The sequence below is a fragment of the Balaenoptera acutorostrata genome, chromosome 16, assembly GCF_949987535.1.
Source record: "Balaenoptera acutorostrata chromosome 16, mBalAcu1.1, whole genome shotgun sequence".
Taxonomy (NCBI): domain Eukaryota; kingdom Metazoa; phylum Chordata; class Mammalia; order Artiodactyla; family Balaenopteridae; genus Balaenoptera; species Balaenoptera acutorostrata.
This window is the reverse complement of record NC_080079.1, coordinates 19,874,056-19,944,834: the sequence shown is the minus strand read 5'-3', so window position 1 is coordinate 19,944,834 and position 70,779 is coordinate 19,874,056. Positions and strand designations below refer to the sequence as shown.

General features: G+C 49.3%; 1 protein-coding gene and 1 long non-coding RNA gene across 3 annotated transcripts; one reads left to right on the top strand and one right to left on the bottom strand.

The window, feature by feature from the left end:
- Window positions 1-26,103: 26,103 nt before the first annotated feature.
- LOC130705001 (uncharacterized) lies at window positions 26,104-54,979 on the bottom strand. 2 transcript variants are annotated; one of them, XR_009005581.1, is made up of 4 exons: window positions 54,867-54,979; window positions 48,077-48,218; window positions 26,554-26,609; window positions 26,104-26,231 (listed from the first exon to the last, which is right to left on the bottom strand). It is a non-coding gene; the product is annotated as an uncharacterized LOC130705001 (long non-coding RNA). The 2 variants fall into 2 exon arrangements; XR_009005582.1 differs by lacking the exons at window positions 26,104-26,231; window positions 26,554-26,609 and adding an exon at window positions 41,753-47,141.
- Window positions 54,980-55,203: 224 nt separating this feature from the next.
- On the top strand, window positions 55,204-68,361 carry DUSP5 (dual specificity phosphatase 5). The gene is made up of 4 exons (XM_007173342.2): window positions 55,204-55,719; window positions 60,684-60,832; window positions 63,856-64,075; window positions 66,859-68,361. Exons 1-4 carry the CDS (start codon window positions 55,341-55,343, stop codon window positions 67,263-67,265), a joined length of 1,155 nt encoding a protein of 384 aa, XP_007173404.2. The 5' UTR covers window positions 55,204-55,340; the 3' UTR covers window positions 67,266-68,361.
- Window positions 68,362-70,779: the final 2,418 nt, after the last annotated feature.

The following is a 70,779-nucleotide window of genomic DNA, read 5'->3' as shown; positions in this document are numbered from 1 at the left end:
GTTACACAAAAATGTGTAATTGCAGCTGTGATGGGAGCGAGCAGGGCTTTTCCACAGGCGGGGAGTCAGGGAGAACAGAAAAGTCCTCTCTGAAGAAGAAACTTGGGACCTGAAAGAACAAATATTCACTAGGTGCATTAGCATTCCAGGTAGGGACACAGGTGGGACCAGGCCTATGAGAAGGCAGGTGACGGAGGGAAGGACTGAGGGAGGACAAGGGCCTGAAAGAGAGGCAGTGTGGCTGGGAGGGGGGAGGTGCTGGACCAGACAGCAGAGGCAGACAGGGCCTTGTGGCCAAGGGAAAGAGAATGTCCTTTATCTGAGAGCAGTGCAGAACCGCAGGAGTGGTTGAAACATGGGGATGACATGATGGGCTTTGGTTTCAAAAAAAACTCTCCTTGAAGAAGCAAGTTGCAGATGTGTACATGCAGTGTGAACCTATCACTATCTGTCTTTCGTGACTGGGATGGCTTTCACCCTCTACTTTAGATGTGTCTGTAATATTTTTTAATAATGAGCCAGTTCTGCTTTTGTTATCAGGAAAAAAAATACTGAAGATGATAAAACTACAGAACAGCTTGGGGAGAGACTGGAGTGGATGCCTTGGGGCTGCTGAGGAGCCCCTGCCAGCCTGGGATGGCGGGGACTGTACCCCAAACAGACACGCGGGGAGGGGCAGCTGGGCTTTGGAGCTGGTGTGAGCTGGTTTTGATGATCGCTGGACCCTCCCCGGCCCTCGGAGGGCCCTTGTGGTGTGCTTGAGCAAACTGGCTCAGAGCGGGCTCTCCATCCACCCGAGCAGGCGCCCTTCTAAGAGTGTGAGGGAAGGACGGAGGCGTGTAGGCCTGAGGAAGAGACCACATTTTCTGACATTTGTTCTAAACACCAAGGCAGCAGGAGCCGCCTCCCAGCTAGCCCCACTTCTCCCTCTGAACCAGCCTTGGGAAATGGGGCCTCTCTCTGGAAGACCATTGTTCTCAATCCCCAGCTAGGGCTGGGCCTCTTGGGAGTGTTTTGTTGACAGTACCCAGCAACCAGGGCGGCTGTTTTATCGGGAGGTTGGAGTCTCAAGGAGGCAGGCCCTGCCCAAGGAATCCCAGCTTCCACGGAGCAGAGACGAGCCTACGGAGGCCGCGGGGTGTTCCCTTGGCTCCCTGCCCTCGAGGCAGGCTCCCCGAGAGGAGACAGGCCGACCTGAGGCAGGGGAGGCGGAGGGAGGAAAGGGGGCTTTTCCCACCCCTCAAATCCTACTCGGCTACACCACCTTTGAGAAGCCACCAGGTCACCACGAAGGAGTGGGGAGGCCAGGGACCCCTGAGTTCTGATCCTGCAGAGTGGGAGTGCTGTGTGTGGAGGGGTGTGCAGGGGAGATTAAGCCTCCAGCAGCGCGGCTGGGGGACCTCAGGTTTGGGCCCACCTGGGAGTAGAATCACAGTCATCCCTAGAAACGGACTCTGCGGGGCAGGAACACCTGGATACCTCAAGTCCCCAGACCTGAGAGCTGCAGTCCAGAGCTCAGACTTGGAGGCTGCGAGAAGAGGAAGGACAGGGGAGGCTTAAGAGTGTGACAGGTCTAGTTTCACGCCCAGATCTGCCTCGCTTTCCTTGCCTGGGAAAGGGGAACCGTGCTGTTTCCACTCCCTCTCACGGCCTGGCGATGGGGGCTGAATGCTGTGACCTGGGAAAGGCCTGGTATACAGCTCCCCTCCCTCACCTCTGCAACCTATTTCCACCTCCCAGCCCTCCCCCCTCCCCCATCCCACCCCCCCCACCCCCCCACCCCCGCCTCCGCTGCGTCCAGAGGCCCAGATTCTGACCCAGCGGCCAGGGGCAGACCTAGGGTAGGCTGCTTCCTCTCTGGGGTTCAGTTTCTTTATTTTATGAAACGAGCTGCTCTGTGGATGGAAAGACCAAAGGCAGGAAAAGTAGTCATTTCTGATCTACAAGCAGTTCTGCAAGAGGTGGGGGCACAATCCAGGCTCGGGCACAGGCTGAAACAAGGCTGCGCTGCCTACATCCCAACCTGCTGAAGCCCTTCTGTTTTCCACGAGAATTGAGAGCAAAGGATGTGAGACGATTTCAGCCTCACACGTGAGACACTCCAGTTGCCTCAGCCTGGCCCAGGCGAGACCTTTCCTGGGAGGAGTAGCGGGTTGGTGGAGGGAGGTGAGGCAGGAGGTAGGGGAGCCAGAGAGGGTGGTCTTCCAAGGGGCAAAGGGACCAGAGAGATCTCCAATGGGTGCATCCTGAACTGCTTTCACCTTCGCTCTGTAGAAACCTACTTTCTAGGACTCTGCTCTACAAAACACCAGCACAAACACGGAAAGGTATGCCCAAGAGCACGTTCCTCACAAAACTGCTTGTCTGGGTAGAAATGGGAAGCAACCCCCAACCACGTACACAGCATGCTGCCGCGGGTACCTAGATCAACCTGGAAAGTGGTCCATGACACATTATTACGTGAAAAAGCAAGTAGCAGAATTGAATGTATGGTATGATCTCATTTTATTACTATATATACCTTGTAACACATAACTGAATATAGTATATGAACCAATTCTACACACACACACCCCCATTTTGAAACATAGAAAATAAAATCCTGAAGGAGCACACAGCACATTTTTAACTTTTATATACTTCTGTATTTCTTAAAATTAGCACGTGTTGGAGCTGAATTTCTTAAAATTAGCACGTGTTGGAGCTGAATTTCTTAAAATTAGCACGTGTTAGAGCTGAATTTCATAAAATTAGCACATGTTAGAGCTGATTTAACATCCCCCCCTCCACACCACCCCCAATAAACAAGAAAGGAACTGGAGGGGGTCAAACAGTCTACCTCCTCCTAGGAGCAACCAGAGGAAGTGAGACTAATGTGACACGGTCCCTGTTGCTGGCGATGCCCCAAAAACCATCCAAGAGAGTGAAGTGGGAGCTGTGAAAACAGGGGGGAGGGAGGGACCATTCCATTTTCCCCGTGACCCAGGATCCTACCAGTCTACACCTGCATCTTCTAGCACCTGGCTGGGGCCCCACATAGCACTCAGGGACCAACCATGCTCCTTAGAGAAGATGGTACAGGAAAGCTGGCTCTTCAGGGAACCGTTCACCACTCTGCAAGTGCTGGACACTTTTTTTTTTTTTTTTTGGTGGTGGGGAGAGACTCAATTTTATTTTACTTTTTAATTCAGAAAACAGAAGCATTAAATTTTATCGGAGATGTTTTCTGGGAAAAGCAGTATACATCACTGAGATCACCTTTATTCTGTAAGTATTTAAAGGTCTACAAAAATACTTTATTTAAACATGGCTGTAACAGAATCATCTTAAACAACATAATTTTTTTTAAACTGAGCATACAGATTTAGAATCAAAATAACCTTGATTAAAATGTATGTGATAAACAACAGGGACTTACTATATAGCACAGCGAACTATATTCAATATCTTGTAATAAACTATAATGGAAGATAATCAAAAAAAGAATATAGATACATACATATATATGTATAACATCTTTGAAGCATGCTGTTTCTTTATTCTGGGATTCGTACTAACAATTAACCCAGTGGTAATAATAATGCTCACCATTTGTAATGCTTTTCTTGTGATAAGTACATTACATGTATCCTCTCATTTTATCCCAGAGTCCTATGAAGCAGGTGGTTTCATCTTTTAATTTCATTTTACAAGAAAAGAAACAGAAGCTCAGAGGGAATATGTATTTTTGCCAAATGTCTCATAGCCACAGAGGGAAGATGCTGAATTCAAACCCACACACTCTGACCCTGGAATCCACCTCAGAGCCACCCTTCAGTGGTCTTTTAGTGACACATAAAGCAAGTAGACACCAGTGATTTTTTTTGGAACATATCTTGCTGGTAAAGTCACATTTAGCCTGACTGCAGATGTTTCACAAGAAGAAACTGAGGGTTTGGTTTCATGATGTCAGTGACTGGGGTCAGTTGAGCCAAACTATGACTAGGCTGTGATGCCTGTAACAGCCCATGAGCTGGTAACTACCCAGATTTCAAGGAAAGGTGGAAAAAAAGTAATCTAGTCCATCATGTAGTTCCACTGGCCATAGTGTTTACATGGTTATACAAGTTCAACAAGAAATAATCAAATAACCAAAATCATCATATATTACTGTATTGCGAAGACAGTGGCAAGGGAGAGGATGTGATGCACACAGGGGGGGAAAGAATTCCTCGTCTCCCAGGGCAGGAAATCAATAAATTATTCCTAAAGCTGTGAAAATCGAGAGGAAACTGTATGAGATGTTATTTAGAGACATGAAAGTGAATGTTCCAAAGAATCAGTTTCAAGAGTTGAAAGTGGTTACCCTTGGAGATGGATCAGGGATGCAGCTGTTCATGATGAACTCTGTAGAGATCTCTGACACTCCATATTATACTCGTGTGTGACTTTTTTTCAAAAAAAAAAAACCAAAATTAAATAAAATCCAAAGACAAGCAGCTCATGCAGCTCAATATCAAAAAAACAAACAACCCAATCCAAAAATGGGCAGAAGACCTAAATAGACATTTCTCCAAAGAAGATATACAGATTGCCAACTAACACATGAAAGGATGCTCAACATCACTAATCATTAGAGAAATGCAAATCAAAACTACAATGAGGTATCACCTCACACCGGTCAGAATGGCCATCATCAAAAAATCTACAAACAATAAATGCTGGAGAGGGTGTGGAGAAAAGGGAACCCTCTTGCACTGTTGGTGGGAATGTAAATTGGTACGGCCACTATGGAGAACAGTATGGAGGTTCCTTAAAAAACTAAAAATAGAACTACCATATAACCCAGCAACCCACTACTGGGTGTATACCCAGAGAAAACCATAATTCAAAAAGACACATGCACCCCAATGTTCATTGCAGCACTATTTACAATAGCCAGGACATGGAAGCAACCTACCATCAACAGGTGAATGGATAAAGAAGATGTGGCACATATATACAATGGAATAGTACTCAGCCATGAAAAGAAATGCAATTGAGTTATTTGTAGTGAGGTGAATGGACCTAGAGTCTGTCATACAGAGTGAAGTAAGTCAGAAAGAGAAAAACAAATACCATGTGCTAACACATATATATGGAATCTAAAAAAAAAAAAAATGGTTATGAAGAACCTAGGGGCAGGATGGGAATAAAGACACAGACCTTCTAGAGAATGGACTTGAGGACACGGGGAGGGGGAAGGGTGAGCTGGGACAAAGTGAGAGTGGCATGGGCATATAAACACTACCAAATGTAAAATAGGTAGTTAGTGGGAAGCAGCCGCATAGCACAGGGAGATCAGCTGGGTGCTTTGTGACCACCTAGAGGAGTGGGATAGGGACGGTGGGAGGGAGACGCAAGAGGGAGGAGATATGGGGATATATGTATATGTATAGCTGATTCGCTTTGTTATAAAGCAGAAACTAACACACCATTGTAAAGCAATTATACTCCAATAAAGATGTTTAAAAAATAAAATAAAATAAAATCCAAAGCAAAAGCAGGAAGGACAATTCTGGACCCAGATGGGGTGGGATGGAGATGAACGGGCTGCCGTCAAAAGAATGGGGGCCTGGGAGACGAGGATTCATTGGTCAGTCAGAGAAAAGCTGATGGGGCCTGAACTAAGACTGTGGCTTTGGAGGAGAGGTAATTAGAATGGTTGCTTCACTTGAAACTGGTGAGGTTAGGAGAAGGTAGGAGGGTTTTAAAAAAGAACTAAAGGAGAACAAGAAAAAGTGTGGTTATTCCACAGGCAAGGTCATGCTCCTTTGAGATCTTTAGCCCTTTGTTGGGGCAAATGACTTAATGGGCCCTTTGGTTACACAAATGTAAAATAAAGGTGTGGTCTCTCCACCAAATGAGGAAGTTTCCACCAAGAAGCCGGTGTGTCATTGAACAATGTGAATCGTTGGACTCAACCATCCCAGGGGGGTTAGGCCCACGCATTGGACACCTCTGATATTGTGGCCTGAGAGGCTCCAGGGAGTGAATGTGGAAACAGTCTGTTCTGTAGGTAGATATCAAAGGTCTCAGACAGTGTATGCTCTTCCAGACTCCTGAAGATCAGACACCCACAGACCCAGAAGGAATCCCAGACCTGGGTCAGGGCTGGAGAGACAGCCCCCCTGCTCCCAAGGGAACTGCGCAAGCCCAGAGTTTGGGCCCGGAGAGGCCAAGGCCTCCAGACCTGCCTGTTCCCTCCTCCAGAATCACACTGCCTCCCCGAGGTAAGCATTTTCCGATGAGCTCACCAACTCACACCTTACCCTTCCATAACTAGCTTCTTACGTTCTGACCTGCAGATATTTAGTGTATAAAGGACACCTCGGCCCCTGTCTGAGAGATGTGTGGCCCAGTGCGGAGAAGCTCAGCCCTTAGGATACCAGGCCTGGGTTTGAATCTCAGGTTTTCCACATGCTAGTTGCATGGACTCTTTGAGGCTCACTTTCCTCGTTGGGAACATTAGGATTGAAACGCTCACTTCCTAAAGCTGTGAGGCTTAAGGGTGCTAACATGGGCCAAGTGCTGTCCCCCTTGGAGCTGGGCTGGAAGAATGACTAAGACTGAGGGGCTGGAGTGGGGTCGGGGGAGATGAGTGGTGGTAGCCCTCTCAGGCGAACTGCAGGAGCTCAGGCAGCAAGTTGGGTTGCCCTCCCTCAGAGACCCCTCTGGACCAGGTCATGCTCATGTCACTCTCACAAAGGCCCTGAGCCCTTCTGGCTGCAGTTTCTCCCACAAATATCTGCACACTGGAGAAGAGGCTGGTGCTGGTCAAAACCTCCATGGGATGCTGGCTCAGGGCAGCTGCCCCTGAAGTTCTCTAGGAAACAGTAATCTGTCCTCTGCGCCTGGTTCAGATGGAAAAGCAGGTCAGTTTGCTGTTCTGCTTCAGATTAGTCTTTGATTTCTCTCTCTCTCTCTCTCTCTCTCTCTGTCCCTCCCCACTCCCAAATATGGGTTCAGATGGCACATGCTTCCCCCTACGCTTGTCCTATAACTTCTTTGGATGCCCCGTGTCTGTAACCATGCCATTGGGGTCTCCAGCCAAGGTACATCAAGCACACATGGTCCCCAACCGCGATTCTGACTCTTCCTCTGTCCCCATGGATCTCACCAACACCCTTTCCCATCCTTCATTTTCTTCCATCTTCACAACAAGCCTGGGACAGACTCTGGGAGGGACAATCCTCTCCATTTTAGAGATGAACAGACTGACCAGAGAACCAGAGTGACTCACTGTTCTCGCCTGCCTGGGTCCAATCATCTCCACCCAGCCCGCTGCCCGCTTTAGAGTTACCTACCTAAAACCAGATGGGCCTTGTAATTTCCCCCACTCAGACATTTCTCGCCATTTCCTAGGGCCCAGCAAGTGAAGAGGCCTGGGCTGACCTGCCCTGTGTCATCGCTCCCATGTCCCTCCATCCACCCTACACTGCATCGATCACCTGCCGTTTTTACTATATGTTTCCCCACCTCCGTGACTTCACTCCTGCTGTTTCCTCTGCCTGGTATTCTTGCCCCTCCTTCTCTGAATGTCAAAGCTGAATTAATCTACTAAGGTCCAGCTCAAATGCCACCACCTCCCTTGGGACCCCCTCCGCCATGCCCCAGGTGACGTTCATTGCTTCTTTCTCTGCACTTGCTGAGTGCTCTGCTCTTAGCTCCCTGGGTCTGTCCATTTCATTCTGCCTAGAGCTGCCGGTGGTTTGCACAAATTAGTCTCTCCCAGGGTCTGTGAGCAACTTGAGAGCCAGAACCCCAACACGTAGTCACTTTGCTCTAGGACCTTGGGAAGTAACTTGGTCTATAAAACAGGAATAACACCAGCTTTTCCTGGTTGGGGGGGAGGATTAAGCAAATCGCCCCACTTAGTGCCTCCAGTTCCCATTTGGAGAACGGTGGGGAATGATGACTGTGAACCAAGTCAGTTAGAGCCAGGTGTGGCCGGACCTCCCAAGCCCAGGAAACACGGTGCTGTTTGTGCACTGCCTTCCTCCCAGAATGTATAAACCTACCTGGGGAAATGAGACAGTTGTGATTCTTTTTTTTTTTTTTTAATAAATTTATTTATTTTATTTATCCACCTTTGGCTGTGTTGGGTCTTCGTTGCTGCGCATGGGCTCTCTCCAGTTGCAGCGAGCGGGGGCCACTCCTCGCTGCGGTGCGCGGGCCTCTCACTGCAGTGGCCTCTCTCGTTGCAGAGCACGGGCTCTAGGTACGTGGGCTTCAGTAGTTGCGGCACGCGGGCTCAGCAGCCGTGCGTGACTCATGGGCTCTAGAGCACAGGCTCAGTAGCTGTGGCGCATGGGCTCAGCTGCTCCGTGGCACGTGGGATCTTCCCGGACCAGGGCTCGAACCCGCGTCCCCTGCATTGGCAGGCGGATTCTCAACCACTGCGCCACCAGGGAAGCCCAACAGTTGTGATTCTTAAAGGCAGCTACATACTGGAACCACCAGTGATCTGTTGCATCCGAATCCTCTGGGGAGCTTGCTGAAAATGCAGAGTACTAGGCCTTACCCCAGACCTTCTGAATCACCCCCTGTGATTTTAACAAGCTTCCCACAGGATTCTGATGCAACAGCTCTGGTCACACTGGGTCATAGTAAACTTGGAGGCCAGCTCCGGTGGGGACATGACGTCCACACCTCCCTCTTTGCTTAGGTGACAGTAGAGGTGGATCTGGGGGCTAATGATGCCAACAGCCAGTGCCACTCCCACTCCCCAGCCAGCTTTCCTTTGAGCCCCGACCCAGAGCTGGATATGGGGCTGATCTGCAGCCAGACTTGGTTACCGGATTCACCTCTATCTCCCAGCTATCGGCAAAGTACCTGGCCCAGGCTGGGCGCTCAGCAAATATTTGTTGAGCCAACTGAACTCCCCTAGGGCCACCTCTGGCAGGAGACCGAGGACCCAGACTGCTGGGCTAGACCTCAGATCCTGTCCTTACTGAGCCTGGCTGTCTCTGCGCAGAGCCAATGGGGGTTGCCAGACTGGTGCCTTGGGGAGGGTGTGTATGGTGTGGGAGTGGGCAGAGGGGGAAGCTTTGGTCCTCAGGCCAGGGAGCCATTCCCCAAGGAAGGGAAGCTGGAGGCAAGAGTACCTGTCTATTCCCCTCCCCCCTTAGAAATAGAGGCAGATACCAGTCAGCAAGAATTTACTGAGCTGAGACCATATGCTCTGACTTAGAGCTCACCCAGGGCCTCTCAACCCAGCTGCACAGCAGAATATCTGAGGATGTTTGAAAAATATCCAGGCTCGGGCCCACCTCAGACCAAAAGAATCAGAGCCTCTGGAGTGATGCCCGATCATTGATATTTCTGTAAAGCAACCCAGGTAATTCTGTTGTGGGGCTATAATTGAAAACTTGCTGGACTGACCCCTCCTTTCCTCTCCTTTCTCCTCCTAATGCTTGCAGCCTCACATTACCCAAACATTTATAATAATGACTGCAAATCATAATTAGTGAGCCCCTTCTATGTGCCCAGCACCACACTAGTTACTGTAGGTACAGCAAGGAATAGGCTAGACTTGGCTCCTCCCCTCACAGGGCCCACAGGCTAGTAAGGAAGACAGACTAGTAATAATTCCTAATCATGATAACACAGGGTGTTCTAGGGGTGCTCCAGAACCCACCTCAGCTGCTGAGGGTTGGCAGGGATGAGGGGAGGCTTTCTGGAGGGGGTGGAGCCTTTGCGGAGGTCTGATGGACAGGTACGACAGGTTGGGGTTAGCCGGGGTGGGGAGGCAGGGGGAGACCAGTGAGGCAGGCACGTGCAAATCCCCAAAGCAAGAAAGAGCTTGGTTCGTGGAAGGAGTGAAGGAAGTTCGGCTCCACTGCACTGTGGATGGAGGGATTCCCATGGAGGGGGAAGGCGGACAGGGATAGATCACAAAGAAGTTTGTAAACCGTGTTAAGGAAGCCAATTTTGATCCTAAAAATAGTGAGACGCCAGTGATGGATTTGTAAGAGGGCAAAGTAGAGGTTGACGCGGACGGACGGGTGTTTCACCTGCTGCTGGGTACAGAATGGATTGGAGAGAGGGAGCGTGGAGGCGGGGGGACCAGTCAGGAGATGATGTAACCATCTGGGTGGGGGATGATGGATGCCTGGACTCAGGTAGTGGTAGCAGTGGAAGTAGGTGGGTGAATTCAAGAGCTACAGAGGAAGTGGCATTAACAGAGCTTAGTGATTTACAGGAAAAGGGAAGAGTGAGGGCGTCCAGGACGCCACTTGAGTTTCTAGTTTGCAAAGTCAGGTGGGTGGGGTGCCACGTGCTGAGCTGTGGTGCCAGGTAGAGGAACAGGTAGAGGAACAGGTTGGAAAGGGGGATGAGGGGTCTGGTTTGAGGCCTGTTGAGTTTGAGGATCAAAATTGCTCTGGCTATAGCTGTTCCCCTTCTGACAGGTACAGAAAAGTAGCCACGTAGTCATGGAGGAATGGGAATGAGATGTCCAGGGACCACCTTCTAGGTTTACGACTCCCCGGGTGCCATTGAACAAGCCCCTGACCGTCTCGGGGGCCCTTTGGGCCTTCCACGTCCTGTACCACTTGGGCCTTAGAGGCCTATCCCCACCAGCCGTGCTCCTGGGACTGGGCCTCAACATCTCTCAGGGGAGAAGGGCTGTTGTTCTTGGTCCTCCCATCCAGGATGTTAACCAGGAAGGGGGCCTGTGCCCCAGGGAGCCGGTGAAGTGCAAACAACTCAGAGTTGGCAGAAGTGCCCTGCTCTTCCTGCAGAGCCTCCCTCCGGGAGGTGAGCTCCAGTAGGTCCCCAGGCCACCTCGCCTCAGACCCAGGAGGCCCAGAGCAGAGCTCCCGGTGCCAGGGCTGCAGAGAGAGCCAGGCCCAACCAAATTCTGCTCCTGCTTCTTCAAACACCCGGGCCTTCTCTCCTCCTCATCTCACTCTCCTGCACGCCCCAGAGCTAGGATTGCCAGATTTAGGGGGGAAAAAAGGGATACCCATTTAATTTAAATTTCAGATAAACATGAAATACTTTTTTAATATAAACAAGCCCTAGGTAATATTTGGGACTTAGTTATACTAAGAAATAAATTTGGCACATATCTGAAATCCAAATTTAACTGGACATCCTGTATTTTATCTGGCAGTCCTACCCAAAGAAGCCCCAGGAGCCAGCCAACAATCAAATGAGAAGAAAGGGATGGTTCTCCAGCCCCTCCCCCCACCCTGCTCCACTTGCTCCAGCCGAAGGCTGCTGAGAATTTGTCATTCCCCAAATCCTTGGCAATCTGCAGCCTCCACCAGATGTTAGGGCTGGCTTTGGAGTCAGAGTATCTTTGGAAAGGTGTCGCGTCTAATTAACCTAATAAGTAGGTTGTAAGCTCAGACCAGAACAGGTGGAGGAATCACCCTGACACGTGGGAAGGAGAGGGTCACACCTGCTGCAGGCACCTGCCAAGAAGCCGCCGGTGTGTCCTGCGGAAGAACTAATATGAGGCTTTGACTCCACATCAGATATGGGGCAAGCAGAAGTTAGACCAACATCATATTAACCACCATTTATGGAGCCCTTACTATGTGCCAAGCACTGAGCAAGCATGATCTCATTTAATTCTCACAACAGTTCTAGAAGGCAAAGGCTATTATTATCCCCATTTAAGAGATGATGAAACTGAGGCCACAAGAGGCTGAGCAACTTGCCCAAGGTCACACAGCTAGAAAGGTGTAGAGATAGGGATAGAGACTCCAGCCATTTGGACTTTGGAGTCTGTGTTTTTAGCCACTGACTCCTTGGTTCCTTCCCCCACCTCTTCTCCCCACCCCCAATCATTTCCAAAACATTTGTGAATGACATAAATATAGTGAGGTGGATGGAAACTCCATTTATTCATTCCACCAACTTTTGAATCATCATCTGTGTTGAAGACATGTGGTAGTCTGGCGGGGGAGATGAGTATCAATAAATTATTGTTAAAGAAATGAAACAAGAATGTTCAATGAAATAGCATAAGTGTAATAACACAATGTTGCTGTCAAGAGAAGCAATAGAACATGGTGGTCAAAAGCCTGGGCCCTGGAGCCCAGGCTTGCGCACAAAGCCTCCCTCTACTAGACGTGTGACTCTGGGTAGGTTAATTTACTTCTCTGCACCTAAATTTCCCTGTCTGCAAAATGGGAGTAATATTACCCACCTCACCACGTTGTAAGAATTAAATGAATTAATACTTGAAAAGCACTAGGCTAGTGCCTGGCACAGAGTAAGCGCTTTATTCAATAAGTAGTTTCTGAGTGACTGCAATGTGCCAAACACTGGTTTCGGCTATTGGGACACATTAGTGAACAAAATAGATAAAAATACCTGCCTTTGTAGAGTTTGTATTGTTGCTTACCTTCCAATGATAGCTATTATTATTTTTACATGAACTATTATCACATAAATACTATCAACAGTTAGCATTTTTAAATTATTATTTTAAATGATCTGGTATTATTTAATAAATTGTGCTCTGTTGATCTTGACAGGGCACAAAGCAGAGAAATATTTAATCCTCTGAGTTGGCCCGAGGACATTTCCTGTGGTTTCAGAGGTGGGTGGGTGACTTTATTTTAAGCGCTCACTGGGTCTGGGGATGGGACTTGAGGCCGTTGATAATCTACCAGCCTCAAGGCATATCAGTTGAAAGGCTGGGGAGCTACAGGGCCTGTAGGATCAGGGCTTGGGTGAGCCCAGCTGTCAACAGCCGGGTGGGCAGAGAAAATGTGGGGATGGAGGGAGGGGGTGGTCTGCCTGCTGGGGCTGAGAGGGTGGGATCTGGTCTTTTTCTGAGAATCCTATGTACAACGCTGGTCTGAGGAAAAAGCCTGGCCAGGAGTAGGTGGCTAAAGTTCACAAAGGCTAAGGTGGTAAGTGAACTTGGCCTTGGGAGAGGGGAGGAAAATCAGCCACAGCTTTGGCAGCCCTGACTAACTGCTAAAAACAGGATTCCGGCCACAGGCTCAAGACACTCCAGGGCCCTACAGACGTCTAGGAACTCCCACTCCAACCTTGGCCTCCCCGCCCTGCCCCCAAGCCCTGGCACACACCTGTTCAGGAGAGAATGACTTTTGATTTGTCACCTGTCATGCTGCCAGCCTGCCCCAGAGGGTGGGGAGGGCCCCCGGAAGCCCTGTGGGAAAACTGAAGCTGTTGTGAAGATTAGAAGGGAGTGAGGGGGAGGCAGGTGTGCCTGGGAGAGCCCCGGGGATCAGGTGCCCTGTTCTCACGCTTTCATTATCTAGAGAGAGAAGGAGCCTCTGGCTGAGAGCAGGGATGTCACGTGTCCAGCTGGGTGACCCCCCCCTGCCCCCCAGCCTGTGTGCAAGGTGTGGGGCTTGTGGCCCTGCAGGGTGTTTAATTCATAGTCAGTGAGGGCCCTGGGAGGCCCCGGGACTGCTTTTGTTTGGAAACACACACTTTAAACTTCTGGTTAATAGAAAGTATCTTTGGCTCAGGGGGATAAGGGGGAATTCTAGCCCACTGGTAGCTGGTGCTGCACATGTATAAATACAGCAATGTGCCTGCACCCAGGAGGGCACATCTGCTGTGCAGGCCTGTGGTCATCTCTGGGTGGACCTGTGTGTACATGTCTGTGAGCCTGCGTAGATACGCGAGTATGGTTCGTATGTCGGGTCGGGGTGGGCAGGAAGGAGCTCTACAGAGTATGTCAGAAAATGTCAATTTCCCTGTGTCTCCCCCCAGCTGGGCATCTCATGGAGTGAGCCCTTGGGTTCTGTCCCTTCTGCTCTGCAGGCCTCCCCTGCCACAGAGCCCGTTAGTCCAGCTACGTTGCCTGGTGCTGGTGACCTGAGGGTGCTGGGTTCTCAGTGCAGTGTCCCAGAGCAGAGAGAGGAACTGGGGCCCAGGAAGCCTCCATGGATTGGCATAGGGTCACGGGATGCACCCCACGACTGGCTAAGTGGTCCCTTAGCTCGGAGCCCAGGCGCCATCACCCTGGCACTGCTGCCCCTGCTCCCGGCCACGCCCTCTCAACCAGGCTGCTCCGGGGATAGGAAGAGAAGCTCTGCCAGCCCACAGGCCCACCCAACCAGCAGCCGGGCCAGGAAATAAATCAGTGTTCAAGGCTCAGCCCAGTCTCCTGGTCCCAGCCTGCTCTGTCCACTTCCTGCTGGAGGCAACCTTTAGGCTTCCTGACCTCATGGTGAGAAAATGCTATTTTCGGAGAAGCTGCCCAGCATGGATGTTAGCGGGGAGGGGATTCAGGGTGGTAGCCATGCCTGAATCTGGTCAGCCAAACGGAGTCTCCAGAAACAAACAAAAAAATCCATGCCACCCACCCATTTCTGCTCAGACCACCTCTGTCTCCATCTTTCCCTCTCATTCCCGGGCTGGTTGTCCTATTGGAGAAATTCTAGTGCAAAGGCTCTCCAGTGGAACTTTCGGCAATGATGGAAATATTCTCTATCTGTGCTGTCCAATATGGTAGCCACCTGCCACATATGGCTATCGAGTACCTGAAATGTGGCTAGTGTGATTGAGGAACTGGGTTTTTCATTTCATTTCATTTCATTTCATTTCATTTCGGAAAGCACAGCTCTAGTAAACCAATTCCTACAGAAGGGACTAAAAATGGGGTCACCAGCCAAGATGCATGTTTGACGCTATACCAATGCCAAAGTTCTTCCATGTCCATCCTGATTGGCGCCTCACAGCAACTCTGCCAGGCCAGGGCAGGAACTACTAACCCCACTGCACAGAGGGCCAGACAACTTGCTCAAGTTGTCCCTAACAGCAGGCAGGGAGGTGAAGCTGGAGTCCAGGTCTTCTACTTCTAGAAGTAGGGTTCTCTCCGTCAGTAGCCTCTTCATAGGAGACCTTCAGTCAAGCACTGAGAGCCAAAAACAATGACCGATGCTAGAATTTCAGGCCCAGGTTTGACCTGTAGAGAAGAGGTTTTAAGGGTGGTATTGGAACTAAATTGCTCACTCTATTTGTAGATGAGGAGAGGGGAATATGGATATGTCTGGGGGCACTTGTATGCCAGATACTGTGGTAGGCTCTTTACAAATCTTATCTCATTTACTTTCACAACGTAAATTTTACATTTACCCCATTTTACAGATAGGGAGGCTCAGAGAGGTGACTCGAGTTGTCCAAGGCCATACAGCAAACAAGTGGTGGAGCTAGGCTTTGAACCAGGCACTTTGGCTCTGAAGGTTTCTCTTCCACTACCACCTGGCTTGGGATGAAGGCCTGATTTAGAAGAAGCTGATTGTGTGAGTCAGACGGCACTCTGCACTGGGCCCCCACTATGTGCAGATCTGTATTTGAGGCTCTCCAGGGGCAAAAAGAACAAGGTCCCCTGGGCCCCAGCCCTGGGAGCCTACTGTCTTTGCTCAGGAAACAGATACAAGTGAGCCAATTAATGGCCATGAACAAAGAAAAGGGACTGGAGTGGCCTGGGGGAGCCAGGCTGGGACTGATCCACCTGGAAAGCCTTCTCCAAGGAAGAGAAAAGCACCTTAGTGATTCACCTGCATTTGATGCTTTCATTCATTCAGCGTCTCCACGGGCAGCTTCCTGACTAATTAGTTTCAAGTATGTATTTTTTTTTAAAGTAAGTTTGTTTTTTTCTTTTTTTTTAATTAAGTAACTTATTTATTTATTTTTGGCTGTGTTGGGTCTTTGTTGCTTCATGCGGGCTCTCTCTATTTGCGGTGAGTGGGGGCTACTCTTCGTTGCGGTGCGTGGGCTTCTCATTGCAGTGGCTTCTCTCGTTTCGGAGCACAGGCTCTAGGGTGCGCGGGCTTCAGTAGTTGTGGCTCGTGGGCTCAGTAGTTGTGGCGCACAGGCTTAGTTGCTCCGCGGCATGTGGGATCTTCCCGGACCAGGGCTCGAACACCTGTCCCCTGCATTGGCAGGCGGATTCCCAACCATTGCGCCACCAGGGAAGTCCCGAGCCTTCTAGTTTTATCTTTCAAAGTTCCTCCCCATTACGCCCACTCACTGCCTAACTGAACTGCACTCCAGCAAATACACCTGTGCCTCGGTGCCACTGCACAGTCTGCTCCCTGCCCGGGATGACCTTCCTCCAATCATCCATCTGCCCAATCCTCTGCCAGCTCTCTTCCTCCCCAGGGCCCTTCCCGACCCCCTCCCCCAGAGCTGGCTTCCTCTGCTTTTCCCCCAGTCGTTGATGGGTCGCAGTGGCTCACCTGTGGAGGCAGGCAGGCTCAGGAGCTTGCAGGGCCTTTCTCAGCAGCCCTACGGGAAAGACCGCGCAGGGGCCTGGCCTTGATAATGACAGTGGGCCCCAGTGGTCAAACACAAAGACTCTGGAGCCAGGCTCAGTGGTTCAAATCCCACATGCAACCTAACTTTTCGGTACCTCCATCTTCTCACCTGTACAGTGGTGATAAAACAGTACTTAGCTCCTAAGTTTGTTGTGAGAGTTCAGTGAGAAAATGACATGGAAGGCACCTTGTCCGATATGGAGTGAACGCTCCATTGTTATTGCCCTTACTGTTATTAATACGTGCTCCTCATAGGCCTGGCTGCGGACGTCTGAGTCCCTTGGAACAAGGGAACCAAGGCTGACCCCGCTGTGACCTTCAGCCAACCCCTCCCTCCCTCCCACCCTCCCCCAGCCCCTAGAGCCCAGCTGAAGCCACAGTGCCGGGTGTCACAAGGTGCCCTGTTGCTGAGCTCCCAGTCCCCAACCCTCCCGTCAGTGTCTCCCTACCTGGACTCCCCCCGCCACAGACCCCAGGCAGCCTGAGAGGTGTCAGCAGGAGACCACCGTCCTCCAGCAGCTGAGGCTCTGGGTGTCACAGAGAAGGAAGGGTCTGACACGTCCCCACCCCTGGCTGGGGGTTGCTCTTTCCTCTCTCCTGGGAGGTCTGGCAAGGGGGCTATTGAATAGAGTGAGGTCTGTGCCCCTTTCCCAAATCTGGCTGGAGCTCACAGGCCCTGAGACAAGTTTAGAGAGTGTCAGCCTCAGAGTATGGGGTGGGCCTGTCTAGTTAGCTAATCAGTCGTTTTTGTTGTCCATTCTTTTCTTCATTCCACAGAGACTTCCTGAGCACCTACTACGTGCCAGATGCTGTTCTAGATACTGAGGATACAGACAGAGCAGGACTGATAAAAGTGGACCCCGAGAGAAGTGTGCCATGCCTGTGAGTGGGCAGCCACTTTGTGGCCTTGAGTTCTGGGGGCCCTGTTTGGTCCCCTCCCTCACATCTACCCATGCCTGGCACAGGGGCAGAACATAATCTTGGGACTCCACAGTCAGAATCCAGTCCCGGATGTGCCTCTTACTCACTGAATAGCAAGTTTGCTCAATGCCCCGAGCCTCAGTGTCCTCATCTGCAAAGTGGGAGTACAGTTAGGAGGGCCAAGTTAGCAACACCTGCCAAGGAGCAAGCACTGTGGCAGAAGCTTCTTAGTACGTAACAAACGGCCTTCATCTGCCCCCTGCCATCATCGCCATCAACTCCCACCTCCTTGGGCTGGAATCTTGCCCTTCCTTCTGACTTCCTGGGCTGGACGCAGCTTTGCTGACAATAGCCAAGTCGCCTTCTGGACCCCGGAGGATGCCAGAGACCTTTTCTGTGAGCCATTTGCCCCCTGATGCTGGGGTCACAGAGGTCTTCAAACCTGAGATCAGAGAAGGAAGAGGAGGAGGGTGACAGGGGCCATATATCAGGGGCCTGTCCTAGCTGTTAGCAGGGATTCCTTCCCAGCCAAGGACAGATGGGACCAGCCTCCCAGAGTCGGGATCGATTGGGCACCTGGGGTGGAAGCCGACACCAAGGGTGAGGAATTCATGTGACCCTGTCATCCCCTGTCAGGAGACTCCCACGCTCCTCTTCCTGCAGCCAGGAAATGAAGTGACAGGTCATTCTGAGGGGCAATTGCTGACAGGCCCTTCTGTAACATTTATTTAGAACTGGCAGCCCTGTCTCCTTCCAAAAGGGGCTAAGGGACTGCTCTGACATCTGTGGGATGCCTACCAGCTAACCAGGCCTTTCTGCATTCACACCGTCATCAAATCCCCACAAGAACCTCCATTTCAGCAATGAGGAAACTGAAGCTCAGAGAGGTAAAGTAACTTGCTTATGTCACCCAGCTAGTCCAAGGCAGAGGAGCATAAGGAACCCAGTTCCTCTGACTGTTATTTTTTAAATGCAGATATGACAGAACAACAACAACAAACCCAAACCATAACTCTATCAAAGGACAGAGAGAGCAATGTTCTTAACTTCTGGGAGAACCTTCTAAGAAGAGGATACACATATGCATTCATAATGCTGATAAATGAGTTCAACATTTCCTGAAGGGATATAGAAGAAACCATGAATAGCACACACCTTCAGGAAGAGAAACTGGAATGGGGGAAGGAATAATGAGAGAATTTTGCTTCTCATTCTGTGTCTTCCTGTAGCATTGGAACTACTTTCCATGTGCATTTAATAAGCAGAAACAAGGGGTCATCTGAATGGTGAGGGTATGGATCGTTTTTCATTTTCTTCTTGATTTTTTTCTGAGATAAAGAAAGAAAGAAACATATTTCTTTTAAAAAAAAAAGACTTTGAGAAGCTGATGAAAACTGAACCTCAAGAAAATTTCACAAATACATTTATGCATACAATTAAGAACTCTTGGTAGGGAAGATCGGAGGGAATAAATTATACTTAAAACCCAGGCTGGGGCTTCCCTGGTGGCGCAGTGGTTGAGAATCTGCCTGCTAATGCAGGGGACACGGGTTCGAGCCCTGGTCTGGGAAGATCCCACATGCCGCAGAGCGGCTGGGCCCGTGAGCCACAATTACTGAGCCTGCGCGTCTGGAGCCTGTGCTCCGCAACAAGAGAGGCCGTGACAGTGAGAGGCCCGCGCACCGTGATGAAGAGTGGCCCCCGCTTGCCACAACTGGAGAAAGCCCTAGCACAGAAACGAAGACCCAACATAGCAATCAATCAATCAATCAATTAATCAATAAAATAAATAAATAAATAAATCTTTAAAAAAAAAAAAAAAAAAAAAAAACCCAGGCTGAACCAAGATTTTCATGACTGAAGGCAGGGTACAGTTCTCTGATATCTGTATTGAAGCTGCTGTCATCAATAATTAAAAATGGAAAAACTAAAATCTAGGCTAATGTGGTTTCTGGAACCAAGCATTTCATTTTACTTTGAGCTCCATGCCTTAAATGGAGCCTGGAACACAATAGATGCCCCCCAAAATCCATTGGTTAATAGATAATTGTCTGCTGTGCTCACTGGATCCTGAAGCAGGTACCCAGTCAATACCCGTTAATGGGAACCAATAATAAAATGCTATCAATCTCAACCAGTATCCCTGGACCCCAGCTGCAACCCTAATCCAGGCGGGGCCTGGGATCAGTGTCATCAACGTTGGGCTGGGTCGTAAGACTCTGAGCTCCCCTCCCCCACAAAGGGAATGGGTAACCGGGGGGACCGACCCTCATCACCGTCCAGTATCTGGGAGTGGTGAGCACAGGCAGGTCTTCCCTTCCTGATTGCCCTGTCAATACAGAGCACAGAGGATGTGTGGGCTCAGCCTCATTCAGTATTTACTGCACTTTCTCGGCCTACCCGGCCTCCTCCCAACACATGCAGGTGTGCGGAGGCCCAGACTGAAACCCTCATTCTCACTCATCTCTAGGAGCCAGCATCAAACGCCCACAGGATTCCTTTCCTCAGACGAGATGGCACCCAGAACACAGTGGGCCTGCCATCGCCTCAAAGACAACACAGCTCCACCTGATTGCACCGTCTTCCTCCAAACCAGACTTTTTCAACTTCCCACTCTGACCATAACTGCACATTCCCCCCATCACCCAGGCCTACAGCCTCCGTCTCCAGCCCACTCCCCAAATCCAGTCTCCAGTCACCAGGTGTCGAGAGCACTTCCTCCACCAGGCCCACATTGCCATCCCCTCCAATTTTACTGGCAGCCCCCTCACCAGGCACCTGCAGTCATCTTGTGCCTGGACCACTGCAGGAGACTCCTAACTTGCCTTCCTGCTCCCAGGCCCTCTGTCTCCAATCCAGCCTGCACAGGGATGCAGTTGAATCAAAGTAGAGAATCCTTTCCGTCCATGCACAGTCCTGCCCAGAAACAGCTAAGACTTTCCAGTTGCCTTTAGCGTGGGGTCTCACTTGCTCACCAGCATTCATTTAACTTGACCAACATCTATATAATACTCACTCAGGATCAGGTACTATTTAGTCCAAGTGCTTGCACACATGAACTCATTTAAGCCTCATAAAATGAGGTCGGTACTGTTATGATCACTACTTTACAGATGAGGAAACAGAGGCATGAAGAGGTAAAGTAATCTGTCTAAGGTCACATTGTTAGTAAGTGACAGAAAAAAATTTGAACCCAACTACTAGTCTAGCTCTGGAGTCCTCATTCCTGTCTTTGGGCATCTGTGGCTAGGATGCGTGGACCGGATCCTTCTTGCTTTCCCAACCTTCTCTTCCAACCCCTGGGACTCGTGAACTGATGAGCATGGCTATCCTCTGCTCCTTTCCTTCCCATGAGGACGCCTATGCTCTGCGTCCCTCCTACGTGGAATGTCACTCCCCACCCCCTCTGTGCTGTCTAGTTCTTGCCCTGTCAAGGCTAAGCTCAGCCCACTTCCCTGACACCCCCAGCCTCAGTCATCCGTATCTCCTATGGCTTCCCCTCAGCCCTCACCTGGTGCTCTTGTCCACAGTCTGGATTGCCGGCCCTCTCTCATGGGGTCCGAATAGAATCTACCTCCCCCGTTCCTCTAGGGCAAAGAGAGAGCATGTTGCAATTCTCACTGATCTCCCATAATAGCCGATTGCCAGAGGGAGCGGGGAGAAGAGAGGGAGCCGGTGAGACTAGACCAAAAATGAGGCGACCACAGGAGGGGAGGGTGTGGGCTTCTTGGAGGAGGTGGACATGCACAAACTCATCAGTCCCTGCAAGGAGGGAAGGGAAGGTCCTCAGGACTAGCCAGCCCCTGCTTGCCTCTCCCACCCTGTGATCTTCCCATCGCCCCTCCTCATCAAATTCCTGGCACCCTGGCCTCCTCATTCCTGTCCTGGGGCATTTGTGGCAGAAATGCTTTTCCCAAGGTGCTTGCAAGGCCGATTCCTCTTGTCTTCAAGGTGCAGCTCAACAGTAACCTCCCCTTCATGTCTTTTCCTGACTGCTCTCTCCGATGTTCTAGTCTCTTCTTTTCTGTCTCTCTCTCTCTCTCCATTACCCTGGTTTATTGCCCTGTTTTATTTTTCTTTCTGGTATTTCTCAGTTCCCAAAGGTCTTTACTTCTTTCCTTGTTGTCTGTGGGTCCCACCACTCCATTTAAACAGATCTCCCTTATTCACCTCTGAATTCCAGCAATTTGCACAGAGTAGGTCATTAATAATTATTTATTGAATGAAGAATAAGTGAAGGGCCAAATGAGAGGAACTTGTTTGCTGTGGACCAACACAATCATGCATAGGCCTGTGCCTCTCCTGCCCACTTTGGCTGAGAAAGACTATCTGTGCCCACACATAGCGGCAACGCAAAACCTCCCCCAGATGAATGCCTTTGACAAGACCCCAAAGGCACTATGGGCAGATGTGGAGTAGTCAGGACACAGGACTGGGGATAAGGGTGGTCTTGATCCCCAGAGTTTCCAGCTTAAGTGGAATGAATGTTTTTGGTTTCAATCCTGATGCAAATATTTAATATGTGTAGGTCATTTTGACCATTGTGGTAGGCAAGATTTGTTTAATGTAGGCATAACTTCCTTAACCAACCATTTTCTTACTGGATTCTTATATGAGCCCCAAAAGGTAAGTAGTAATCTGTTTTAATGGACGATGAAGTGGAGGTTCAAAGATATTCAACTACTCACCAAAGATTACTCAGTTCTGGGGTGGGATAGGGAGGGTGGGAGGGAGACGCAAGAGGGAGGGGATATGGGGATATATGTATATGTATAGCTGATTCACTTCGTTATAAAGCAGAAACTAACACACCATTGTAAAGCAATTATACTCCAATAAAGATGTTAAAAAAAATTACTCAGTTCTAAGTTCTTGTCTTAGATCAGAATATTATTAAATGATGTCTGATCACTTCATTCTTACTGGGGGGAGGGGGGACCGTTTGGACAAAGAGACCCTAAGAAGAGGAGGTATCGATATTATGTAACTCTTATCAAGCTACTTCTATGTGCCAGGCACTTTTCTGAGACACTTACATGTTGAAATTGATTGAATCCTGTTGCTGCCCTACGAGAAAGGAACAATTGTAATTCTCAGTTAACACATGGAGAAACTGAGACACAGAGAGGGTAAGCAACTCGCCCAGGGACACATAGCTAACAAGCGGATGTGACAACAATAGTAAGTCTCCCCAAATACTCCATTCACTTCCCTTTGTTTCCCACCCTCTTCCTGTGAAGCTGTGACTAGTTCTAGCCAATGAAATATGAGTGGAATGGACGTCTGTCACTTCCAAACTCAGGCAGTGAACAGGCCAAGCATGATTCTCCAGTCTGTCCTTTTCCCTGACATGAAAGGGTGGAGATGTACAGATGGCACCTCCACCCACCTAGATCCCTAAGTCACTGTGTGGAGCAGGGTCCCCCACTGCCCCACATGGGACATGCAGCATGGGAAGAAATAAACTTGTATTGTGTTAACGGCAGAAATTTGGGGGATTGTCTATCACCATGCATCTCCTAGTCAATCAGTAGTGGAATCAAGGCTCAACCCAGCTCTGTCTTTACCATGAATTCTAAGGCTCAAATTATCTGGGTATGAATCTTACCTAGTAATGGCCACCAACATCCTCAGAACAAATCGAGCCACTTCTCTCCTTCCCCTGCATGCTGCAAATCTGGAGGGGACATCTCATGGAGCCCCTGGGTATCTTAAAGCCCTCATTAGTAACACTACTCTGTCCATTTGGTTCTGGTGAAACCCAGGACACAGCCTGGGCAGTGAGAGCACTGAATTTTCCTAGCCCCAGTGACTGTGCACATGACTCTGGTTGGCGCAGACAGGGCAAATCCCAGGGCTTGTGTAGGATTTACCAGGGCAAGAAGCACTCTCTCTCCTGTTCATCCTTAGGGGGTGTAGGCCTGAGCCGATGGCCATTTTGCCACCCCGTGGGACCTAAGAGTGAAACCAAGCCCCACGGTGAGTGCTGAGCTGAAAGACAAGACCCGATAGTGCCATCTGAACCACTGGATTCAGCTGGGTCTGATTCCAGCTCTACTCAAAAACGTCTGTTGTTGACCAAAGCAGTTCAAATGGAAATTTTCTGTCACTTGCAACCAAAAGGTTCTGAGTGGGATGTCACTGCCCCATCTGCTTCTGCCACGCTGCAGAGCACTGTGTGGTCTCGATGGAGGGAGAAGAGATGCCTGGGGACTCAGGAGCAGGGGTCAAGGAGACATCTGGAAGAGACGGTGGGCTTGGGCAGAGCAGGGCTGAGGCGCTGGCAGGATGCCTGGATAGAGGTGCCTGGCAGGTACGGAAGAAAGTGTGGACAACAGTCTGAAGGGTGCTAGAGCCTCTGATCCAGATACGGAAGGTCACGGCTGAGGGTGCGGGAGGATGTGAGACCATGGGACGGGGGGAGGGAGGGGATTGGGGGTCAGAAAGGGACCAGAGAAGAGAATGGAGTCCAGACCTTAGGGAGTGGGAACCTCAGTTCAATGAGAGAAAGAGTTAAGTAGAAGGTGTTTGTGGCCTGGGGAAAGCTCCTGAGCTACTCTCTCCCTCAGTCTCTTTCTCTGTTAAATGGGTTCACAGTCTTCCTGTGTTGTGCTGTGATGAGGCTGGAGGATGCAGGGCAAGCCCATCTCTGAGCGCCAGAGCTCAGCCAAGCTGAGCTGGTATTAATTAAATGGGAGAAGAGAGGTAGAGGACCCAGTGTGGATGTGAAAGGAGAGGTGTTTCCAGAAGTGGTGGCTTCCTTCCTGGTGTTCCCTGAACACGGCTCTCACAGCCTATTGTTCTGAAATTGCCTGTTGCCACCCAGAGCCCCTCAGGTGGAGGCAGGACCTGTTCTCTTTGTATCCCAGAGACCAGCTGGCATGGGGTTGGCACAGAGCAGGCGCTGGGGGAGTGCTGGGCGTGGGGGCTGGTAGAGGAATGGAAGAAGGACTATCTGCCCCGCTGACTTCTACAGAGGAGGAGGAGAGGCCCAAGAAGAGGCCGTGCAATTTGTCTCCTAAGAAGTCACTGGTGGCTGTTGGGCATCACATGGTTGACTGAGGATCTGCAGCTGTTCCCTGTGTCCCTGTCCCTCCAAAAGTCACTGCCCACCACCAGCAAGTGAAAGGAACTGGGGGACAGGGGGGTGTCGGGCTGCACCTCTCACTGAGTTTCCCAAGGGCAGACCAGGCTCCCTTTCTCAGGCCCAGACTTGTCACCAGCTGGCAGGTAGCCAAGGCTGCCGCCCCCTCAATTTGGTAGGGGCTCTTATCTCAGACTGCTGGAGGAATTTGCCACCTTTGACCCCCTTTCATCCTTCCTGGGGCAGTCTGGCAGGCAGAGATGTTCCAAACAGCAGCTGGGCTCATCCCCAGAAGGGCCACCCATATACAGGTGATGGTGGCACCAAGGGCACTTCCCCAAGGCAGGCCCCCAGGGAACCTGCATCTTGATGATATCTGCTGAGGCCCGAGGAGTGATGCGGGAGGGTTAATCTGATGTGGGCTGGGGCAGAGACCCTAGAAGAACCCTCTGCTCCTGAATCCCTGCTTTGCACAACTTCACTGGCCCTGCGGCCCTGCATTCCACCCTTGGGGTTGCTGTGAGTCCTCCTTTAAGATGAAAATACCCGCAGGCTGGGACACAATCACTGTAGGGAATAAAAACAAACCCCTCCGCTGTGGCCCTGTGGACCCAGGGAGAACACGGACTTGCCGGAAGGGATGATGAAGAAAGGGAAGAAGTGGAAAAGGACCTCAGCAAACCTTTCCCTCCTTCACAACGTTGCCTCCTCGCAGCGGGGTGGGGCTGAGCTCCCTCTCGCCTTTCTTCCCTTCCAGACTCTTTGCCAGCTGCTGGGTCCAGTGACAGGGACACCCGGTTTGTTCAATCAAGTCCCTTGAGGTGAGCGTGAGGTGAGACCCGCAGAGCCTGGAAGAGAGTAAGGGTCCCTCCCCTACCTTTCACCCCTCCCACCCTCTCCCTTGTAGCCCACCCTGTCTCAGTGAAGAGGAGAGGCACATCTGAGGGACAGGGCTCAGAGGACGGTGGGGGGGGGGGGACTTGGGAAAAGCCGCCCTCACCTTGCCTCTGGATCCTCAGTCCCTGGGTGGGGCGGGATGATCCTCGGGGTCTCTTCCAGCTGAGACCATCACAGTCTTCAGTGATGGTCCCACGTCATCCTCCTGACCCATAAGAGGAGAAGATTTTCCCCTTCTCCCTGCTCCCAAGTGATTCCCAGGGGTACTGGAGGGGGGACAAGCCTTTGTTCCAGATTGGGGCCCCTCTCTGGATCCAGGTGAAGCCTGAAAGGCACAATTAATGCCCTTTACCTAGAGCAGTGGCTCAAAGTATAGCAGGAGGTGATTCTGATGCCACTAGTTTGAGAACCACTGACCCAGGGAAGACTTAGGCTAGAGTTTGTGGGGGGACTGGGTGTGGAGTGGAGACAAGGGAGAGGACATCCCAGTGGCCTGGCTGGCAGCAGCAGGTGGGCTTCTCCATGGGAAGGAGCTGGGCCAGCTCCAGGGTCAGGGGTCTGGCCCTCCCTCTGGGCTGGGGATGCTTATGGTGGGCAGGCCAGGGGGAGAGCTGGCCCATCGTTTTCATAAGCTATTCAGAGGAACGTGAAACCCCATGATACTGGAGTCTTTCTCTGAAAAGCTTTTAATTTATTTAATACACAATTAATATTTGAATACATTCTCACCAGAAAAAGTCAGACCATACCAAAACACAGGGCGCAACCAAGAAAGGTCCTCCCCTGACGCCCCACAGTGCTAGACCCCTCCCCAGAAGCAGCCACTGTGATCTGTTTGGGGTTTGTCCTTCGAGAACTCTCTGTACACGTGTGTGTACACACAGAAGTACACAGCTGGGGAGTTTTTACATAAACGGGATAACGATGGGTATATTACACTTCACTTCCCACCCCTCACCTCCCCCACCACACCCCCATTTAACAGCTCAGCTCAGCAATCCATCACAGGCTCTGGGACTCTTCTCAGCAGTGTCTCTGGTGTGGTGGCTCTTGGGGCAAGAGAAAGAAACATGTTCACATCACATAAGAGCATCTTCCTTTTCTTGGGCCCTCCACAAGCCGCAGCCCAGTCATGCCCACCCTACCCTGACACACACACTCTGACAGGGGTCTGAATTGAGGAAACCCTCCCCAGCTCTTGACCTGCGTGGCAACCCCTGAACTCCCAAGCACTAGGGTGCCGAGGATCTGGGGCCTCCTTCGGCTCCAGGGAAGGCATTCCTCGGCCCCCAGGAGGCCCTCCCTGGAACCAGAGCGGGGACGGGCACTGGAAGGCGGTGTCACCACTGAAAGAGTTGTGTGCGTTTGTACCTTTATCCTGAGTGGGAGTCCAAAGTCTTCCCTCAGTCCCAAAGGCTTCCAAAACCCTAAAAGATTAAAACCACAGTTGTAAATTGATTACTTCTTAATGGGAAAGAGCATAGTAGTCAAAATAATTCAGTTCTTTCTAGAGCACTTTCTAATGTACAGTTGCAGGCTCCAGAGTCCTGCTTGGGAATATGGTGGCCCCAAGCTTAGGGCTGGGGACAGGGAAGAGGGAGGAAAGGAGGGAGAGAGAGGAAAAGTTAAAGACAAGATGAGGAGTGAAGCAAGTGAGCAACCCAAGTGTCCCCCCAAAATCCAGGTCCTTCCTGGAACCTCAGAATGTAACCTTATTAGATAGGGTTTTTGTAGCTATTTACTCTTCATGACTGTAGTTTTGTAGTAATTAAGTTAAGATGAGGTCATACTGGAGTGTGTGGGCCCTTAATTCAACATGACTGGTGTCCTCATACAAAGAGAACAGACACAGAGGTCCCAGAGGGGACAAACGCCACGTGACAATGGAGGCAGGGGTTGGAGTGATGCATCTGCAAGCTAGGGACCCACAGGACTGCTGGCAAGCACCGGAAGCTAGGAAAGAGGCAGGAGACAGCCTCAGTAACCAACCCTGCCAACACCTTGATTTGGGAATTCTAGCCTCCAGAACTGTGAGAGAATGCATTTCTGTTGTTTAAGGCACCCAGTTTGCGGTACTTTATTATGGCAGTCCTAGGACCCAAACACACCAAGATAAGATGACAAAAAGCGGAGCTCAACAATGGGTTCTGGGGAGACCCTGAAGCCCCCCCCGCACCACAGTCCCCGGCTGTCAGTAACTGAAAGGGCCAGATGGCTCCGGGTCAAAGAGTCTGCACCATGTCCTACCCTAGCTGGGGCTGTGCTCTCTCAGGTGTGCAGGCAGCTCTCAGCCTGGAGAGATTTCCCCTAGTAAACAGCAAAACCAAACACATGTTCCCCTCCAGGCCCCGCGTCACCTGCCACTTGGCAGTGAGAGCCGTCAGCCCAGCCCCTGGCTGGCAGCGCTGACAGGCGCCCATCTGCTCCGGAAGTGCCCGGCCTGGGTAAACACAGCCGGGCTCTGCCTCTCACTGTCGGACCAGCCGGGCCAGGCGGGCCGTGCAGGAGCCCTGGGCCTCAGGCCCCCTCAGGGTCGCTTTCTACCTCAGGCTGGCCACGGCCAGCTGCCCCTACTGGAATGGCATCCCTGGAAACTGGGAGGGAAGACACAAGAAAGGAAGAATGGCGGCTCAGCGCAGGACGTAGCCCCCTCCCAGGTCACTTCCTTGAACCCCTCCCTGCTGGGCCCAGGGTCACTGCCCCCGCCCACTTGCCCTCCCCTCCTCGCTCACGCCCACATAAAGCCATCTGCCACCCTCGCCCCCCGGCAGGCACCACAGCCTGTGACTCAGCGCCCAGCCCTGAGGCTGCTCTGTGGGTGGCCGTGCCGGAACCTTGGTGGGGAGGGAGGTGCTGGGAAGGGGGCCCGGGGTTGGTGGGGAGGGGGGAAAGACACGTGCAAACCCCAGGTGGCCTTTCCCTGAGCACCAAACCCTGACCACACTGCCTTCATCCGGTTCTTAAAGCAGATGACTCTCCAGCAGAGGTGTTGCCTAAAACGTAATAGTCTCGTTAAAATGCACCTAATTCAGTTCCTTTTTTTCCTCCCAGTTCCACCAGCTGTTCTTCAGGTCCTGACCCTGGGCCCAACCGGGACCTATTTCTCTAGTGTATTCCACCCTCACCTCATGGGCCACCCCCAGCCCCTTGCAGCCCTTGGAACAGCATATTCACCCCATGCGCCCTTGGGTGGATACATTCCCGCGAAGGGATTAGAGATTTCCTGTCACCTCCCTGCAGACTTGAGCAAGGAGCTTGACCCCAGTGCTCATTCCAAAGGAAGAGCGGTGATGGTGAGACTGTAGGTGTCATTCTGAGGAAGGAATAAGTGAGGGTGGAGAATGTCACCCCTACCAGCGGCAGGACAAGGGGCTGGTCCTCGCCCTGCGCACCTTGGGAAGGTGGCTCCAGGTCTGCTTCTGAGTCAGGAGCTCTTTACGTGTGTGTTCTTTTCCCTCAAAGGGGCTTGGACCCTGGAACTTGGCTCCGGAGGAAAAACCTGGAGGCTGGGCCTGCCCCACAGCTGGAAGATTGGGATTTGCGGCCCAGCCCCAGCCCGGGGTTGAGGATAGGGGTGGAGGATCCAGCCCCGGAAGACCTGAGTTCCCAGCCCGCAAGAGCCTGCTTGGGGCATCTGTCTCCACTCACTCCTGCTGAGCCTCCTTCCAGAGGGTCCAGCCTCCTCCAAGGCTCTCGTAAGCTGCGTGGAGATTTAGCCACCTCGCCCCAAAGCTGAACGGAGCCCTCGGGATTTGGCCCTCGTTCCCTTCCTTACCTGGCGGCCCCCTGGAGTCTGTCTGGGGATTCTCTTACACAACCAAGCAATGGTGCCCTGTCTTCTTTTCCCAGCCCTGTTCCCTCCCAAACAAGCTACAGCCTCCTTTCATTTCGTAGTGGTTGTTTTACTGCTGGTAACCACAAGGAAACGGATCGGGCCTAGCAAAAGTAAAGAATCCTGGAAAGCTCCAAGAAACCTCAAACTTGTAGCAGGAAGAGTATGAATGTGTTTAAATTCTAGCTCTGCAGCCACGTGTAAACTTGAGCAAGATACCTACCCTCTCTGTGCCTCGGTTGCTTCAACTCCAAGTGGGGATTAACATGAGTATCTGCCCCAAAGGGCAGCTGTGAAGGTTTAATGAGGCAGAGAATTGTGAAAATACACAATCTGAGATAGTTAGTCTGGTTCCTTCCAAAGTGTACACAGTCTGCTAATAGTAAAAATTAATCATAGTCACATTCATTATTCATTTAGCACTTTTCTGTGTCGACGCAATGAGTGTCAGACACTGTCTGAGGATTTGCCTCCCATAAGTCTGTGTTCTTTCACCCCAGTCTTTCTTCCCACACTTTTTCAAGAGGCAGTTCAATGCCTCCAGAGGCGCGCCTCCCTCTCCCTGGGCACTGGGATATTTTCCAGGCTAATTGTCTCTACAGGAGAGTCTCCCAGGCACATATGCTGCTTCCCAGAGCAGGAAGGTGGGCAGAAAACAGCCCCAGCTGGAAAATCAGAGTTTGCATTTCCACACAACTTCTTCAGAATAATAGACTTGTAGAAAAAAAACAAAAAGGTCCACTTAGAGAGCAGCAAGCTATTTTGCCCGGGGTTCTCCCAACCTGCCCCATTTCACAGCTGCAGAAGTTGTGATACTTCCCAAGGCCACACAGCAAGTAAGCAGCAGAGATTCCACCAACACTGAGCACCTACAACATGGTAGGTACCGTATCCCCCACGGTAGGTTCTGTATCCGTCCACGTCGTAAACACCCATGGCATCCACGCCGTGCTCCCAGCTCTGGTCAGAGCACTGGAGAGGTAGGAACCGGGAATGGCATAGACATTCTATGGAGAGGAATCAGACCCCACACAAGTCCAAAAAGTCACTGCTGAGACTGATAAATGCTATGAAGAAAATAAATCTGGGTACCAGATGGAGTGGTGGGTGGATTTAGGGGAGGGGGGAGCCCTCTTTACCTACTGGAAGTCAGAAAGACCTCTGAAAAGTGACATTGAGCAGAGACTGAAAGATGAGACACAGGTATGTGAAGAGCTGGAGGAAGAGGTCTCCAGCTAGAAAGATGGCAAATGCAAAGGCCCTGGGGAAGGAGTATGTTTGGGCTCTTCCAGGAACAGGAAGGAGGCCAGTGTGGCTGGAGCAGCAAGAGTGATGGGCAGTGGAGGAGGCCAGGAGGAGAGGGAGGCAAGGGGCCTCATTGCCATTGGAAATGAGCCTGAATTTATTCTAATGGCAACGGGAAGCCATAGGAGGTTTTCTAAGCAGGGCAATGACCGTTATGATGTGTCGTGTACAAAGATCACTCAGGTGGCTGTGTGAAGAATGGATGGAAGGGGGGCAAGGAGCCGTGAGGAAGCTTTGGTGGCCTGGACCTCCGGGCCAGCTGTGGGGATGGAGGGAAGAGGAAGGCAGATAAACACCTGATACTAGCACATGTGAAGCACTGAGCACTGGCCTGGCATGCATCAGGGATACTCAACATAGAGTTGGGGGCCCAAGAAGAAGGGGTGCTGGTGGCTAGATGTGTGGCCAGGGTTAGGAGACGGGGGGAGCAGTGACAAGGAGTTGGGGGCCTGCCTTTCCTGGGCTTAAGGCCACAGGAGGCCAGCAGGCCTGGGTGGGACCCTGAAGGCACAAACTCTGGGGATCCCACATCCTCCTTTCAGTTCCCTAATGCGTATGATGTCTTTCTCTTCTTAAAAGGCCATTGTCAGAGGCACTATTTGTGACATATCAGTGTTCCAGAAATAAAAACCTGGAAGCAATTAGAATAAAAAACAGCTTACTATATTCATTTTTGTATTTCAAAATTTTGTTTAACTTGTACATACACGTGATAAAAATTTCAGAGTACAAGAGCATATAGCAAGAGATAACTCTCCCTCCACCCCATCTTCATCCCTAGAACATATTCTGTTATCTATTCTTTTTAATTTTTCCAGAAATATTTTCAGCATATACACACATATATATTACACATTAAACATGGAAATAGCATAGTATAGTGTTTTGTATCTTGTTTTCACCAAGCCATATTTCTTAAAGATCATTTCATATTAGTCCATGAATCACTATTTCATTCTTTTTAGTGGCTGAATGTTACACCATTACAGAGCTGTATCATATAGGAAAGTAGGTATTTAGATGATTTCCAGGTTTGGCTAATATAAGCAATGTAGCAACAAACATCTTCATATGGAGGTCTTCGGCATTTCCATTGGATAAATTCCTAGAAACGGAATTTCTAGCTCAAAGGACAATTACATATTTTTCTGTTTGAATAAGTATTGACAAATTGCTGTTTAGAGCAGTTGGACTAACTCACTCCCCACTCTCACCCCCAGCTGACCCTGACAGCATCCCTTTCACAATGTCAATACAAGTCATTGTCCAAATGTTTCATTTTTGCTGATCTCACCACACCTGACAACTTGCATGTGTTAAGTGTAAGCCCACCTTCATTGGTGTGGTGGGTGTTATCACCCTCATTCTGCAGTTCGGACAGCTTAGTTCACTCACCCCAGGACAAAGCCAGTGTCCCAGCACTGCTGTGAACCACAGAGATGACAGAAAGCACGGCTGGGAACAGAATAGGCAAGGCCAGGAGTGGGGAAGCTGAGGCCAGGCAAGGGTGTGGTTGCCTAAGCAGACACTCAGGCTCTGGCAATCAAGATGGGGAAAGGAGACATACAGGTCAGAAGCCAAGAGACCAGTCAATGGTCAGGTCTATAAACCCGCTCCACCAGGACCAGGGACACAGTGCTGCCTCTTCTGCGCTCATGCCTGGGCCAGCCTGAGCCCCGGATGTGGGCGTCAATGAGCCATATTAGGGTTAAGGGAAATAGGTCAGTCACTTGCTGGAGGAGTAGCAAATTTAGGAGCAGAGATGAGAGTGGATGTTGACATCTGGGACTAAAGCCCCAAGTTTCCTTTCTTCCTACCATGAACAGCTTGGCAGTCGCAAAGCAGGAAGATGCAGTCTCCATTAAAATTGAGAGAGAAAAGTCCCTGTCAATAAACCACAGTTGCCAAATGAACCTAAGTTTAGCATCACACTCTAAGCCTGTTTGGGAGCCTCTTGACTTTTCTAATGGGCTCCACTTCCGTGAACTCAAGGTAATGGAATCAGCTTCAGAGAAAACAATGTTCTAAATAAAGAAATGCAATCAGAGCTGCTGACCTCCAACAGAAGACTCTTCTCGTAGGCCTTGGACTTGAAGTAAGGAATGTGTGCTTTGAGAGGGCGTATGTGTATGTGTGTGTAAAGATTATGAATTTCAGGCGTGACTGAAACCACAAAGTCCTAACATGTTACTAAGGCTGGCCTATTAAACAAACAAACAAAAACTTAAAAAAAATATTTAGAGTAAGGAGGGCAGGGAAACCTGACTGTTTTGAAACTGACATTAGGGCCCATCCAGGTATAGGGGGTATTATTCAGAGACAGGATGCCCAAAGGAGTGGGTTTCCAAAGACCCCCTCCCAGACTCATGGCACAAGCCTGGGCAGCAATTTGAAAACATGGAATGTTCCAAGGTGGGCAAGGCAAGACTCCCAAAGCAGGCTTATCCTAGAAGCTTGTGTCCATAAGGAGAGCGCTTGCTGAGCTATGAAGGTCAGAATCAGGCAACCATGAAGGCCTTCAAGGGGGTCCTAGGGTATCAGCCCAGAGAAGCCCAGAGTGTGGTCTGTGGCTGGCAATGACTGTCTGAGATACTGGAGTTTCCAGTTGTTCATCCTTCTGAGTGAAGATGGTCTCTACTCCTACTCCAATTTTCTGGAAATTTCCATGGTCTTCCATACTGCCTATCCATCCATCCCATCCATTCCACTGTCTCAAGCAGTCCGTAAAAAAACCATTTTTTGAGGCTATGACAAATCAAAGACCATGCTAGGCACCATGTGGGATACAGAGTAGGGCACAAATGGTGGTGGAACGTTGGCAGTGGGGACTCTTACACAAGGTCATGGGGAGTGTAGGTAGGTGTAATCACTTTGGAAAACAATTTGGCACAATTTGCAAAGTTGAACTTGCACACCAATAACCTAGCAATTAATTCCTCTCCTAGCTATATACCCCTCAAACTCTTGCAGCTGTGTGAAAGACATGTATAAGGATGTTCAAAGAAGCATTGTTCAAAATAGTAAAATTATGAAAAACCCAGATGTCTATTACCAGGAGAAGGAACACTTTGTGAATTATGGTCTGTTCCACAATGTACTATTATGCAGCAGTGAAAATGAATGAACTATAGTTATATGCAATAAGATGAATGCATCTTAGAGACAAATGATGAGTTTCTATTTTTTTTGTTGTTGTTGTTGTGGGGCTTTTTTTATTATTTTATCACTAACAATTTTTCCAGCTTTATTGAAATATAATTGACATATAACATTTTGTAAGTTTAAGGTGTACAACATGGTGATTTAATACACATATATTTTGCAAAATGATTATCAAGATAAAGTTAGTTAACCGCATACATCACCTCACATAACTACAATTGTGTACTGGCGGGTAAGAAAATTTAAGGTCTACTCTCTTAGCAACTTTCAAGTGTATAACACAGTATTGTAACTGTAGCCTCTACACTGTATATTAGATTCCCCAGTGTACCACCGTTTATTTATCCATTTACCTACTGGAAAATATCTTGGTCGCTTGTAAGTTTTGGCAGTTATAGAGTATCTGTAAACCTTCATGTGCACATTTTTGTGTGGACATAAATTTTCAATTCATTTGAGTAAATACCAGCTAGTAGGACTGGTGAGTTACTCAGTATGCCTAGTTTTCTAAGAAACTGCTGAATTGTCTCTCAAAGTGGCAGTACCATTTTTGCATTTCCTCTCTTTGAATGAGAGTTCCTGGGGCTCCACACCCTCCCCAAGACTTTGTGTCGTCTGTGTTTTGGATTTTGGCTATTCTAATAGGTGTGTAGTTGTAGCTCATTGTTTTAATTTGCAGTTCCCTAATGACACATAATGAGGTATCTGTTCAGATCTTTTGCTCATTTTTAATTTTTCAGGTTACTTTCTTATTGTTGAGTTTTAACTGTTCTTTGTGTATTTTTAAAAACAGTCCTTTATTGGGTATTTCTTTGCAAATATTTTCTCTCAGTCTGTGGCTTGTCTTCTCTCTCTTTTGTAGAGCAATTTTAATTTTTAATGAAGATCAGCTTATCAATTATTTCTTTCATGCATCGTGCCTTTGTTGTTGTAAAATGATGAGTTTTTTTTTAATGATGAGTTTTTAAAAAGCGAGTTTCAAATTAACACAACTTTGTAAATCAACTATACTTCAATAAAATAAATTTTTTTAAAAAAGAATTTTAAAAGCAAGTTTCAGAAGACTACATATACTGTATCATTTTTTTCTAAAGCTTAAAAACAAGCAAAGCTAAATAACATTTTCTAAGGAAATCAAACAAATGTATCTTAAAATTTTTTTAGAGCCAGGAATACTGACCATAAAATTTCAGATAGTTGTTACCCCTGGGGGCAGACAGGTTATGGGACAGGGGAGAACCCCACCTGTAGGGTCAATGATCTAGTTCTTGGGCCACATAGGAGGTATCAAGTGTTTGTTTTATTATTACATTTTATTCATTGCATATGTTCTTTGATCAGAAATACATAGTAAACATTTTCACGGCAATAACTCCTGGTCTGAAGGAGACTGCCATTTATACGAGAAAATAGAAACACAGACCCCAAAAAAGGCATTTCGTATGTCATAGTACAAGAAAGAACCTTATGAATGACCATACTTGTTTGGACTCTTATCGCAAGTGACTGAAACCAAATTCAAACTATTTCAAGCAAAAGTAAGTCGTAAGTAAATAATAAGTAAGTAAGCAAGTCTGGCTTGTTAATTGAGGTGAGGCCAGGACCAGGAACCCTAAAAACTCGAATAACAAGCGACTCACTTCCTCACTCTCTCTGCTTCTGTGTGTTGGCCTCATTTTCTCCCACTTTGGATGGGTAGCTTGAGGACCTTCCTTCTGGTGAGGGAAGGAGAATAAGGGATGCAGATACTGCCAGCCTGGCTTGCATCATGCACCACGTCAGTTTGGCAAACCCAAAGGAAGGAGAGATGGGTTTTTCTCCCTATGTTCCATTCACAAAATCCCAGGCAAGGATTCCAATTGGCCTGGTTTGGGTCACAGGTCCATCCCTGGGCCAATCACAGTGGCCAGGAGAAAGGGTATTATGTGATTGGAGGCCTCATCAAATCTCAGGGAGCAGAGGAGGGGCGGGCTACTCAGAGAAAAGGAAGTCCTATCGTCAGAGGGAGCAACGGAAAGGATGACAGGACAGACAAACATGACAGATGTCCACTCCCAAGGCTCAGGCAGCAAAGGGAATAAGAGTCGGGGAGTGGGGAACACAGTGAGGCGCTTTGGAAGAGAAGGTCCTAACGTGCAGGCTGAAGAAAGGGCAGAACTTGAGGCCTTAGGGAGGGAGGGAGGCTCCTGCAGACCCTGGAGGCTGGAGGCTGGCTGTATAAGGCAGGGATGGCTCTGGGTGATCCTGCGGGAGCCATTTTAATTGTCCTGTGGGCTGGTCGGCTCCAGGGTGTAAAAACAAACCTTGATGGGAGGGATTCCCTGGGAATGGAAAAAAGGTAAGCAAAAGGCAGAACACAGGATGTTGCGGAAGCCCAGAGGACGCCCACACACAGGGGTCGGGCTGAGTCAAGCGGACGTCTGGGGCCGTGGAGGGGGCAGGTTGGAGGCAGCTGGGAACAGAGCACCGCTCAGGGCCAGGCGCTCTTCCCTCTAGAAGGAGTTGCCTCGAAGGATGGTTTCCAGCCCGGCCGATCTGGTTCACCACCCCCAGACCGCAGCCCTCAGGAATCCCACGCCAATTGCGCCAGAGGGGTGGCCCTCGGTGTGGGGACCAGGGCCCAGCAGGCCGGGGCGGCCACGTTACTGGCCTCAGGAGTGGCGGGGCCTCCAGGCCCAAGAGTCCCAGCTTCAGAGAGGAGCAGGGGTGGGAGGCGGGTGCGAAAGCACGTCAACCCAACAATGCCATGCATGCCGCGGATCTATTATGAGTCCCGGGCTCTAGCGTTCGCCCTGGATTCGAATCCGTTTCGACACTTGATGAATATGTGACCTGGGCCACATGCTTCACTCTCTGAGTCTCAGCTTTCCAATCAGGAAAATACCCAGAACACAGTGTCGTACCTACCTGAAGGGCCGACTGTGAGGCTCAGGTGAGAAAAGGTTATCGTTGGCATGAGGCTCTGCATCAGTGTTTGCCATGGTTATAACATGACTTCCTAATTTAATCCCTGAGATGAGAGTTGTGAGCCCCCAACAGTGCAGACAGCCACACAGAGGCTAAATGACCCCATCCTGAGGACACTTTAGAAGGCGCTGTACAGTCCATTTGAAGCACTTCCCCACTCCTGGGCCTTTGCTTATGCCATGCCCCGACACTTGGAAGATGCTTCCCTTGGATCCTACATAGCTGGCTCCTTCTCATCCAGGTTTAGGATAAATGTCATCTCCTCAAAGAAACCTTCTCTGATCACCCTAACTAAAAAAAGTAAACTCCCTGTCCTCCATCCAATTACTCTCATTTATGCTCTTCCTTTCATTATTACCCTCTTATATTAACTTATATATTTTATTTGCTTATAACCTGATTCCCCTCTGGAATATAACGTCACTGAGTACAGACACCTATTTCACCACCGTATCCCTAGCCTAGCATGGCACATTGACTGGTGCTTACATATTTGTGGAGTGAATAAATGAAGAATACCCTGGTAACACTCAGGCCATGCATTTCAACTAAGGCTCACAGAGGTTCCCTTACGTCTCCCATGGCCTTATTTACATCTGGCTTCTCAGAGCTCCTGGCTTTGAGGCCCTGGTTCAAGTCCAGCCATGGAGACACCAGAGCCAGGCACCAACTCCCCCACAGCAACCTCGTCTTCCCTGGGGTTCATGTGGTTCACCCAGAACCTCTGTGTGGGGCTGGGGCTGGCCAGTTGGAGCTTAGCTAGAACATCCATCAGTCTATCAATAAACATTTGCAGGGCTTCCCTGGTGGTGCAGTGGTTGAGAATCTGCCTGCCAATGCAGGGGACACGGGTTCAAACCCTGGTCTGGGAAGATCCCACATGCCGCGGAGCAACTAGACCCGTGAGCCACAACTACTGAGCCTGCGCGTCTGGAGCCTGTGCTCCACAACAAGAGAGGCCACGACAGTGAGAGGCCCGCGCACCGCGATGAAGAGTGGCCCCCACTCGCCGCAACTAGAGAAAGCCCTCGCACAGAAACGAAGACCCAACACAGCCAAAAATAATAAATAAATAAATAAATAAATATTTTTTTTAAAAAAAGTTATAAATAAATAAATAAACATTTGCAGAGTCCCTCGCTACCTGCCTTTGGGAAGTGTCCTGGGTTGACCTGGGGAGACAAGGCCTGTTGGATGTCCTCCTTGGCCGCTAACCTGAAGCCTTCTCCATGGCACCTACTGGGTAGTATCATGCCTAAATGTTTAACCCTGAATGACAATTTATGATTCCATGCTGAAAAATGTCACTGAGCTACAAGCCTGACACTCCAGTTTGCTGATCGGCATGAGCTTCTCTCCCTGCAAGTCAGTGTTTTTCAAGGCATGGTCTATGGCCCATCTATAACAAATCATGAGCTGCTTGTCGGGGTGGGGGGAACTACACAGGCTCCTAGCCAGCCTGGACCTGCTAGATCGGAATCTCTCTGCAGCAGGTTTTGGAGTCGGCACTTTTCTTTAGAGTAAATAACTGGGGCAAGATCGCATAACTAGTGAGTGGTGGAGGAGAACCAGACCCAGGCATTCGGGCTCCAGAGCCTGTGCTCCTAACTTTTGTCCAACGGTACCTCTCCATTCCCACAGGCCCACCGCCGCCTGCCCCAGCAGAGACTCGGCAACAGTTGTCTCTCTAAGTTCCATTTGCACCCTTCCAACGAGCAGGTCCAGTCCCCCTGATGATGGCCACCTCCATCCTTTGGCAAAGTCTGTTGTGAGCACGCAGGTCGGTCTGTCTCCCCTACAAGCTCAGAGGGTGAACAGTTACGTGGGTCATTTCTGCACCCCTGGAAGCCCAGACAGGGGCTGGCCCAGATTGACTCCAGTCTCTGTGGGTTGCAAAAAAGGATATATTCACCCACCCAATACTTCTGTGCCTACCATGTGCCAGGCCCTTTGTGGGCACTCAGGATGCAGCAGTGTAAAACCAAACAAAAATCCCTTTCCCCCAAGGAGCTTATATTTTGTGGGTGAAATGTACAGGTGAAGTGATAATGGCCCCTGCAAGGTCTGCTGGGAAGTAAATGAAATAAACTGTAAGTGTGGAGAGAAAGGTAAGAGCTCTGGGGACTGAAGCAATCAGGGAGGGCTTCCTGTAAGAGGCTTCATTGGCATCACCTTCCTTATTGTTGAAATCACCTAAGATAAGTCTGTTGAAGACTTGGATTTTCTCTGTAGAGCCTCACTCCCAGTGGCCAATGCTAAGGACGTGGTGTATCAGGCACAGTTCCCACAGTTCAAAGCACCTTGACCAGGGTCTGCAGGGAAAGTGTGGGGGTAGGAGGAATGAGGGTGGAGAGTCAGAGGGACACTTATTAGTAGTAACGTTATTTTGAGTGAAATCTTTGTTCTGGAATCCAATCCCAACTGTTTCTCTTGGGTTGCTGTGAGGATTAAATGCTTAACTCAGACAAAGGAGGAGAGGTCAATTAATGGACGGCATTGTTGCTGTTTTGGGTAGAAAACACTCTCAGTAGTCCCAGCTCATCTACCTTAGTGGGCAAGAGGGAAAGGTAAGAGATGGTCTGGGAGCCTCAGATTATGTGGGGCCTTGCAGACCATGGTGAGGAGAATGGATTTAATTCTGAGATGGGAAGCCATTGGAGGCTTTTAAGCAGGGCGATGATGAAAGATCATTGGCTGCTTGAAAAATGAACTGTTGGGAGGATAGGGTAGAAACAGAGACCAGTTAGGAGGCTACTGCCAAGGTCCAGGTGAGGGACAGTGGAGGCCTGGATGAGGGTAGTAAAAGAGGAAATGTCTTGGTGAACACACATGAATTTTGGATGTGTAAAGTGCCGCAGGGGCGGGGCACAAGGGAAAGACGAATCAAGGAGGACCTCAGGTTTTGGGTAGGTAAATGGGGGTGCCATATTCTCAGATGGGAAAGGTAGAGGAAGAGCAGGGTTGGGAGACAAAATCAAGAGTTCTGGCCTGCTTGTGTTGGGGGTGGTGGCTGAGTAATGCCCCCCTAATGATGGAACCTGTGAATGTGTGACCTTACATGGCAGAGGGACCTTGCAGATATGATTAAGTCGAGAGTTTCGAGATGGGGAGATAAACTTGAATTATTTTGGTGGGCCCAGGGTCAACCCAAGGGGCCTTATAAGCGGAAGAGGGAGGCAGGAGAGTCAGAGCTATTCAGCGTGAGAAGGACTCAACCCACCTTTGCTGGCTTTGAAGATGGAGGAAGGGAACCTTAAGTCAAGAAATGAGACAGCCTCCAGCAGCTGAAAAAGGTAAGGAAATGGCTTCTCCCCTAGGGCCTCTAGAAGGAACATGTTCCTGCTGACACCTTGCTTTTAGCCCAGTAAGACCCATTTTGGACTTCTGACCAAGTTCTCTCCTACCTCTCTCTCTCTCACCCACTAAGTTCCAGTCCCAGTAGCATTCATGAATCCTCAAACAGGCCACACCGGTCCTAGCCTCAGGACCTGGAACATTCTTTCCATGATTCATACATGTCTGACTCTTTTTGATCATTCCACCATTACTTCAAATGATGCCGCCTCAGCAAGGCCTTTCTGGCCTCCAGCTATAATTGCTCTCCCTTCTCCCCAGCTCCTACCACACAGGCTGGCTTTGCTGAGTTTATTTGTGTATTACCTGTCTTCCCCACTAGAAAGAAGATCCATGACGGCAGGGAACTCATTTACCTTGTTTACCACTGAATTCCTAGTACCTGAGCCAGTGCCTGGCATGTAGTAGGTACTCAATAAATTAAATAAAAATGAATGTTAAAAAAACAACAAACAATAAATGTTGGCGAGAATGTGGAGAAAAGGGAAACCTCATACACTGTTGGTGGGCATGTAAATTGGTGCAGACACTATGGAAAACAGTATGGAGGTTCCTCAAAAAAATAAAAATAGAACTACCATATGATTCAGCAATCCCACTCCTGGGTATATACCCGATGAAAATGAAAATACTAATTTGGAAAGATACATGCACGCCAGTGTCCACAGCAGTATTATTTACAATGGCCAAATATGGAAGCAACCCAAGTGTTCGTCAACAGATGAATGGATAAAGAAGATGTGGCACATATATTTAAAACTCAGCCATTAAAAAAAAGTGAAATTTTGCCATTTGCTACAACATGGATGGACCTGGAGGGTATTATGCTTAGTGAAATCAGACAAAGACAAATATGGTATGTTATTACTTATATGTAGAATCTAAAATATAAAACAAACAAATGAAGATAACAAAACAGAAACAGACTCACAGATATAGAGAACAAACTAGTGGTTGCCATGGGGAGAGGAATGGGAGGGAGGCAAGATAAGGGTAGGGGGTTAAGAGACACAAACCACTATGTATAAAATGAATAAGCAACAAGGATATATTGTATAGCACAGGGAATATAGACCATATTTTATAATAACTTTAAATGGAGTATAATCTACAAAAACATTGAATCACTATGTTGTCTACCTGCAACTAATATCATATTGTAAGTCAACTGTACTTTAATTTTAAAATAAATAAAAATGAATGTGATTTAGAGAAGAAAAAAAAAGATAGTCCTTGGTTTATGGCCACAGAAATCTAGAGTCTGAATGTTATCAACCAACTCCCCCTGAATTCACTGAGCCTATTATGTATTATTTCCTGGGAGGCAGATGGGGAGAAGCCAGCCAGGAGCTCACAGCCCAGAAGGAACTCATGGAAGGGAAGGGAAAGGAAGGGAAGGGGAGGGGAGGGGAAGGAAGGGCAGGGAAGGCTGAGAACTCAAGTACAAGGCCCTCTGGTAAATGTCCAAGCAGATTGAGTAGAGTCCCAGGAGCTCAGCGAGGACTGGCTCCGTCCACTTAGGAAGAAGGAGGAGGAGGAGGAGATGCGATTTCAGGGGCTGGGGGTCCGAGGGCTGGGGAGAAAGAGAAAGCTCTCTTAGCTCTTTCTGAGAAGGCAAGTGTGGTTAATTCAAGAAAATTCTGTCTGAGGAATATAAACAGCCTAAGAGCCAACTTTTGCACCAAGCGGTTTGCAATCCAGCTGTGGAGAAGAGCACCAGAAGTGCCCAGCAGAGCCCTGGAGGGATGCAGTGCAGGGAACAGCTTCGGAACTTAGTTTGGGGTCAGGCAAGCCTAGGTCTGCGTCCCACTCCTGCCACTGACCGCTGTGCCTCAGCTTCCTTATGAGAATTTTACCTCCTTCACCAGGTTGTTGTGAGGCTTAAAGGAAGATAATAAATCTGAAGTGCTCAGCAGAGAGCCCTGCGCACAGTTTAAGTGCTCAGTAAAAGGCAGCCATTATTATTAAAATAAGTAGGTTGTTCACTGGGCGGGAATCAGTGTTTTTGAGATTCCAGGGGTGAGAGGGCAGGTTAGTGTACCTGGAGATGAATGTCTGGGTCATATATAATCCACCAACCTGTGTTTCTCCCGGTGGGGTGCCCGGCAGGCCACCCCAAGAGACTGTGAGGCAAAGGGTCTGTGGCAGGATCCAGAAATCGGAAGTTTAACAACCCCGCCTCCCCACCCAGTGACGTCAGGCCACTCAAGGCCAAGAACCATTGCTTCAGCGGGGCCACGCTCAGGACAGACTCCCCTGGTTTTTGCCTTTCAAAGCAGTGTTTGGATGACTTTCTCATGGAGGCTGAGTGCCTTAACCCTGCCTTCAGTTTCCCGGAGCTGGGGCCTTCCATGTGCAGTCAGAGACACACCTGGTTTGTGGACCTCTGAGGGCTGGGGCTCAAGGAGACCTTCTGAATAAGGATGCGGTTCAGAAATCTACAGAGACTTGAGCTGCGGGGAACACCAGCTCACTCTGCCTTCTGCTTGGGGCCCCCCATAATTCTACCTCCTGAGCTCCTTTGCAACCTAACCCTGTAACCCCTAAACCGTTCCTTGTTTAATTTTTCTTCGCGGCATTTATGACTATTCCACAGGCCGCTAGTCTTACTCATTGTGTTTAGTGTCTATCTACCTCCATTAGAATGTAAGCTCTCTGATTATAAGCTTTTGTTTGTTTATTTGCTGTTTTGTTCTGTTTTGGTCTTCTTTGTCCACGCTGTATCCTTGGGCTTAGAACTGCTGGCTGGCATACCACAGGCCCTCAATAAATATTCATTGAATGAGAGAATGAGTTGGACAGCTCTAATTCCTTCCTGCCCCAGAAGCTCCCAGTTCAAGAGACAGTACAAACCTGTGTCCCTTCTCCAGCCTTGTCACCAGCTAATCCTTGGGGCAGTGTTGGGGGTCGGGTGGCCTCTATTCTGGGCCTTTACAAGTTTTCCCCTCTCCCACGCCAGTGTTTTCTTTAATTGCCCCTCTTGTGAGAATAGAGAACATCGCATGGGGCAGGGGCTTTCAGAGCCGGCTAATTAACAGGCAGTCATTCCCTTTTCTGTCTTCCTCACATTCCTTTTTATGGGGCTGAGTGTATCACAGGAAGGCATGTGCAGCCTCAAGATACCCCTGTCCTATGTTTACATATATAGACAAAGAAATATTTACATACATGTTATTTTTATTTATACAAGTAATAATAGCAGCTGAACTTCACTGAGTGTTTACTGAGTGCCAGGCATTGTGCTAAGCATATGCATCTCCTTGTTTAACCCTTTAAACAACCCCATGAGGTCAGTGGTGTTATTACTGTCGTCCCACTTTACAGATGAGCTGCAAGAGCTTCAGTGTCTGATCCAGAGACACATATCTGAGTTTGAAGCCAAACAAGATGGTCTGACTCCAACATACCCCTCATTCCTAACTGCTACAATGACTGCCTCTCTCAAAAGGTGTGCTCATTATCAGAAAGTCAAACAATAATAAAGAAAGTAAACAGGGGGACTTCCCTGGTGGGCCAGTGGTTAAGACTCTGTGCTTCCACTGCAGGGGGCACGGGTTCAATCCCTGGCCGGGGAACTAAGATCCCGTGTGGCACAGCCAAAAATTTTTTAAAATAAATTTTTTAAAAAAGAAAGTAAACAGGGGGAGCTCCCCTCACTCCCCCAAAGAGGCTGCTGTAAGCTGATAATGCTTTTATACTAGGGAATTTCTTATACCAGCAGAATATAGGTAAGAATAAAAAGGTCTATATGTCTATAAAAACACACACCCATCTAGTTAAGTGGGTTTTTTCTTTTCCTACAATAGTAGTTCCAGACCTTTTGTTTCACTTAGTTTTTTCACTCTCTAATAATACATTTTGGACCAGATCTTTAAACTTCAATAAGTGATGCCTCCCCTCTTAGAAGCTGTAGGTTGATGTTCTGGCTGCCGAGGCTAAGGATGAAGTGATGTGATGAAGACAAATCTATGGAAGAGGCGAGAGGAGGTACATAACATGCTGGCCAGATCGCAGCTGGGCGAGTTTGGACTCTTACAGGCTTAGGAGCTGTCTTTAGAAAGGGGGGCTTGTTTGTTGTTGTTCTTGCTTTTTAGCTTAGGTAGTTCAGGGTACCATCCTGTTGGCTGAGAAATGAATAGGCTTCCCTGCCTGTATCAGAGGATCTCAAAGCCAAGCTCTCCTAGGCAGCCCCAGGTAACCTCTTGGAGACTGGGCTCAAGGGAGCCGAGGGGCTTCCATTCTAAGGATCCTTAAGTATTACTCCCATTACTCATCGCTCAGCTTCCAGGCATAGCTACTATGCTAGCCACCAAACTCCTGGCAGTAGTTCATTTAATCTGCAAAACCCTACCAGGTATTTCACTGCCCCCACCTTACAAATGAGAAACTGATACTCAGAGAAGTTAATAACCTACCCAGGATAGCACAGCTAGTAAGAGGCGGCACTGTGTCTTTCTCACTAAGGCCTCAAAGAATCGCAGCAGAAGGTTGGAGCTGATTGAAATCTTCTAACTCTGGCCCCTTCTTCCATATAAATGAAGCACACAGCCCAGGGCCCTAACAAAGTTGGCTGCAGGCCACACAGCAGGTGTAAGGAACTGACTGAGGTTCCGGTTTTTCAGACTCTATTTGTTATAAAAGACCTCCAGGGAAGTTGGTAGAACTGAATGGAGTAGAGTCAGTTCTGCATCCTGGTAGCCCAGAGGCATTGGAGTAACTGACTTCCTGAAGAGGATTTGCCCACAGCAAAACAAAATTAAGCCTTGTGTCAATATGAAGCCAGGGCAGGAGGGATCCTAATCTATAACTTCCTCCAAAGAAAAAAGTCCTACACCTGCCAAGGGGGGGGGGGGGGGGTCAGCTGATAGAGCTGCCCCGAGAGGGAGTGTGGGGTGAGGGGATATTATTACTGGAAACCTAAGACACCAGAAACTCATCCTTCAAATAGACCCACTCACTCCAGCTGGCCATTTTTACCAACAGGGGCCATCCTTGAATCTGGAGCCCCTGATTAAATCCCTCCACCCCAATCTGCCAAAGCCACACGTATAGCCACCTAGAAGTACTTCTCCCCACAGTTTATTCTTTTCTGTTAAAAGCAAACAAAACCCTCTGCCCAAAGAGGTGTAGACTAGGATGTCCTTCAATAGGAGATCCAGATAAATAAATTATGCCAAATCCGTACCATGAAATGTTCTGAGGCCCCACCAAAAGAATAAAGGGCATCTGGAAGATAAGAGCACTGAGACTTACTAGTAAATGGAAGAAACGAAGTTGCAGAATGATAAGCAGAATACATAACTGAAAATATGGAAAAGATACAAAGAGTATCACAGCTTCATAAGGAAAAATTTGGAAAATACAGAAAAGTAGGGGGGATCAAACCCCCGCACAGACCTCCCACCCTGAAAAAAAGAACCCTTGTTAATATTTCATATATTTCTCTCAGGTCTCCTGGCTAGAAGTGGTCGTGTTACATCAGGTGGTGGTCAGCACACACTGGAGTGTGACCAGAGCTCAAATCCCAGCTCTTCCACCCCTACCTGGGAGAGCCTCACTCTGCGTGCCAATCTGTTCTGTGGAAGTCATTCCACCTTCCTGGGATGGTTGTATTGATTAAATGAGGCCAAATATGTAAAGCACTGAGTGCCTAGCAAACAGCACTCAATAAATGCAGCTGTCATTGTTATTTGTAACCTGCCATTTCCCTCAATATTTTAACATAATTGATTTTGAACATTATTCAGAATCTTTGAAAACGTCACACGTGATGGCTGCTGAATGTACCGATTTCTTCACCATTCTCTTAGGAGAAATGTTTTGGCTGCTTCCATTTTTACCTCCGTATAAATAGCTCTGTGATGAACACTACTGTGAGTAGAGCTTTACGTCCCCTATGTTTTGAAGATTTTCCTTAAGATCATTTCCCAGAAGTGGAATTACTAGGCCAAAGGGTAATCACCATTTTCAGGCTTCATCTGCACAAGGCCTGATTGCACAAAGCGGGCCTTATTTCCTAGACCTAACCTCCCCCACCTCCTGACCATCCCCAGAGCCTCCCTGCCCCCCACCAGGATGGCCTTCTGCTCCCCGGAGAGGACACCTGGCTGCCGCCACCTCCCTTGCCTCCTTCAGTGGCCGAGCTTCTCCCCTCTGCCCATGTAAATCCTCCCTGCTTTCAGTTCTTATACCTCTCCCTGGCCCACCCTGACTGCTGGGCCCTCGACCATCTCCCCTTCCTCTGGGTTTCCCAGCTCCTTGAATCTATAACCAAGTCCAGCCTGACTCACGGACCCTCTTTCCCTTTCAAGATTCAGATTTGGGTCCGTAACACCCAGACAGTAAGCTCCTGAGGTCAGGAATGAAGCCCTGGGCTCTTCTTCCTTCCCCTCTCAGCCCTGGAGTGAGCAGTACAGTGCTAGGATCTGAGTTCCCATTGGGCAAGATGTCTTCCTAGGGTCAGCTGTGGTCCAGGCTGGGCACTATGGCTGCAGGGACCTTCGGAGCTGGCTCCTCGCTCGGGGCAGGGAGAGGGAAACATAAATAATCGAGTGTAACCATGAAGGACAGGGGTTTTGATACAAGTTCATAATAGAGGAGAGAGAAGGGAGGGTGTCAGCTCAACCTGGTGGGCCCTGCTCAGGCTGTGAACCTTGTTGGATGTCTTGCCGTGTGACCCTGAACAAGTCATTTAACCTCGCTGAACCTGGATGCCCCCTTCTGTACCAGGCTCTCTTCATTGGGATGTAGTGAGGTTAAATCAGTTATTCAGGTGAACTTGCTTAGCCAGAGGTATGCAGCAGGTGCTCAATAAATGTTTGCTCCTGGTGAGGGCTCAATACAGACTTGTGGATTAATAAAGGGACTGCACTGGCAGGGTGCTTGCAGCCATGGGACTCAAGCATCTCAGCAGGCCTGTTCTTCTCGCTTGGGGACTAGGTTGCTGGATGTCCATTTCTTCCACTGACGGGCGAGTTTCTTGCAGGTTCTGGCCAACTGGGTCTCCACACCAGAGTCTGGAGGGGTATGTGGAAGGGTTGGAATCATGCTTACAAGGAGTTTACTCGTGAATCACCTTTGCCTCCGGTGCAGTGCAGCAGTGGAATGGAATGTTGAAATGCCTCCTTTTACATCCATTTTCTGAACTCGTGGCAAGCCTGCTCCCATCCGGGCTGCAAATCCTCCCCGCCTAGCAGGCAGAACCTTGCATGAGGCCCAAGGAACAGAGGCTTCCGGGAGTGATGTCACTCAGAGCTCAAGGAACACCAAGGGCACCAAGTTGGGCTCTCCAGTTATTCATCCTCCCTGCAGTCAAGGCGGGCTCTGAGCAGGCCCATCCCTGCAACAGATGTGGCTCAAGGTTATGGCCAAGGTCAGGACTGTTATGTGTCCTTTAGTGGTGGGGTGGTGCAGAGATCACTGGCCTCAAGTTTGGATTTAAAGCTGAGAGAATCCTTAGACACCATCTAATTCAACCACCCTCCCCTTTGTAGAGGGGGAAACTGAGGCTCAGAAAGGTCAAGAGATCTGGCCAAACTCACACAGCTATGGCATGGGTTATAAAGCTAGGACTTGCTTTTTCCAAACCCCACAGTTACAAGAATTCTCATCAACCTCTGCTCTATCTGGGGTTACCTCTCAACCCACCCCTACCCCCATATACACCAATCACTATAATACTGATAATAGTGGTACCATCTATTGGATAAGCTCCTGAAGGAAGCACGGGGCTAAATGTTTAGGATGTATTGTCTAATTTAAACCTTTCAACACCTCTAGGAGTTAAGTAAAATAACTCCTTGCTAGTCCAAGTGTGGTCTGTGGCCAGCAGCAACAGTATCACCTGGAAGTTGGTTGGAAATGCAGACTCTCCAGCCCCAGGAGGAGAATTTGCATTTCAGCAGGCTTCCAGGTGATCTTAGGGACAATCAAGTTTGAGAAGCACCGCCAAAACTCATCGCACTTTAAAGACAGGAAATGAAGCATGGAGCAGGGGAGTGACTCCCACAATGTCCCACAGCAGGTCAGGGGCGGAGCCCTGGCTGGCGGAACCATGGGCAGTGCCCTGGCTCTGAAGTCTTGAGGTTTAGGAATGTTTTCCCACTAGTTCTAGGCCAGAGGAGGTAGGATTCCAGACCCCACCTGCCCCAGGAGCAAGGAAGTTACTGATAAAAGGAATATCCCAAGCATTTCACAAGGTACTTTCAAGTATATTATTTTGTTTTTACTTTATAACTTGTTAATTATCCCAACTTTACTAAGAAGAAACTGTACCTTGGAAGAGTCTAAGCCATTTGTACAAGACTGCATTGCTGGCCACTTCCAGAGTCGGGGCCCGACGCTTGTCTCCTTTACTCCGGAACCCAATCACTGTTTCTCCAAGCACAGAGTGGTATCCCAGTGGCAGGAGAAGTGACTGTAGGTGGAATACAGACGAAAGTCTCCTATTCGAATTGTCATATATTTTAATTTCTACTACAAAAAAACACAATTAGATTATTAAACCTCAGAGACTACTGTTTAAGACAAAATATGGGTTGGATTTTTGTTTGTTTGTTTGTTTGTTTAATGAGTCTCTGAAAAATCAATTTCAGGAATGATAGAGGAGGTGGTACTCAGATATTGCAAAGTCCATGAAGGTGGTAAAAGACTGGAGTGTGGGAAACAGCTCCAGGTACCACACAGTGGGGGGGGGGGGGGAGGGGGAGAGAAAACCAGCAGCCAGAGAGATCTCTACTCAGAGGCTGTAGATTTTTCACATAAAAAAATCTCCCCATGGCCTTCCCATCCTCATTGCCCCCAGAGTCTTAGTATGGAGCAAATACGATGCTCACTTAAGGGCACACACTCCCCATTTAAAAAAAAAGACCAAGTTTTACTAGCCATTTATCTTTCTAGCCAGAATCTCTATGGTGAAGCTGGAGGGACCACAAACTTGCTCCTTCTAACATCCTCCCACACCCAGCCCACTTCCTGTAGCTTTCAAGGATGCCCCATGCCCATCCAGGCCAGACTTGAAATGCTGCAGGGGGTAGGCTAGGAGTGGGGGTAAAAAATCCCCCTCCCATCCTTCAGAAATAGTCTGTGGCTCCCCAGTGGAGGGGAAGAACTGCATCTTTGCTTTCAAGTGTTTGCTCTCTTCCATCTCTTCCTTTCTCTAACCATGTCCAGGGCCCTTAACAGCCACTCTTTTTTGGTCAGACCTTTGAACTTTGAGTAAATGGACATTCTCTGCTGCACCTCCGTTTCATTCAGGGATCACAAGTAAAGAGTTCTGGCAAATAAACAAAAATCTTCTAGGAATTCAGAAAACAGTTATGGTAAGGAACAAGGACTGTTGTCTTAGAAAAGATAAGGTGGGAAAGGGACAAGATGACCATCTTCAAATATTTCAAAGAGGGTCTAGGTTTAGACAGTATTTCACCAGACCTGGAAGCAAAGAGTGGAAAATACAGGGAAGCCAGCTTCAGCTCTTTGTCCTTGGTCAACTGTAAAATGGGGGGAATAGTGCTTACATCATAGGGAGGTTGTGAGGATTAAGTGAAGGGCTCAGGACATACCTGGCATCTCATAAAAATCCCAGGATATGCTTGTTTCCTTTTTTGGCCTCATTCAAAAATGCCTCATGAGGCAGTAAGCTCCCTCCCTGGAAAATTTCAAAATAGAATTACAATTCCTTACTGCCAAGATTCTGTGCTTCCGTGCTGCCTGTGACTTTTCATAAAGAAAAATACTGGCTCACACGGAGCCCTCACCATGCTCCAGGCAGGCAGAGAAGGTCTTTTTGTAGGTACTTCATTTAATCTTCTCATCAGCCCTATGAGGTAGGTACTATTATTATCTCTCCCCGCCCCTGCCCCGTTTTTTTTTTCAGATGAGACAACTGTGGCTTCGAGAGGTGAAGTAACTTGTCCAAGGTCACACAATCAGTAAGCGGCAAACCAGGGACTTAAACGTCACACTCCAAAGTCCTTGCTCTTACAATTGGAGGGGTTATTTATCAAAGCTAAACCCCTCTCCCAGACTCGCCTGCTCTAATGCTCCAGGCTTTATTGATCTGTCTTCTGTAAAGTTTCTTCAGGTCTCAACATCAAAACCACCTAACTTAGCACTTATTATTGTGTGAATGGCTTCTTGTCCTTCCTAGTTTACTGTAAGTGGGTCTGGGGATTTTTACTCTTTAAATATCCTTTTGTACTCAGTAAGCCTTCAGAACAAGTTCACAGGCTTCTAGTAATTCTTTCTTTCACTGACAGCTGAATTAGACAGCAAGTAACTCCTTCTTCCCTGTCATGCCTACCCCCATCTTTTTTTCCTGTGCCATTAGAAAAGTCTTTTCTTGGCTGGAAAAAATACTACAGTCTGTTCAACTAGTTAACGTTTATTGAGTTCTTAATATGCACCAGGCACTGTTCTAAGTACCTTTCGTGGATTAACCCACTGAATCCTGATAGTAACCTATGAGCTAAGTCCTGTTTTCACTCCCATTTTACAGAAGAGGAAACTGAATGTACCAGTGCATCAGGATTTGACTGAGTAAATGAGTAAATCCTTTGCTGATGGATACTATTAATAGCAGCAACAACCACACAAATACCTTATGCTTGAGTCAGGCTATAGCTTTATGTTTATTATGTCGTTGTCACTCACCATTAGCAGATAGGCGCTAATGTCCCTATTTTATAGAAGAGGAAACCATGACAGGAAAACAAAAGGGTGAGTGATTCTCAACAGTCACACAGCAAGTGCTGCCTGTACCCTTGAGTGAACATTGTATTCACTCCACTCTAAGATCCTGGGGGCAAGGGAGATGGGAGGGTCATGAGGAGAAAAACACCTACACACACAAAAAGCATTCTACAAATATTAGGGAGACAACAGAAGCCGGTCATAGCAGAGGCTGGACAGGAATCCAGGTCTTTGACTCCTAGTTCAGGGCTCTTTCCTTTGACCAAGATGGTGGGAAGCAAGTCTTGGGTCCAGACCCAACAGCAGTCTTGATTGGGGATGTTAACACCAAAGAAAGTAGTGCTCTTAAAAAAACCCCCATCATTTTTACATCTCTGCTTTTTCCACATTTTCAACAACGAGCATGCGTGCTACTTTCATAACGAGAGACAAGCAAATGAAGAGAGCTGGCAAGATGCACCCGTCTGAGGGCTGGAGCTGCTAGAGGACCCTTGGCTTGGCTTCGAGGTGGCTCTGGGCCCCTGCCCTGGCATTCTGGGGCACCCTCTGATCCATCCCCACAGGCCACCTGGCCCCACATTATGGGCAGATGAAGGAAGCAGGGACGATCATAGGAGTTCCCAGGTCCATGAAACTCCCTGACATTGGAAGCTGAAAGCTGTGTGTGCACTTTTCCAAGGAACGGGCCCACACTTTTTAAGAAGGGGCACTATGACCCTTCAAAGGGTAAGAGCACCAGATCGCAATGATGAACCGGGACCTGAGGATCAGGATGACCGGTCAAGGAGGGTCAAGAAACATAAAAATCTTCTTGCCCGACTCTGAGTAGAACTGGCAGGGGAGAGCGAATGACAAATAGAACAAGGCCTTGCCTCATATGCTCATGTTAATTTAAATTCTGCTTTCTTCCCTGAACCCCCCTCACTCCCATTCCAAAGCAGTGGGCAGGGGGTGGGGGGTGGAGAAAGGCGTGATTATTTAAACAGTTCCATCTCAGACACACTCCTCCTCCTCCTAGGCCTGTGGACTATGAATTCCAGCTCCTGATCCTAGGGCCTGTGCGTCCACAGCTTCCTATCCTGCCTCCTGACCCAGGGTCTAAGGCCCTGATTTATGCTGTGGCCAACTTTTCCCCTGGGTGCCTCCTAAAAAGCCTGCTGCTTTCAAGCCTCAGCAAGCACTGGATTCCATTCCACCAACATTGCCTGAGCTCCTACCATGTGCTGGGTGTTATGACTGGGTCACAGATGGTGGGATAAGTCCGGAGTATGGCCTGGGAGCCTTCAAACTAATGGCAGGACAGATAACACTCTGTTGGGGGAGGGGGAAACTGCACAATGTGAGAACACCCAGGAGGGCAACTGATTAACAGGCTGGGGGATTAAGGGGGGGCTTCTTGGAGGTGCAACGGTAGCTCTGGAGCTGGTGTGTGAAGGCAGGGAAGGATTCCTAACAAAGGAATGGGGGAGGCGCTCAAGTCCTGTAGAAAAGTGTGGAGGCAGCAAAATACTGGGCAAGTTTAGGAAATAGGCAGTTTTGTGTGACTGGAGCCTGGGGCTGGGGGAAGGGGGAAGGGGGAAGGAAGGAGACAAATGAGGCTGGAGGTGGGTTACGGCCAATTGGCTAGAACAAGGACCTTGATGTTCCACTCATGAATTTGGATTTTATCAGACAGTGCGTAGGTGTCACTGAGGGTTTTTGAGCGGAGCAGGTGGGCTCTGTGCTCTGATCTAAGCTTAAAAAGATCACATTGCAGAAGACAAGAGAGAAAGGAGAGGGCTTGGCGATTGGGAGGCAGGATGCTACTGTAGGGCCCAGTGCAGGGGATAATGGGGCCCTTTAACTACAGCTATGGCTAGCAACAGCTACATAATTTGCGGGGCCCAGTGCAACAGGAAAATTCAGGGTCCCTTGTCCAAAAATTATCAAGAATTTCAAGAGAGTGACAGCAGAGCATCAAACCAAGCATCATGCCCTTCTAAGGATGGCCTTGTGCAGCTACACAGGTCACACACCCAGGAAGCTGGCCCTGGCCATGGGACTAGAAAGGGCAGGTTAGGAAAGAGATCTGGAAGGCAGAGTCTTTGGAAGCCAGGGACTTGGTAATCTGTTGGGGTGGGAAGTGCCAGAGCAATCCACTGATGGATGACTTTCCTGCACTGTTTGCCAGGCCACCTTTCCACTACCCCCTTGGGTGGCCCAGGATCAACTCCTACTTATTAATAAGTCTAAACTTCACCCCCGCCTCCTCCTGCTACACACTCAGACCTGTTCCTGTAGGGTCCCTATCTAAAGGTGTCACCATTTACTCAGTCACCCTCTACTCCTCTCTCCGCCATCCCATCCCTTCCGGCAATTTACTTCCTAAATGTCTCTCCCATCTGTGTGGCCTCTTCAATTGCTGCTATCACTGCCAAGTTCCGGCAGGCCCTTATCAGCTCAGGCCTGGATTACCCACAAAAGCTGCCTATCTGTCTCCCTGACGCCGGTCTGGACCCCACCCCCACTTGCAAATAAAACATCCATCCTGCACAGTGCCACCTCAGTGAGGTCCCCAAATGCTCACCTGACCAAGTCACTGAGTAACACCCTCATCTGGGGCTGCTCCAGCCAAACAATAAGGTCCAAATGCCTTAAATGGCACACAAGTCCCTCTGTCACCTGAGCCTGCTTAATTTTCTAATAAATGCCAGAAATGCCTTAGTCTCCCACGTACCTCCAGCACATACCTTGCTGGGTTCTTGGTTTTTTTCCCTTTACCGCAAGCAGTTTTGTCTGCCTGGAATGTCCTCCACTCTCCCACTCCATGGCCTGGCTCACCTTGATTCACTCTCGTTACGCTCACCTCAGCTCTCCTCTGCTCTGGGTGGCCTTCTCCAGGGCCACATCCCTACCCCACCTCGCACACCGTGGATGCTCTTCCGCACTGACTACAGGACCTTAGGCCTGTGGCGACTTCCCTGGTGGTCAAGTGGTTAAGACTCCACGCTTCCACTGCAGGGGTTCGATCCCTGGTTCCCTGGTCGGGGAACTAAGATCCCACACGCCGCGGTGCAGCAAATAAATTAATTAATTAAAAAAAAAAAAAAAGAGGTCTGTGGGCTGGACCAAGCCTCCTCTCCGAGCTGGGGGCAGCTGGAGCAGAGTGAGTCCTGCTCACTTTGGGGTCCAGCAACCATACAGAGCCTGGCCATGTGGGTGTTCCGTACATGTGTGGTTGTAGGTTGAAATGTCTGGGGCTGGGTGGTTCCGGTGACACTAGAGGAGGAGCAGATTGCAGGGAAGGCTGGCACGGAGAATCCCAAAGAGAAAGAAAACCCCCCGGCATCACATCTTCGTTGGGATTCCACTGGCAGGGTGAGGACAGCGCCTCTGACTGAAGGCCTCTGACACCCAGAGGCAATGGCCAGCTAGCTGTTGTCTGGTTTGACTGCATTTGATTTCAGAATTGGATTTCTGCTTCCTTCTAAAAACCATACTCCCCTCTGTCGGTAGTAAACAAGCCCCTCCCTAGTGGAGGCAGGCTGTTTTCCATCAGGCAGTCCCCTCCCTCCTCAGGCTCACAATAAAATGGTTAGTCCTGAGTTTGGGGGCAGAAGCATGCTTCCCTCGAGCATGTCCCTGCAGCTACCAGGGCACAAAGCTGACCCTCAGTAAATACTTGCTGAATGGGTGAATCGTGTCCAGTTCCCCAAGATAGGGGATGGGAAGCCTGAAGGTGCTGGGGACTGATGGGGGCAGACAGCCTGGGATTATACTTGAGCCACAGATAATCCCCCAAATCCAGAAGCCACCTGGACAGTTGGCTGGGCTGAACTCCATCAACGGTGCATGTTGATGCTACAGCTGATTTCAGGACAGATTTTTCTGGGGCCAGGAAAACGGTTCCTCAAAAAACAATTCTAATTTTTACTGGGAGTGTGACAAAGAAAAGGACCATCAATCCTTTGAGGGCAGAATCCATTTGGGGAAATTAGTTGCTGGCTCTTCTCTCTCCACTTTTACTTTGAGGTACTTTTATTATGGAAAATTTCAAAATATAAAGAAAAGTAGAGAAAACAGGATAATGAACCCCCAGGTACCCATCACCAAACTTCAACCATTACCAACACAAGCCCAATCTTGAGTCGATAACCCAGCCTTCGAAGCAAATTCCAGCTATCATCTCATTTCCCGCGTAAAGACGGGTAAGGATCGAAATCTACGTCAGATCCATCTGGGGGCACCGGCCGAGGGCGCCCCTAGCTCTGCCTACCGCGGTGCCTGGCCTGGCCCCCAGCGGATTCGGAACCTACGTCTATGAAACTCTAAACCCATGGCGCGACGCCAGCTCAGCCTCCCCCGCTTCCTCCTCTTCCCGCACAGCGTGGGTCACCTCGGCCTCATGGCGTTCCTGACACCCCACCGGCAGTCCCCGGTGATGCGCGAGTGACTGTCTCCGCGCAGCGCCGCAGAGAGCACAGCGAGCTGCTTTCCACTTCCTCTTTCTCAGGCTGACTAACGCTCGGCGCCCGCCCAGCGCGTCCGGCTCCCCGGGGGCGTGGCCACAGCCCGAAGGGGCGGGGAAATACCCTTATTCGGCCTTATATGGGCAGCCACGTCACAGGCTGTACACCCATTCACATAAAACGCTGAGCTGCCGGCGGAATCCCCGGCTTCTGGGGCGGCGAGTGGCCGGGCCGGCTGCCGAGCGTGCAGGGCGGGAAAGAAGAGTTGAGTGGTCGCTCAGGCGCCAGGCTCGGTCGGCCGGCCGCAGCCCCGCGGGTCGCCCTCCCGGGCCTCGCCGGCGGGCACCCTGGCTGTGGGCACCTGCGGGGCGCACGGCGCGGGGCCGCTGGGCGGCGGCGGCATGAAGGTCACGTCGCTCGACGGGCGCCAGCTGCGCAAGATGCTCCGCAAAGAGGCTGCGGCGCGCTGTGTGGTGCTCGACTGCCGGCCCTACCTGGCCTTCGCCTCTTCGAGCGTGCGCGGCTCGCTCAACGTCAACCTCAACTCGGTGGTGTTGCGGCGGGCCCGCGGAGGCGCGGTGTCGGCGCGCTACGTGCTGCCGGACGAGGCGGCGCGCGCGCGGCTGCTGCAGGAGGGCGGCGGCGGCGTGGCGGCGGTAGTCGTGCTGGACCAGGGCAGCCGCCACTGGCAGAAACTGCGCGAGGAGAGCTCCGCGCGCGTCGTGCTCATCTCGCTGCTCGCCTGCCTGCCCGCCGGCCCGCGGGTCTACTTCCTCAAAGGTGAGCGCGTCGGGGACGCCGGTCCCCTGTTACCGTCCGCGCCGGGACGGCCCCGGGCTCTGGGGTCCCCTGCTGGCGCCGGGCGCTTTCCTCGACGCTAGAACCCGAGCAGTTCTCCGCTGGCGGGAGTCTGCACCTTGGGGCTCGACGTGCGCTAGGGAGGGCACTGCCAGTGTCAGCGCTCACGGCTTCCCCACTCGCGTTCCTCGAAAGCGCTTGACGATCGGCCTTTCGGCCCCGGTAGGTGGGGTGGGGTTGCTTACGCAGCCGGGGGCGCTGCTTCTCAGTTGGGGGTCGGTCGGCTAGTGCTGGGCGCGGGCCGGCTTTCCTGGCGCCGGCTTCACCGCTCTCGCTGGGGCCTGCGCTCTGGAGCCGTCCTGATGGACAGATCTGGAGGGATCAGCAGGTCGCAACACCCTCACCCCCGAAGCGTGGCGCCGCGGTGTCCCCTTTCCTCCCTTCTGCACGATTAACGTATGTTAGGCTGTGTCTTCTTCGACCCTCTTGCCTTTTTGACCCTGGCAAATCCCTCTCCTCCCCTCCCCTTCCTTTCCATTTCATTTTATTGCTTTTTATTGTTCCTTGGCTTCCCCTTCTCCCCTCCCAGACCTTTCTCTAGCTCCGTTTGGAGCTGACACCCTTTTCACCTCCTCTCCCCCACCCCGGGATCATCTCCTGTACTGGTCTTGGGCCAAACCCGGCGGGCCTAATGTTGTCTGCCAGGGGTGGGAGGCAGGCTGGCCAGCGAGCCGGGACACATGAGAGGTGCCACAGGGTGGTTGTGAAGGGGATTGCGTCACATTTGGTTTGAGATCTCCAGAAGCTGCTTCACCAGTCTGCCCATTCCACCTGCTGGGGGAGATGACGTTGGTGGTGGGTGGGTGATTTACTCTCAGACTCCAGAGTATGGATTTCTGGGTCACTTCCTATGACTGCTGCCACCTTGTATTTGAGTCCTTTGTAACCTCAGATGTATGGAAGGTGTAGCCTGTAGGGCAGATGTGAGGACTCAGCCTAGGCTGCGCGGGCCGACTCTGACGGGGACACCTTGAGGTGTAACACTGATGTGATTCAGAGCTCAGGTGCAGTGAGCTGAGAGAGTGAGAGCGCTGTTTTAAAACCGTGCAACTTGTGGAGTTTTACACATTCCAGGCCAGGAGATTCCAGAGGCACACGGGCAGCTCCCACCTCTATTAGCACCTCTTGCAGACTGTCCCCTGTTGATTCCTGTTAGGGAAACAACAGAGGCAGAAGATGATGATCTTCCTCTTTTACCCAGCCTCAGCCCCCAGGAGATGGAGAGTGCCCTCCAAGCTCTGCAGAGGTTTCACACACAGTCCCTGATTTCTTTTTGATATGCTTTTTGTCTCCTCTTCTTAGCAGTGAGTACAGAAAAAGTTTCTGCCTCTCCAGTAGCATGAAAGATACATTCCAGGGAACCTTTCCGGGTCCTGTCTGTGCTCCCCACCCCTCTCCAGGGGGCCATGCTAGCAGTTTGGAAGTTATTGTCACAGGAAGTAGGCAGCTCTGTAGACTCACATCTCAGGAAAATTAGTTTAAAAAAATTTTTTTTAATGTAAGTAACATACAGCACAAAGGCTGTACAATGAAAAGTGGATCTTCTGCACGCCCTAGAACCCAGTTCTACTCCCTAGAGACAACAGTCAACTATTTCTTGTTCATCTTTAGATAAATTAATTTTCCATGAGTAAAAATAGAATGATTTTGTATATTTCCTGTTCCTGCTTCTTTCATCTAACTAGATCTTGAGAGATTTGTCCATATCAGAGCATACATGTCCTATTCACTTTTTAAACCCATCCCCTGGTGATAGCCAGTAAGTAGGTTGCTTCCAGCCTTAGTATTTGAAGCAGTGTGGGAGAGTATAACTTTGTCCAAATGCTTTTGCATGTGCACTATCTTTCAGTAAAATTATGAGAATTGCCAGGTCAAAAGTTATGTCCGTTTTAAATTTCAGTAGAAATTGCTTAATACTTACCCTTATAACAGTACTAAGTTGTTGCCAAAGAAAATTATTTCTTTACCTAACTCACGTCCAGATAAGAGTTCAGGTTTTTAATCTAGTGGCATCTCAGATCGTGGGGCAAACCTTTTTTGTTTTTGGCCACGCAGCATGTGGAATCTAAGTTCCCCAACCAGGGATCTAACCCAAGCCCCCTGCATTGGAAGCACGGAGTCTTAACCACAGGACCGCCAGGGAAGTCCTGCAATGCCTTTTACACTTCCCTCAATGCCCACCCCTCCCAAAAAAACCCACTACAATGAGATGACCGAACAGCATTGTCAGTGCGTATTTATATATAGTGTCTGGGTGCTTTCTCTGCTCAGCTCCCTTGGTAATGCGGTGGTTTTCAAAAACAGAATCACTCTGAAGAGGATTGAAGCTGCCAAAAGAATTGCCACGGCTCTTGCAGCTCAAGTGAGGCACCAGAGAGGAATGTTCTGTCTCTCCACGCCTCTGATGGGAGTGGGTGAAAGACAGACCATCTAATCTATAGGACTCCTGACCCCAGCTGGAAGAGGCAGGACCCCGTTTATCTGTCCCTCAACTACACTGAGACTCTTTGTCTGCCTGCCTTATTTTGTCAACAGGCAGGCAGGACCCAGCCCACACCCGCACCTCCTGTCTGTCCTCGTAACAGCCAACTCTTTTTATTATTATTATTATTTTAATTTATTTTATTTTTGGCTGTGTTGGGTCTTCATGGCTGCCCGCGGGCTTTCTACTTGCGGCGAGCGAGGGCTACTCTTCGTTGCAGTGCACGGGCTTCTCATTGTGGTGGCTTCTCTTGTTGCAGAGCACGGGCTCTAGGCGCGTGGGCTTCAGTAGTTGTGGCGCGATGACTCTAGAGCACAGGCTCAGTAGTTGTGGCGCACGGGCTTAGTTTCTCCAGGGCATGTGGGATCTTCCCAGACCAGGGCTCGAACCCGTGTGCCCTGCATTGGCAGGAGGATTCTTAACCGCTGTGCCACCAGGGAAGCCCAACAGCCAACTGTTAAGTGCTCTATTTAAAGCCAAGAGATGGGGTGGCCTGAAGGCTTCTCTTTCCCAAGCTTCATTCTGAAGTTTGAGAGGGCCTGGGCAGCTCTTACTTCAGATTCCCATCCCCTATCACTCAGTTTGTCTCCTGGGACCCAAAATGTTGAGGCCCAGGCACAGGAAGTGATTTGCTAACTAGGGACACCTCTTCGGAGGAAGCTGAGGGTCAGTGTAAGTGTGGTTTCTTTCTGCCTTCTGGGAGGGAAGGGGTGGGGGCAATGGTGGGGAGGGAGGGGAAACTAAGCCACAGACACCTTCAAACTTTCCCCCTCCGCCTCCCTCAGGCATGGCCTGTCATCATGACTGGGAACGTGGTCATTGTGGAGGTCCAGAAGCTCATTTGGGGAGGCCCAATTGGCTATTTGTTGAAGTGACCACAGGGGAGATTTGGGTGTGCTAAATGGGGTTGGGGGCAGTTCCAGCAAGCTGAGAGGAAGCAGTAATGGCTAGATGACTCATTCTAGGAATTGGCTGCAGCTTCTGGGAGAGAGCTGGAGACTGTCGTGTAATCCATTAACCATTTGCCTACTGCAGGGGTTTAAAAAGCCACCATGTCCTCCACTGTGGGGCTATTACAACACCAAAAGACAGAAGAAAAAAAGGGGGCCTTTTTGGAAAAATACATGGTCTCAGAATGCTTATTTAATTGATGATTTAGGGAATTCCCTGGCGGTCCAGTGGTTAGGACTCAGCACTTTCACTGCCAGGGCCCAGGTTCAATCCCTGGTCAGGGAACTAAGATCCCATAAGCTGGGAACTAGGATCTCACAAGCTGCGCAGCATGGCCAAAAAAAAAAAATTGATGATTTGACCCCAAGTGAATTCTCTGGGCCAGAAAAAGAAGCAGGTTTTCTGGAGGCTCTTGGAAGTGTCTTTAGGTCCCTTTGGATTGGAAGCAAAGTGTTTCCCCACACAAGTCTGGCCTGTGCACCCAGCAGCATTTGGCATTCTGAGGCTTCCAGGCCAGTGCTTCATTTGGTTCTTCCCTACCTCATGTATGGGCCTGAGAACTTACCTGCTCAAGTTTCTATGACTTGGTCAGAGAGTAGTTTTTACCTTAAGTGATCTGATCCATTTGGAGAAGTTTAAATATAGTTAGGATTTTTATAGAATCATACCTGCCAGGTATGAGGGTGTGTGTGTGTGTGTGTAGCTGGGGAGAAAGTTCAGGAGGGGAGGGTAATAAGGAGATAAAGGGAAAGTAGGTGGTCATCAAGGAGAAAGAAAGAGTTTTTACTTAAAGGGGTAAGAATTAAGTTCAGAAGGCCTCATTGCTCTGGTTTGGAAGGTAATTAACTAGATTGATTACATTGGACCTGTGGAGAGGATTGTCAGCAGTGTTCTTAGCACCTTGGCAAAGAGAAAGGGCAGGGCTGTTTTATTGCCCTGAGTTTAAACCTCGTGTTAGCCCCCATTCCCTTATGAATAGAGGAGGTTTCATCTATAATCCAGTTTAGAGCTAAGGGACTAGGGATGAAACAGACCAGTTTAGGAGTCTCGTTCACAAATTAATGAAATTCTGCATAATCACACCTGCATTTTAGATAAATGAGAGAAAATAGCTTTTGTTTTCTGGAGGGATTTGGTTAATATTTGCCAGATGTCAGATATTTTTCCTTTCACAGTTTAAGCTTCTTCTGATAGGCATAGAAAGTTAATCATTGCCTCTCTGAACTATAGCTTTTTAGGAGAGAGAGAGAGTGTGTGTGTGTCTGTGGAGCCCGTTTCTATTCTAAAACTATTACTTGTTTTGGCTCAATTTTTTAATATGACCAAAATGTATGGTAGCTGAATATTTTTTTACTATTCCACACTGAGGGTATTGATCAATTCTGGGCATTTTCTGACAGCCTGAGAAAAATCGATGCTTATATCTTTCTTGCTTTTTTTTTTTGTCTTTTAGGGGGATATGAGACTTTCCACTCGGAATATCCTGAGTGTTGCGTGGACGTAAAACCCATTTCACCAGAGAAGGCTGAAACCGAGACAGCCCTCATCAGTCAGTGTGGGAAATCAGTGCTCAACATCAGCTACAGGCCGGCTTACGACCAGGTACACTGTGTGGAAGTACCATCCCGGCTCCTAGCTCTGTTCCTTGCACAGCACCCTGGCTCTTCCACTCCCTGCTCAGCAACCTTGGTTGGTTCGTTTGCGCATCAGGGAGTTGGCAGAGGCCTCTAGCTTTAGAGAGCCTCTGTTGCTTGCCAACTTGAGTTTCCATCTAAGAGTAAATGAGCTTCCTTCCAGCAAATAAGCTGACAAGAGCAAATGCGCTTCAGGATGCTTGGTGGCTTCTGGCAAAAAGTGGAAGCGAAAGATACATTATTATTAGCTGGCCTGGGAGGTGCAGAGAAGCTTTGAAATATCGATTTAGGTTTCCCTGAAGACGTTTCAGAGCTGACTTTCAGGCTTCCTGTGTTGATCTTCTTCGTAACTGTTCATGCTCTGCAGTTTCTGCAAACCAACCCAGTACCTGTAAAGGTGTGTCTTGGTATTTTTAACTGAAGGAGGAAGATTGGGGAAGGGTTGTAGAGAAATTACTATTTGGATGGCTAAGCAGCCTCCCCTAGGGGTTTCTGATGCTTACAATTCCATAAATTCTGAAACCAGAGATCAAGACACACTAGAGGATTTCATGTATCTACAAACATGTGGGGTTTTTCCCTTCAAAGAACTGTACTTTCTGGCAACTCATTAAAAGAAGAAAAAGTGGACGGCTCAGGCAGGGGTTACCTATACAATGCAGGAGGATGTGGAAAAAGCAGGCAAGGACCCAAATCTGCAGAAAACAGAGATCAAAACCTACCTTCCCATTTTACAGAGGGAAAAACTGTCACAGCTGGTGGGATGATTGATTTTGCCAAGAATCCTGCAGCTGGGTTCATGGCCGCACTAGGCCCAGAACTCCCTTCTCTTAACTCCTTGTTCTGGTTCTTTTCAGGACCCTGTTCTGTTTTCCACATGCCTTCTTTTGGAAGAGGGCCAGTCTAGGCATCTGACTTGGTAGGAGGAGCTTTTCAGGTTCTTTGCACAAAATAAGAACATACCCAAATCATATGAAGGAAGATTTCTAGATACTGCCTAAGATGCCAGCTGCCTGCCAAGAGCAGAGCTCTGCCCCTGGGGATAAACTTCCAAATACAGCCAGGTGGCTCTTCCTTGAATGGAAACCTATTAGCTTGGCGAGGTGCCAGGGTTATTATTTTGTTTGTTTTCTTTTATTAAAATTACAGTGTATGATGAACCCTGGGCTTTCAAGCCATGGGCATCCGGCTTAGCTGGACTTCTATTTTTATTTGTTTGTTTGGGTGGTGTTTTCCCCCTCCTTTCTCAGAAAGTGAAAGAGAAACGAGACTTTGCAGGATGTTGTGAGAGCACAGCAGACCTTTGGCCAAGCAAGGACCAGGGAGGCCCTGGTGTGTTTCCACGGTTCATCTGGGGAACCCCCTAGTGCTACTCTTAGTAGCGCTTCTGCCTTGAGAGAAGCCGGGTGAGGTCGTGTGAACCTTTGGGGTTTCTGAAGGCCTTTGGTTTCTTTTTCTTGAGTCTAAAAAGAAGATTCAAAAAAGGAAAGAAACATGGTTTCAGGGGTGTTGGGCTAAGCTCCAGGAGAAATTGAGTAGGATCCCAGGCCTTGTGTGTCAGCATTTTCCAGGCCCTAAAAAGAGGGAGAGATCTATGTAGGTACACATAAAGTGTTAAGCTCAGGGGCCAGCTAATAAAAATACTGATTACTATATTGTAAAATCTTTATAACTTTCTTTCAAGTGGCCAAACTGGCCTTTGCCTTAAACACGTGACTTCTCAGGAAAGAAAAAGCAAACACCCATGCGGGGTAATTTGAGAATTGCCTTCTCCTGGCCCTCATCCCGTGCCCCTTTCCCTATTGTGGGTCTGGCAGAGAGTTTCCATTCTACTCTTACTCCAGGACAGGAAATGGAAACACAGGAAGCGGATGGATGATATGGGAAAGCCTGGCAAAGACACAACCACTGTCACCCCAGCTCAGTGTTTTCCCTCTAAATCTCCAGGGGCTCCCATTGTTCCAAGTATGGAACAATGGCTTTTCTTGCCACCCTGGAAATGCTGAGACTGCCAGAGTCCGACTAGCTAGCTGTTCTTTTTAGCTTTGCCTCAGGGTAGATGGTCTCTGGTTCTTTGGGCATCCTTCTTAACTAGAAACCTCAGGTATAGGTGGTCTCCCAAAAGGGTGAAGATGTCTGCGTCTCTCACCAAAACTCAGCCCCACAAGAAGAAGGTCAGGCCTGGGACTTCCCTGGCAGTCCAGTGGTTAAGACTCCACGCTTCCATTGCAGGGGGCACGGGTTCGATCCCTGGTTGGGGAACTAAGATCCTGCAGCCTGCAAGCCACGCAGCGCAGCACAGCCAAAAAAAAAAAAAAAAGAGATCAGGCCCTGCTCATGGCCTAACAGCTTTTCATTATCTGAGGATTTTGGATAGATAGTGGTCATTTTCACTTCTGAGAAGTATACTTTTTTGGGGGGCGGGGGGAAGCATATTTTAATACCTCTGAGCTCCAAATGCATTTGAGGATCAACAGTGTCCTAGGTTTGATGAAACACATTATATACAACATCAGGATTGTAAAGGAGGGGGCTTACCTTGTTGAACCATTTTCCATTTTATCTAGAAGGAAGCCGAGGCTGCCCCCAAGGTTAAAGGGCTCACCCTGGCACTCTCAGGGCAGCTAGAACTACAACACGGGCCTCTCAAGCCTTCCATCACACCACCCTCTTCTCATCCTTGTCAGCATAGGAAGGCTGCCTGCATTTCCTACCACCTCAATATATATAAGAAAATGAAAATCTTAGCTGTGTGAGATTTGCTGTCACTGAGTCACAAGGCAGTAATGTAGGGTAGAGAGTTTACCAGGACGGAGGCTCCACCCACACACTCTTGGGTGAACTATGCTGACTCTGAACTCTCTACCTGGAAACCAGAAAGGGAACCTCCCACCTGAAAAGAAATAGGTCAGGGTTGTTTTTTGTTTCTTCTCCCCAAAGAGCAAGCTAATCCAACATTTCCTGGTTGTCCTCCTTTGCCCCTGCTTCCAGGGCGGCCCAGTCGAAATCCTTCCGTTCCTCTACCTTGGAAGTGCCTACCATGCATCCAAGTGCGAGTTCCTCGCCAACCTGCACATCACGGCTCTGCTTAATGTCTCACGACGGACCTCTGAGGCCTGCACGACCCACCTACACTACAAATGGATCCCCGTGGAAGACAGCCATGCGGCTAACATCAGCTCCCACTTTCAAGAAGCAATAGATTTCATTGGTAGGTGCAGCCATTCCCCCTCAGTTGTTTTGGGGGCCCCCGAGGGGAACGTGTTCTTGGATTTTGATGTACTGATGGGGGTTCCCTTCACTGAGAAGAAAAGCATCTTGTTGTAGAGCCAACTTGGCTGGTTGGATGCACCGACCAAAACGACAGAGGGGAGGATTTGAGTTGCTATTAATAGGAGCTTTAATTTGCAAGATAAATGAATTACTACAATTTTATGGCAATACTCTCTCGCTCTTGTTAGTGTTTCTGGCTGGGTGGGAAGCAGGGTGCATCCGTGTGTGATGCTCCGTGCCAGGGAAGCAGGGGAGGGAAAGAACCACCCAAACTGTGCTTCTACGTAGGTTGGGATATTTTTAAAAGCAAACAGAAGGACTGAGAGAGCACTCCTTACGTACTGAGCCCCCAGGGCCCCGGCAGCTTCCCGTGGTTTTTGGCAAACTGCTTTGGGGGCAATTGTTTTGCATTTTCAGCTGATTTTGAACTAAAGAGAGCGCTCGTCTCAAGCTCTGTGTTTTATGCACAGAGAAGTTGGCATCTTTTTGCATCCTTTGTACGTTCCGTGAGGCAGTTATCATTTACTCCACTCTGTAGGCCTGGAAACCTCTGGTCCCTCTGCCTAGAAAGGGCTTTGGGCGTTGGGATTCCAACTCCTCGAGCAGGCTGGATTATTCTTTCATTTGACATCTCTGTTTCCCTCAACCATCTCCCCTGGGGGCTGGACTGACTTTTTTATGTCTCAGATTTGCAAGCACCCACCACTCCCCATCCTTGTGGGCTTGCCTCCCTTTCCAGAGTCCTTCTTTCCCTTTAACATGCGTAGCTGTTGAAGCTGAGCGGTGATCTTCCTGCCTCGTGCTCTGAGGGATGTTGGAGGGAGAAAGGCCGGTGCTGGGTGCAGCAATGATTACTTAGTGCAGGGAGCCGTTAAAGGCCCCCCTTCTACCACGTGGTGGGCCCTCCACTCAGCACACACTCCAATCTCTACTCCACAGAAGCCTGCTGAGAAACTCACCAGAGGCAAGAGGCCGAGGCTGCCTCCCTGTTCCCGGAGGCTCTGGGCTGCAATGGTTCCTTTGGAGTCTCTCAGAGACGGTCAAGATGATGGGTTCAGGGTGGGAAACCCTTGACTTGTTCTCTCTGTCCCTGGGAATGCCTTGCCCTTGTCAGCCTGTTATTTAATTACCTAGATAGCTTCTCAGTGAGGTCATGAAACCCGCCCCCATCACTTCTCAGAAGCCTCCCTCCCCATCCTGTGTGTGCATTGTGTCTGTGTACACAAGCGCACAAACCCACAGTATTCTGAAGGCACACGAGATGCTTTTCCCCAGACTCCTTGCCCTGCTGGAGGAAGGAGGGACTGAGGCCGAACCATGCATTGACCCCTTCCGAGGGCCACATAGAAGGCAAGCCCCCAGGGGTGAAGTGGGATCCAGAAGCAACACACTGTAGGCCTTTTGCTTTCTGGGATTTGGCTCTGGGCCAATTAAAAGCTAGACTACCAGCTTTTTGCTGGTGGAGGAGCAAAAGATGGTTGGAGTCACGACCCTATAATCCTAGGAACTTGGAGTCCCTGTTGAACTAATTTACAGGAACTCTTTTTTTTTTTTCTTTTGAATCAGAGACTGTATTGGGGCACTTCTAATGAGGAACCCTGGGGTGTCCTTTGGGATTTTCATTCTGTTGGGGAAACTCCAGGTTCCTCCCTGACTCCTCAGAAACTGGATCTTTCAGATCTTAGAGATGCACTTGCAAATTTCTTGGACTTGAGGAGGGAGGTGGGTAAGGGGGCTGACTTTTTATTTACCCTTCAAAATCTTAAATGTTTTTGCATACTGTGTCCTTACATAGTGCCATGGACATCTAACTTCCTGTGATGTAATTGTTTCCTCACTAGCAAGAGAGGGAATTGGAAAGACTCTTTTTTGTGGTTTTTATTTGATGTGTATATATGTTTAACCTTTTACCCCTGCTCATTTTTAACAGTTGGAGCTCTTTTGGGGGGAGGAGTAGAACAGAAAAGGAGGGCACCCCACTTTTGTCATATTGAGCTAACGAATGCTAACTGAAGGTGGTAGCTTTATAGCAGTGACTCCCATTGTTGTGCAAGATGGAGTTTGCCAAAGCCATTTATATCCTCCGTCTAGTAAGCGTTACTTAGCCAAGGCTATAATTAGTGGCTGTGCACTATTTATTGTATGTTTGGTTGGTTGGGAACCCTCGGTGCTGAGCCAAGCATCCCGCCCTGGTACAGCCAAACAGGGATCCCGGAGAGGCTGGAAGGCCTCAACCAGGATGAGGGCTAGGTCATCACCATTAGAATCAGACCCCGAGAGACAGGAATTGCTTCTCCAAGTCAGTCTTTGAGCCTGGGACCCTCTCAGGGAAATGTGAATGTGCAATAAAAATTTGCATGCAGCTTCAAAGATTTTCCCAAAGTTTTCTTGAAACACATCCGTGGAACCCGAGTTAAGATGGCATCCCCAGGAAGGAGTTACTCCAGGTCTAGCACCTCCAGTGGCAGAACCTGTGAAAGTATCCTGGAGAACTAAGGATTGTGAAGGTCCTACACAGAGATAGACATCATGGTGGGACCCCAAAGTCTATCCTCAGCAGTGGAGGTTAAAGACTGGCAAAAGCTTGGTGTGGGACCACAGACGTTGAGCAGGGATGATGATTTGATAACTAGGTCACTTTTTTTTTTAATTCTTTAATTAAATCCAGTTGCCTTTGAGTTCCAATCCCAACTCATTTCCACTGTCTTTTCTTTCTTCCAGACTGTGTCAGGGAAAAGGGAGGCAAGGTCCTGGTTCACTGTGAGGCTGGGATCTCCCGCTCGCCCACCATCTGCATGGCTTACCTCATGAAGACCAAGCAGTTCCACCTAAAGGACGCCTTTGATTACATCAAGCAGAGGAGGAGTGTGGTCTCGCCCAACTTCAGCTTCATGGGCCAGCTCCTGCAGTATGAGTCCGAGATCCTGCCTTCCACGCCTAGCCCCCAGGCTCCCTCCTCCCAAGGGGAGGCAGCCGGCCCTTCGTTCATAGCCCATTTGCAGACACTGAGCCCTGAAGTGCAGGGTTCCTACTGCACGTTCCCTACCTCGGTGCTGGCACCATTGCCCACCCACTCAAAGGTCTCAGAGCTCAGCCAGAGCCCCATGGCCACAGCCACATCCTGCTAAGACCAGGGTGGGAGAACCAGCCCAGCTCCAAGAACAACTGTGATTTTGTATTTTAACTCGTGGACATTTCATACCTGTGCAATACTGAAGACCTCACTCTGTCCCTCTGTCCTGGTGGGACAGTGAAGGGTCACCAGGTTTGCAAACAAACTTCAGACTGACCTCGGGGATAGGTTCTTGGGACTGAAGGAAGGCCAAGCCATTATGAGAGCACAGTGCGTGCTGACTACTGTATTTCCAGACCCCCTGCCCTCAGGACTGCCCAGTCTTTGCACCTCAAAGTTTGCCTTTTCATTTCAAGCATAAGGCAATAAATACCTGCAGCAACGTGAGAGAAAGCAGTTGCTGGACCAGGAGAAAAGGCAGTAACGAAGCCAATTCATTTTGAAGGAAGCACAATTTCCACCTTATTTTTTTAACTTTGGCAGTTTCCGTATCGGTCTCTGTTGCTTCAGGGCATAAGCTGATCACCACCCAGTCAGGAAAGTAACCCTACAGGGTTTTAGGGACATGATGTATATGCTGATTTGAACCCTCAGATGATTTTGAGACTCTGTCTTGGGTCAGGTGGAATCATTTGGGTGAAGTAGTGAGACAGTAACACTTCTGGTTTCCTCTTCACTGTGGGTTTTTCCCTGACTTTGGACTTTGGCATGATTCTTACTCATACTTGAACCTTTCTCGTTGCACCTCTCCTCAAAGCAACTCTGGCGTCATTTGAAAAGAGTTATTTAGACCACAGACCAACAATCACCCCTTTGAGGTGGTGGCACTGGGTGCCAGGAAAGGTGGCACTGGGTGCTACTGTCTGGGTCAGTAGCATTGAAACGGTTGTCACCCCAGCTTGCTGTCCTTATATGTGCTTGTCTCGTCTCTGGTGACACTTGTTTTCTTCCCTGCCCCTCGGGGTTGTCTTCAAGCTGTTGACTTCTGGGATTTGCAGATTTCTCAATGTGGTACTACTTCCTTTTTGTCTGTAGGTTATTTCTCCAGGGGAAAAGGCAATAATTTCCTAAAATCCATATGAATGTGAAGAAAAGCAGTATGTTACTGGTTGTTGATGTTGTTTTTTATAGTGCAAAATAAAAATAGTAAGAAGAACAAAAATGCTTCTTCATGTTGGTGAGTTGGGGTAAGGCAGGGATACACTGAAGCGGGGCCCAGCCTGCCTCACTGGGTTTTATTTCCGAACGAACGCTAAGGTGATGGTGGTGGGTGTGCAGGTGGAGGCATGAGGCTGTACGTCTGCTCGCGAGCTGGTGATCATAACAGTACAGAATAATGCTTTCCAGTTGGGAGGCTTCCCTTGGCTCACTTGCAAGAGAACTCCTTAGGCTCAGGCCACATGGAGAGGTGGTCAGAGCATCCACCCACCCTGGGCTCTTTGTGAGCCCCGGGCAGAGTTCAACTTGAACCTCCACTTCCTCATCCATGAAATGAGTGAACTAAGCTAGATGATCCCAAAAGCCCCTTAGAGCTCAAGACCCTTGATTCCAGCAAACCTGAGTGGCAAGCTTGTGGTCAGGCCCCTCCCTCCAGTGCCTGGCATGTGGCAGACTCTCAGAAAAGTTTGGAAAAATGACCAAGGGACAGATAAGTGAACTAGGTAAAGGTTAACCTTAAATGCCTGTTCTCCCTCTTTTACCCTTGGAATTAATTCTTCCAGATAATTCCCTCAGGAGTTCCTAAGTAAATCCCTCAATGAGTTGATTTAAATCCAAGGCTGAATCAACTTGCCTTCTGAGTAATTTCCTCTGTGTGGTGGAGGAAGGAAGGGGCAATATTTGCGTATTCCCATGGCTTATGTCTCTGCTCCAGCCTAACTCTTGGGGCCTGTTTCCTAATCAAGGGGAACGGGAAATTGGCTGGGAATGATACCATATGTGCCTGACACAGGGATTCCAATCCATACCCCGTGATTATGGGGGGGTCCAGAGAGGCCTCCAGCACCCCCCGCAGCAAACACATGTCAACAAATAGCAAGATGGCGGCCGAGCCCAGGGTAGCCCAGCTCTTTCTAAACATCTCACCTCAAAGACTTTGCTTGAGACTTTGCTCCCCACACACCTTTCCTTCCCCACTGGTTCCTTGGAGAGTCCTCAGATAAGAATGTCACCCAGACTGGGGAAGCTGCATTTCCTTCAGCCTGCACCCCTCATCTGCATAATCCAAGCAAGGTTTCCAGGGGAAGAAAGTGGAGTGAAGGGCACTGTATAGGAAGAAGAAATCCTGGGTTCTAGCCCTCACCCTGCCCCTAACTAGTGCTTTAGAGCTAATCTCTAATCTTGCTGGACCAAACTTCAGGGCTTGGTCTACCTGAGGTCCCTCCCTGGTTTCATATCTCTGAGCCTCCGCTCTGCCTTGGAATGTGTCCTATTTTGTGTGGGCCTGTCCAGGTGCTGAGTGGCTGGAGGGGCCTCAAGCCGGGAGAGCCAGGGAGGGGGAAGCTGGATGCAGGCTGGGGTGATGTGCTAAGCCGCATCCCACTTGCTGACATTTGCTTTATTGCATTAAAGTCTTTCTCTGAAGGGTGAGTAAGTCCTCTAAATCAGGCATATGAGGATTGCTCATAAGCCAGTGAGTCACTGGAGGGTAAGCCAAGTGAAGCCCCACAGCTGGGGATGGCTCTGTAACTCTCACTCCCTTAATAGTCTTCTCATTAATTACACCTCCATTTTTGCCAAGACCAACTTTACATTGGCTTCCAGTGCCAGGTGGAGAATTAAAGCTGGTGTTATCCAGTTCCTTCATCCCCAGGTTTTGAAGGAACACCTCCCTTGGTCTCCAGCAATGCTTCAGGCAGAGATGTGTCTGGGAGAATAGAAATGTTAATTCTCTATTCTGTTCCCCAGCAGAGTCTGTGGGTGAGCTCCTCAGGTCTACCCTAGCTCCTGAGCTAGGCCTGACCTAGGGGCAGGAAATGTAAAAGCAGCTCACACCAGTGTGCTCGCAGGAGCCCTGTGTACCCATGGTTCTCCTTTGTGTGAGGACCCAGGGAAAAAGCACCCCAGATCTCAATACCCTGAAAGGCTGCATCTCACTGAGTTGCTGGTGGTTTCTCTTCTGAACACCATAAAGTTGGTGACCACCCCTGTTTCCCTCTTTGCTCAGGCAAGGAGACAGCTCAGAACCAAATTTTTAGCCTACCTCTGGCAATTTTCTAGGACCTTATGGCATATATTTTGGGTATCAGCTCTACCTGGTTTCCATTAAAATTTCCCAACTTTATTTTTCTTTACTTCCATTTCCACAGTGACTTTTAAAAAAGAACAACACTTGGGTAATAAATATTAAACATACCACAATGCATTTATGGAATGAGGTGATATGAACGTAGAGAGAAGCCAGTACATCCTCGGTGTTGCTACTCTCCATCTCACTCTGAAGGATTTATCCATGGGACTGTATAAATCTTCACCTTCTCAGTAAATCTGCCAAGTTTTGTATTCTTTCTGGAATAAACCCTGTCCAGAACCCAAACCCCATGACTAAGGCCTGGCTCTATGTCTTAGAA

Excerpts from the sequence above, each read along its gene's own strand:
- DUSP5 (XM_007173342.2), top strand. The coding sequence starts at position 55,341 with ATGAAGGTCACGTCGCTCGACGGGCGCCAGCTGCGCAAGATGCTCCGC. Across the intron at positions 60,833-63,855 it reads ACAGGCCGGCTTACGACCAG|GGCGGCCCAGTCGAAATCCT; the intron begins GTACACTGTGTG and ends CCCTGCTTCCAG. Across the intron at positions 64,076-66,858 it reads AGAAGCAATAGATTTCATTG|ACTGTGTCAGGGAAAAGGGA; the intron begins GTAGGTGCAGCC and ends TCTTTCTTCCAG.